Here is a 54,033-nt window from a genome sequence, read left to right as displayed (position 1 = left end):
TGGAATAAACATCAATCCCACGAACGACACCTTAGTGGAGATCCGAAGAAGAATTACCCCAGCGAACCGCTGCTGCTTCGGTTTGGCTAAACAACTGAGTTCAAACCTCCTCACTCGAAAGACAAAGTGTCTAATATACAAAAATTTGATCTTACTAGTCCTACTCTACGGCGCGGCGCCGAGTGCTGGACGATAAGTAAAATAGGGGAATTGGTACTGGGCACTTTCGAAAGAAAAATTGTTTCTACGGATTTTTGGTTCCGTATGCGACGATGGCGAATGGAGAAGAAGATACAACCGAGAACTGTATGAGCTGTACCAAGATGTGGTTGTAGTCCAGAAGGCCAGTCAAAAGTCGAAGTTCACAGAAACGATAGTCGTGTTGCTAATTCAAAGGATTTAGGTGGAGGTGTTGTTATAGCAGTACAAAATACATATTTCTCTTCTTCTGTATCTTTTCCATTTGATTTATCAACTGAACTGGTATGTACAAAAATAATGGTAGGTACAGACTAAGACTATTTTCATTTTAAACGTCTGCATTCCTCCAAAAAGTTTGGAGTCTGTTTATAACTATCTCTCCTTGGCATTAGACTATCTTATAATTTTGTCCACCTCTGACACCAATATTTTACTTCTATGTGATTTTAATTTAACACACATGACTAGATTCCATCCGAAGACGAATCCTGCCTTGAAGCCTCTCCTTCTTCTTCACGATTTCAACTATCTCTTCTCGATAAAGTCCTTCTTACTGACTTACAGCAAACAAGCTGTTTAAATACTCAAAAAATCGAATTCTCGATTTAGTCTTTTCTTCTGACACTTTTAGTACTCTTGTTCTAGAATCTAGATCAGGAGTTACTTATATTGATAAATAACACCCCTCCTTGGACATTTTTTTTCTTAAGTAATAACCTTACTGAACGCCGTAATTCCTTTGATTACTTATATAATTTTAAAAGAGCTAATTTCCAGCAGTTGTCGGAAGATTTAATCATTTCTGCAACTGCTGATACATAACATTTACGAAGCATTTTCAACTTTTTATAAGATCCTTAATTACTGTTTTGAAAAAATGTACCCTTAAAGAAATCAAGAAATACAAACTTAAGCCATCCTTGGTACACAAAAGAATTGCGTTTACTGCGTTACAAAAGAAATAAGGCAGAAAAAACGCATCTCAAAACTCTGTCTCCAATCAACTTCTCTTTTCATGTTGAACTCTTTAACCAATTTAAGTCTCTGTCTAATTTTGTATTTTCTTGTTATGTTACTAATATGGGCACCTCTATGAAAGAGAATCCTAAAAAATTTTGGAATTTTGTAAACTCAAAGAAAAAATCAGATGGCTTTCCAGTTAACTTCACTTACAAGAACCTTTCGTTAGATAAAACTGTTGATATCTGTGAGGCTTTCGCGACAAATTTCAGTGAGTCATTTGTTAATTAGCCCTCAAGAAGTTGATGATAATCTTCACTCCTTTTCGGAAACTAGCTGTAGTCACATCTCTGTGCTACAGAGAACGGTCCTTGATCTTTTATCTGTGTTGAATGATGACTGCTCAGCCGGTCCCGATTGTATTCCCAGGTGTAGTAATGCTTTAGTTGAACCCCTTACGTACGTTCTTATTCAAACTTTCTCTAAAAATAGGCAAATTTCCTAGCATATGGAAAAAGTCAGTTCTAACACCAATTTTCAAGAAAGATAACAACTCGGATATAAGCAACTGCAGGCCCATTGCAAAGCTTTCTTACATTTCTAAAGTGTTTAAACAAGTTGTTTGTTGAAGTTTGCATTTTTTAGTAAGAATCTCATTTGCGATCAGCAACATGGTTTTGTGGAAAAAGATCGACCGTTACAAATCTCCTTACAATCTCAAACGCTTAAGAACAAGGTTATGAAGTTGACTGTGTATACACTGACTTTTCTAAAGCTTTTGACCAACTTAGATGTAAGTGAAAGTGTTGCTGAAGACCCGAATGTGTTGGTTCCTCGTCGCTCTCAGGAACTACTACTGTCTTATTGCACATTATGGTTTTTCTTTCATTTGGATATACATTATACACCTACACCCATATTAAAGTCCAGCTCACATAAAAACTGAAGCTAGATGACCATTCACAACGATTTGACACCGCTGGACTTTTTTTTGTGGGGCTACGCGAAATAACGTGTTTATGCAGATAAATCTTTAACTTTTAAGCACTTAAAACCATCATTCGTCAAGTTTTCGCTAAGATACCGCCCAATATGTGTCAAAAAGTGGTTGAAAATTACCTCAAAAGAATCGATGCTTGCACCAATTAGCGTGATGGTCATTCACACGTAATGTCAACCTTTAAGCTTTATAATAAAAATGGAATATCATGAAACAAATATTTTATAAGTGTTTTATTTACGTATACTTTTGTAATCGCAAAATGGACAAACCCTGTTTTTTCCAGGTTAAACTGGGCTACCGAAACAGTCCCAAAGATTTGTGGTATTCCAAAGAAATCTTAAAGCATAGACTTGAATATTTTAAGTTTACACTGTAAGTCTCTTATTTTTTTTTATTAAACTTTATTTAGCTAAAAAAAAGCTATTTAAAAATACATATTTTTATCTTCAAATCTATTTTTAACATATATTTTGGTTAGTCTTTTAAATTTATCTATATTGAATTCATTCTTTATTTCATTTGGTAAGCTATTAAAAATAGATAATCCTTTATGCATTACCATATTCCTAGTTCTTTGGTTTCTATAGTTTAATAATCTAAAATCATTTGCATTTCTTAGTTGATAAGAATGGACTTCATTTACATAAGTTAAATTTTCACATAGATAATTTGGCAAGAGGTTAAACTTCATTTTATAAACAAATAACAAAACATTAAATATAATTCTTTGATTAATACTGAGCCAATATAATTGTGTTAACATGTCTTCTATGTGCGTCAGTCTATTGCACAACAAAATTACTCTCATTTCTTTATTTTGAAGTTTTTGCAAGCGATTCATCATTGTGTTGTTGCACATAAATAAGATGCTAGAACAATACTCAAAGTGAGGTTTAATAATAGTATTATAAACTTTTATAGCAGTTGATTTTGAAATTCTTTTTCTGATTCTACCAAAAAAGTGATTTTTTTGGCAATTTTCTTACAAATATAATCAACATGAGAGTTAAAACTTAAACCATTATCAATCAAGATTCCTAAGTATTTAATCTCACTTACTATTTCAATTTTTTGATTATTTATGCAAATATCACTGTTTGATTCACCATTTAAAACCATTGCTTTAGTTTTATTGATATTAAGTTTCAATTTGTTCATATTGAACCATCGTTGCAAATTTTTTAAATCATTATTTATCTTTATAATGCATTCCTCAGCAGTGTCTCCTGAAGCAAAAAGAAGGGCATCATCGGCAAACAATACCAGCTTGGACAATTCAATAACTTTTTCCATATCATTTATGTAAACTAAGAACAAAAGGACTCCAAGCAGAGATCCTTGAGGTACTCCACAATTTATATCTATAGAGTCTGAAAAACAGCTATTTATCTTAGTTTTTTGCCGTCTTTGGTATAAATATGATCGAAACCAATTTTGTTCGTTTGCCCTAATGCCATATTTCTCTAGCTTCGTTAAAAGAATATCTCTATCTACTGTTTCAAAGACTCTTTTCAGATCCAAAAAAACTGCAACAATTATCTTTTTGTCATGTATTTCAATTTTCCATTTAGTTATTATTAAATTGAGAAGAGATTCACAATTATGGTTTTTCCGGAATCCTGATTGATAATGTGATATAAGATTGAATGATTCTAAGTATTTTTGCAATTGTATGTAAACTACTTATTCAATAATCTTACTCTCTAGTGGCAACATATTAACAGGTCTAAACTCTTCTGCGTTTTTGGTGTTTTTAACTTTAGGAATTGGTACAATAGTTGATTCTTTCCAACAATCTGGAAAAATTCCTTCAAGAATTGAATTATTTATTACCTTTGTCAATAAATTTCCACATATTTCAAAAGTATCTAAATACATTCTAATATTAGCTTAGTTTGTATCTTTTTTGTTGTTCATCAATTTCATAATTTCTTTTAATTCTAGTGTGTTTATTTGTTTGAATTCAAATTTAATATAATAATAATCATCTATTTGATTTACATACTCAATATCTTGTATCTGGTTTCTAATTTCAGTTATACTTTTTACAAAAAAATTATTCAATACATTAGCAATATCAATATTATTTCTATACTCTGTATTATTATGATAAATTTCTTTTATTTCTTTAGGTGTTTCCCTAATAACTGTTTAATATTTCTCCACATAGTTTGTTGATCTCTCGAACTATCAATTTTTCTCCTAACGAAGTTGTTTTTTGCGGTCTCCAAGGCAGTTTTAAAACGGTTTCTTTTCCTCTTTTACGAATTCCAATCATTTTCATCAGCAGACAATTTCGCGATATGATATCCTAATATTTTATCGTTTTTTAATGTTCTTAAGTTTTCAGAAAACCATTCGTTCTGATTTTGCTCAATAGTTATAGTTTTCATAAATATTTGCAATATTGCAATACACTTATGAAATTTTCACTAAATTTGACAGCAAGTGAATTTACTTCAACATTATCTTGTTCAAAATAAAAGTTTTTAGTTTGCAATTCATTCAAAAATTGTTCACTGTCATATTTCAAAAATGTTATTGATTTAGGTTCTAAAGTGATATCGGAAAGAACTTTGATTTTTAATAAAATGCTTTCATGATCACTGATTTTCAATTCACTCACCGTATTTGCTTTTATGTTTGTCTTGTCGTTTACAATTACATAATCGATCAACGATCTTGAATTCTTTGTGATTCTGGTGGGTTCAAAAACCATCTGATGATGTCTTTAAATACACTACTTATTTGTTTTTTGAATGAATTATTTTTAAACCAGTCTATGTTAACATCTCCCATTATTATTAAATTTGAATTATGAGCAAAGTTGGAACTATCAACCCAATTTTCAAAATAATTTAAGAAAATCGTTTCACTATAGCTAGGAGATCGGTATAGACCAGCAAGTACAAACATTAAATTTTTGTGTGACACTTTTATCAATAACCACCATATTTGCTTTCCAATAACAATATTTTGCAACACTTTATAGTTCCAACCATCTTTAATGTAAAAAACAACACCAGCTGTATATGTAGATATGGATTCGCATCTCACTACACTATAATTTTGAACTTCAATTTCTTTATTTTCATTTGCACTTGTTATATGGGTTTCGGTCAGACATATGAATTCAAAATTATTCTCATTTATAATGGTTTCAAGCTCACTGAAGTTATTTATCAATCCCTGAATATTTAGACACAAACATTTAATTTCTGATAATTGCTAGTAGTTAATTTTACTTCGCTCAGATTGTAATTGCCTTCTATACGCCGGGCAATCTATACTTCTTGTATCGTGATCAACATTTATGTTGTCAAAATTTGTTTTTGTTTTAACTCTACTGCAATTTATACACTTAATAATCTCACTTGTGCACTCTTTTACTTCGTGGTTTGTTTCTCCACATTTATAACAAATTTTTTCACTCGTGCAGTTTTCTATTTTGTGATTAAATCCTAAGCACTTAAAGCATCTTCTTACGTTCACTTTTTCATAAATAACACATCTATCATACTTAATATAAACAAACTTTTCATCCATCATTTGTTTGAAAGCTTCCTTATCAATTTCTACAAGTACATTATATATTGAACGATTTTTAAATGATTGATACACTTTAATAACTTTAATATTTTTAAATTCAAAATTATTTTGGTTTTTAATTGATTCAATTATTGTATTTTCTTCTAAATTTTCACTCAAACCGCTTATTAAAATTGTTGGATTTCTCATTATGGGCATATGCACTTCATATTTTTCACTCATTTTGTTTTTTATTTCTTCGCCCATTATCTTTGCAGATTTCTCACTATCACAGCTGATTGCCACCGCTCCATTCTTTCGCTCAAATATATTATTAACTTTGATTGAGAGTGTTGCGGGATCAACAGCACTTTTTAAATCACTCTTTGTTTTATTAGTCTCTTGAATTTTTTTTGGTTTAACCAACACAGGTGCAATCTCAACTGTTTTTTTCAATAAATCTGAATACATTATTTTTTTTTTGTATCCTCCACTTTCTCACTCTTTTTCTCTTTATCCATAACAATAGATTCACTTATTTCTCTTTTTAACTGTGTAAATTTTTCTCCTAATAAGATTCTCATTTTTTCTTCCACTTCTTGAATAATTAAACTTTTATTTAAATCAATTTTGTCAATTAAATCTGAATTATTTATAGCCAAATGCATACATTTCAAACAATTTTCACAAGTATATCCGACACCTGCAGTGGTCTTTTCATTTAGAACCTTAGTTTCACTTTCACTTAGCATTAGACACCTTTTTGTATGAAACAATTTTTTGCATTGGCCATTGCATTGGATTAATGTATCAGTTTTAATTGACTTTCCGCCACATTTGTGGCAATTACCACTCATTGTCCTTAAAGATTTTGTTTTTTATTAGTCTTCAATAATATTGTCTTTTATTTTTTTTATCTGTTAATATCCACTGTAAATTTCTTTTTAAATTACATTAATTTTATGAAAAAAAATAGATTTAAACTTCCGAACTAAAATTTTGCAACCGATCACTTCAAATGTCTCTCTCTTTTTTCCATCAAGGCAACATTGTTTTCAGAAATGTCAGTGTACAACCGGACTAAGATTGTAGAATTCCTAAAGTAGCTACTACCTCTGTTTGTCTTTTCAATCCATAGACGATATTGAAATGCCCTAAAAAAATGAACTCATATGCGAATATTCCAAGTTCTTGAGACCATTTGTTTGATAGAGACGAAACAGATGTTTTTGTTTTAAAATATTTTATTTGTATAGACAAAATTCTAATATAAACATTTTACTTACATATGTATATTACCCTACAATAAATTTTGTATTTGTATTTTCTTTCAAACTAAAGGCGTTTTTAACATTATCCCCCAAATAAAATTTTTCAAAACCTACGACATTATACCTAACAATTGTTGGGCATTGTCTTATTCCACTAAGTTTAAATTCTTCTTCAAACTCCTTATTAACACGATCGGCAATTCTTTCAAAATCTTCACTGAGACCATATTTAAGCAAATTATTGCAGAGTTTTTGTATAAATAAAGTTCCATCATCAGCTCGAACGGCTTTTCCTCCTTTAAGCAAAATTAATAGCTTAAAAATGCTTTATATTTGAAAAATTAACTTACCTTCAAAACAACTATTATATCGAAGAGTATTGTAAACTTTTGATATTTTCGATTCAGATTTCGGTTTGACATCAAAACTTTTACAAGCTTGAACAATTAGTATTTTTGGCAGATCTTTAAAGTCCTGAAAAGCATTGGATTTAAGTATTTCTTCTCCAATATTGTAAATTTGATCCTTGGCATAAGCACGATCGTTTTCCAATCCATGTGTCATTAAGACCACAATAAGGCAAGTGGCTTTTTTTAGGTGTTCAATTAGCACTTAAATGAAAAAGCATTAACACGCAATTAACGGTTTTAAGTTATCAATTTATATGGTTACAAAATAGAAAATGCTTATATTGGCTTACGTTCAAACCTTTCAACTTTTGATCAAATCTTTGTGTTAAATTTTATTTATACAAACAAATGTCTGTCTACTTTTTTGTTGGCCAGTCAATATGCAATCATTGATCTACAAGCTTTCAATTATAGGTTTATCAACCAAATTCATACAATTCTATAAGAAGATGTTTGAGAACATTTTTCTAAAAGAGCTCAAACAAATCGGGAGACTTCAAATGTCAAACAGGAGGTGTCCCTCAAGGCTGTGTTTTCAGTCCTTTGTTATTTTTCTTATTTATAAATGAAGTTGAAAATCACATCCCAAGAATTATTGTGATAGGTGATGTTGATATTAGGGTCTTCCTTTCTACAGATGAATTAGTTATTATGTCAGATTACCGGTTTACTCTACAGTTTCAAATCAATAAGTTACAAAAGTATTGTGATATTTTGAATCTTAAAATTATTGCTCGAAGTCTAAAATTATAGTTTTCAGATCATGCAAGCGTTTTAAAGGTATTATCAAAGTTGTGGATGAATATATCTTAATTATATATACTTACATTACTTTAAATGATTTCTAGTCTTCAACGCTACACTATGGCAATAATAACATTATACGATTATGAGCAATAAGAAGAACTAAAAAATGTCAAACGAATTTTCAGGCTACATACGGAGTCTGGCTTTCCTTATTTTTTTTTTGTAAGAAACCTAAACCATCAAAAACGAATTCTTAAGATAAGTTTTATTAGTGGTTATAGCCCAGTCAAAAGCTGGTGAATGACTTTCTGATCATATTGCAAACTGATATTGTCGAAAAATTACAAATGAGCTATTTTTTTGTGAAACTGTTATTAAAATACTGATGTTGAAATGGTACACATGGGCATTCAAGAGGACACAAGCGTCCACCGGTTTTTCTCAAATCCCACCTCTGTCTATCAACTCCTACTCTCACCCCGCGGTGAACATCGGGTGCCTAGTAGCTCAAATGCAGATTGGGTTCTAACCCCATTGCAAAGTTGTTGGGGGCAGCAAACGAGAGAGGGGGGATGTTTTTCCACTAAGGCACCTCTCCCTATCCAGAGGGCAGTGCAGGAATTCCCGAGATGAATTGAACGGTGGCGTCTACAGTTCCAGTAAGGTTGAACTACTTACTGAACACTTTATAGGGCTTCATATATTTGGAGCCTAGGAATGTAAGGAGCGGTTTATCCGGCTCCCCGTCCTTGGAGTTATACTAAGGATCTGGCACTCCAGGTTGGGGGTTGTGCCGTCGGGGTGACTTCCTAGCCCCGTACAAAAATCTTAGTTGCGAAGCACCAACAAGCCTCGGATACGGACGGATTTACTGTTGACAACCCACGCAAACGAATTAAGGACAACGAACTTCATATATGCACGTGGAATGTAAGGTCCCTTAAAAGACTACGGGCAGCCGAACAATTAGCGGATACGGCGATTGCTACCAAGAACAAACGCAACGTCTATTTGGGTGTGGATTTGTTGTTCGAACTAGACTCAGGCAAAAAGTCTTGAGTTTCAACAGTGTGAGCGAGCCCATCACGACAACCCGCATCAAGGCTAAATTCACCAACAAAACCCTAATATGAAGATTTTAACGCCATGCTAGGAAGAAAAGACAACTTTGGTGGCACAATCGGGAGATACAGCCTGCACGGAACCATCTCTGACAACGGATTCAGGCTGGTTGATTTCGCTGCGGGGCGAGACGTTCTGGTAACTAGTACACAGTTCACACATCTCAATATCACCAAGGGGACATGGAAATCTCCTGATCAATCAACAGTCAACCAGATCGACCACATTGCGATCGTCGCACGACACTTCTCCAACTTACAGGATATCCGAATATTTCGAGGGCCAACATTGACTCGGACCAATACTTCGTTGTAACCAAGGTACGGCTACGGATGTCCCGATCCAAGACAAAACAAGGAAGTACTGTGAGAAGTTTCGACGTTAGACGGCTACAATTGCAAGAGATTGCTATGTTCTTTTCCGATCGAGTCTAGGTTTCACACGGCCACAACAGCGAAACCCCTGGTTTGACAACGAATGCCGGCAAGCGCACGCAGCGAAACAAGAGGCATACAAAACGGCGCTGCACAGAAGGACCAGAGCTGCTCGCGAGCTCTACGAGCAGAAGAGGAGAAAGGACCACCGGCACGGAATTCCACTGTAAGGGAGATAGAACCACTCAACCTAGGAGACGCAGATCAACAGTTCCACCTACCCGACCTTGACGAAGTGAAAATAGCTATATCTAAACTGAAGTTGAACAAAGCTGCTGGAGCTGACGGCTTCGCTGCCAAACTATTTAAAGCAGCAAGCGATGACTTGGGAGGGAGCATGCACCAACTCATCTGCAAAATATGGTTGGAAGAAAGCATGACCGATAGGTGGAATCTTAGCATAGTTTGCCCGATACATAAAAAAGGAGACCCTCTAAATTGCGCCAACTACAGAGACATCAGTCTCCTTAACATTACACATAAGATCCTCTCTGCCGTATTATGTAAACTTCTGAAGCCGTTCGTTAACAACCTGATTAGTCCTTATCAGTGTGGCTTCATTCCAGGAAAGTCCACTATCGACCAAATATTCACACTACGGCAGATCTTGGAAAAAACGTAGGAGCTTCAAATCGATACCCACAATCTCTTTATCGATTTTAAAGTCGTGTATGACAGCATCTACAGTGACGAGCTGTATTGAGCCATGTCTAGTTTTAGCAACGCTGCCAAAATTGTCTGTTTGTGCAGGATGACCATGGGTCTGGTCCCTGTTTTGCCTTGGGTCTGGAAACCCAAAGTGCTACCTATTCCACAACAAGGTTATGGCCCGAGTCGATCTTAGCTCCTCGCTCCTCACCCTAGTTTCAGTTTTCGTTATTTCGGATGCTGCTGTCGGTTAATACATATGTATTAAATGCTATTTTGATGTCTGGAGTTTTTTTGGACCTTTGGAAGACATCAAAAATCATAACATTTCTATTTTACCATATTTGTCTAAAGTCTTTTAGAGAACTTTGCAGATACAAATCAACGCTCATCTCAGAGCAAACTCTTTTTTTACTCAAAAACGATCTGGCTTCTGGATGAAATACAACTGTAAAACAGCATTCCCTTGCGTGACTGAAGAAATAAGACAAGCGCTGGATAAGGACGATTAAACATTCTAGTCTTGCTTGATTTTTCTAAGGCTGTTGACACTGTCATCCATGTCGTCAAAACTTATGCAGCAGTTTAATTTTTCAACAAGTTCATCTAAGCTTGTAAGTTCTTATTTGGCTACCAGAAAACAAGCAGTTAAAATTTGTGACTGTTTGTCCAGTTTGTTCCTACTTCGGCTGGTGCTTTTCAAGGTTCAATATTGGGTCCTCTTCTATTCTGCATCTATGTCAATGTGCTTCCAAGTTTTACGAAAAACTGTTCCTGTCATCTGTATGCCGACGACTCCCAACTTTACTTTAGTTGTCCTCTTGGACTCATTAAGCATGGTGCCTCTAATATCAATGAAGATCTTGACTAAATTTCAAACTGGTCTTACTTAAATGGTCTTTTCTAAAACCCTAAACAATGAAAATGTTTAGTGATTTCTTAAAAGATTCTTGATCTTTCTTAATTTCCCTCGATTCGCAAAAATTCTGTTCAAAAAAGTACCTATATAAGATTTAAAAATATACCTGTAAAACAAGTTTGCCATCAAAGATATAAATGCCATTTGATTTGTTAAAAACTTGTGATCCATCCCAAGGCACAACTCATCCTAGTCATCCTAAGGCAACTTATCCCGGAAATGAAAAATACTTGTAACCATACTTAACGAAACAATTGCTTGTGTATTCGACTAGTACGTTCAAAGCTTTTTCTTTTGAATAGCTTTATTTTAATTTCATATTGGAAGAAGCAGGATGGAAAATAAATTATCTGAAGATTAGAAAGAGGAAGAACATGAATATTTAAATTGTAAAGCGATCGCATACTGGGTGTGTAGTTAGGTAGGTGTCTAAAACTAATGAAGAATATTTTATTGGCGTTATCAGCTTTATGCAGATAGAAAGATAGGGACATGTTTATGATGATAATGTAGCGCAAACATGGAGTTATTACGTTCAGTTTATTATTTTCGTTAAAGTTTAAAAAAAAAAACAAGCATACAAAAAGGTACAAGAAATTGCTATTCATGTTTTGTTTACAGTCAGGCTCTTATGCGTTTTGGATTTTAGTTATGAAGTGACACGTAAGCAATAGTTTTTGTTATTAAAAAAAGCCAAGTTAAAAAATAAAATTTTAGAGAAAATTTAAAAAAAATCTATTTTTGAGAAAATTCGAAATATCGTTTTTTGACCAAAAAAATTTTATGTAATTGTATTTTGAACTTAAAAAAATGAAAAACGCTTAACGCGAATCTGCTCAAAACCTTAACTTCCAAGTTTGAACTCAATCGACCCAATAGTTTACGCTTTAGGATCGTGGACAGACAGACAAAACAGACCGGACGGAATCGTGGGACACACTTTTTTCGACTTCCTTACCATCGTTATATCCTGTTTGATTAAAATCTCGAGTTCGAAATTTTTTCATGAATGCACAACTTTCCATATACAGTGGTGGACACGAATTAAGCACATTGAAAAGAGTACAAGTATTTTTCTTCAAACAGTTTTGAGTGATTGAAAACGATAAACAAAACCCCCGGGCCAGAAAGACAACTACAAACGAAGATAGAATTATTTATAGGTTATCGACCAAGGATCCGTTTAAGACCTCCAGTGCCATTCGAAGCGAATTTTCAGCGAACTATGGAGTAAATGCTTCCTCAAGGACCATAAGATGCTGACTAAATGAAAACAATCTACGTGGGTGCGTTGTTCAGAGAAAACCGCTTGTATCAAAAAAAAAATCTGAAATTTAGATTACAGTTTGCCAAACCTCACCTAGACAAACCAATTAGTTTTTTGGAAAAACGTGTTCTGGAACGATGAATCTAAATTCTGCGGGTACGGATCGGAAGGGAAAAAATATGTGTGGCGTGCAATAAAGAGGGAATATGATCCAAGGTACATCATTAAGACGGTGAAACATGGTGGAGGCAACGTTATGGTCTGGGCTGCTTTTTCATGACACGGCCGGCGCACAGTGGTTCGGTTTGTATGGGAGCGCGGAAATAAATCAATAAAAACTGTAATATAAATCGGAAAGAAATTAATTGGACACACATTTCCTTAAAATTTGGATTAAAAATAACAATGAGAAGATCAGTTATTGAGATTTTTCTAAATGTTGGGTTTTATTGTTCATATAAAAAAAAGAGGCTGGGATGCGACCCACACTGATAACTTTCCATCCCGTCTGTCGATTTGTCTTGCTTAAAAGTTTGTCTATGTACTATGTACTAGTATCAATTTTACCATATTTGCGTACTAGTTTTTGTAGATTATATTTTTTATGAAAAAACGGCCTGTTGGATGTTTATATAAAAATCACTGAATATCGAAAACAATATCTTCTGTAAAATAAAATAAGTTTAAAGCCAATATTACAAATTTTTGAAAAGCTTTTGAGCCGAAAGTAAATTTTTACCAAGTTTTAGTATTGTTTTTTTATAGTTTTATTTTTTGTAAGAAAACTATCAATTCGATTTTCTTCAAAATCCTATCGAATGTTGAAAACAATATTTCTTATAAGATAAAATTAGTTTGAAGCCAATATTTCAAATTTTTTAAAAGAAAGAAGAGTCGAAAATCAATTTTTACCAACTTTTGTTAAATTTGTTTAGGTTTTTAATTTTTTGTACAAAAACTATCAATTCGATTTTTTTCAAAATTTTACTGAATGTTAACAACAATATTTTTTGAAAAATAAAAGTAGACAATATCTACAATTTTTGAAAAGATATTTGAGTCGAAAATCAATTTTTACCAACTTTTATACATTTTTTTAGGTTTTTATTTTTTTGAAAAAAAACTGTCAATTCGGTTTTTCTCAAAATTTTATCGAATGTTGTAAACAATATTTCTTATAAGATAAAATTAGTTTGAAGCCAATATTTCAAAGTTTTGAAAAGATATTTGAGTCGATTATCAATTTTAACCAACTTTTGTTAATTTTTTTTTCGGTTTTTAATTTTTTGTAAAAAAAACTGTCAATTCGATTTTGTTCAAAATTTTACTGAATGTTGACAACAATATTTTTTGAAAGACAAAAGTAAATTAAAGCCAATATTTCAAAGTGTTGAACAAATATTTGAGTCGAAAATCAATTTTTACCAACTTTTATGCGTTTTTTTAAAGTTTTTATTTTTTGTAAAAAAACTGTCAATTTTATTTTTCTCATCATCTTTCAGAATGTTAAAAACAATATTTCTTATAAGATAAAATAAGTTTGAAGTCTAACTTTCAAGTTTTTGAAAAGATATTTGAATCGATATTCAATTTTTATCAACTTTTGTTATTTTTTTTTCGGTTTTTTATTTTTTGTAAAAATTTTTCGATTTTTTTTTAAATTTTAGTGAACGTTGACAACACTGTTTTTTGAAAGATAAAAGTGAATTTAAGCCAATATCTCAAAGTTTTGAAAAGATATTTGAGTCGAAAATGAATTTTTACCAACTTTTATTACTTTCTTTTAGGTTTTCATTTTTTGTAAAAAAACTGTCAATTTGATTTTTTTTCAAAATTTTATCGAATGTTGAAAACAATATTTCTTATAAGATAAAATAAGTTTGAAGCCTAAGTTTCAAGTTTTTGAAAAGATATTTGAATCGATATTCAATTGTTGTCAACTTTGAGTAATGTTTTTTTAGATTTTTATTTTTTATAAAAAAAACTGTAAATACGATTTTTCTCAAAATTTTACCAGATTTCAAAAACATTGTTTTCCGTTGCTCAAAATTGTTTTGGAGATGAAAGTACTCGTATATTGTAGTCGTTAAATTTTGGAGGTGACAAATTATTTTTTCAGTTTTTTGATTTATAAAAAAAACCGTTAGATAGATTTTTTTTCGAAAAATATACTTCTTTGAGATCACGTTACAATATATTATATAAAATTTAATTCAAGTCTCTAGCGTTTTTGGTTCGTAAGATATTTAGGGTTAACCAAAATTTTCACCTTTTTTTTAAACTGCTATGGTAAAAAAACCACTCACGCAATTTTCTTGAGAGCCCTTTCTGCATCTTTCTGCTTTTCTGGGCCTTCTCTGAAAGTGAACCCACTGGCAAAGATGCACTTTGTATTACTTCTGCTCCATGTAATAAGATTGTATGAACTGTTGCAGGCATGTGATACCAAGGGTATAACGAAATCGCCAATTTAGCTGTCTCTTCAGAAAAAACCTTAAATTTGTCTGTATCAATTGAAAAATCGCTGCAAATTACTTTCAATATGACTGAAAGTTTCGCTATCTCTGCAGTCAAAAGCGGATTTGCAAAAAATCTTCGTAATGTATTGCCATCATTTGTTGTTCCAGTTCCTTGCTTTACAACGTCGACCTTGATACCAACCTTTTCGATGAATTCAACTTGGATTCGATTTTTTTCCACTTCCTTAAAAGCACGAGTGTCCTCACATGTTCTCCATGATTTGAAGCTTAAGTTGTAGCCGAGGTGCAAAACGTGTTCCATAAATTTAATCCTTGCATGTAGTGAAGATATTCCTAGTTTAAGAGTATCTTCATTCAACATCTTGGTACTGATCTTAGATAAATTATTCATCTCCGAAGCCTAAGCTCCACAAATAGTGCAGTTGCTCGCAGAACTAGGATTTTTGACGGCTTGAGCAACTTTTCCATTTATCATCGTGAAATAAAGATGTGTCTAACTTTTATGGCAAGTGCGCCAATATTTATTGAGGTCATCTCCAATCCCTCTATTTCATTTTCCACACGGTCCACAAAAATGGACCAGAACGTGTACAAAGAAATCCTGTTGGATTATATGATACCCTACGCAGAAGTTTGAAAGTTGAAGTTGAAAGTTTGCCAAGAACAATTGCTTCTGTATTGCAAAATAAAGGGTTCCCTACCAAATACTAAGAAAAACTTAGAATTGATAACGGTAAGTAAAATTTTATGAAGAAACTGTTGAATGTGCTAAATTCGTGCCCAGGCGAAAAATTGATGTTAAACATATTTGATGAAGTACTACGAAAACATAGTGCTATGTATATGTGTAGGATATCATCATTGACTCACTGCATCAACTCAACATATAATCGACTGACATCGAACATCATCATTATCATCTTAATCATTTACCATAAACGATATTGGAGGAGAAAAGTAAATCCGAGTTTGAGAGCAATAATAATCAAGTAGATCTGGAGCAGAAGAGCGAACAGATGATGGAGCTTCAGGGTTCTAAGGCTGGAGAATCAATGAGTCGTATCGGAGTAAAAGACATCGAAAATATGTTATCTACTTTCAGTGGCGATGACAACGTTTCTTTCAAAACGTGGCTAGCAGAAGTTCAGGAACTTACTGATCTTTTGAACTGGTCCGACATAGAGAAATATGTTTTTGCAAAAAAAACAACTTTCTGGATCTGCACGCATTTTCGTTCGCACGTGCAAATGTTCTTCGTATGCTGACTTTAAGACAAAGCTGTGCACAGAGTTCGAAAAGCCAGTCTGTAAAGCTGAAATTTATAACAAATTACAGACCGGCAGAAAGATGAACAACAGTGAGCGTTTTCGTGAGTACGTCTACAAGATGCAGGAGCTGGGCCAACTTGCAGAAATTGACGAAAGTTCCCTTATTTGGTACATCGTGAATGGTACTCCAGGTTTTGGCGAAGGTAAAATGTTGTTGTACAACTGTAAAACTATAGCGCAGCTGAAGGAGCAGTATGAGGTATATAAGAGGGTTTGCAAAGCTAGTAATTCAAGTGGTGTTAGTAATTTTGGTGGTTTTGGTGGCAACAACATCAGCAGCAGAAACGTGGGAGACGACAAATTTTGAAGCAGTGGTGGAGCGAATAAAAAGAATCCCAATCATCGTCCGTATCGTTGTTTCAATTGTGGGTCAACGGAGCACCAAAGAAAAGATTGTAAATCTGAAACAAAATGTTTTTCATGCAACGGAGCTGGACACATGGCACCCACATGTCCAAACAAAAATCAACCAAAAGCAGCAAATACAATCTCAGTATTAAATTCTATAAACGTGATTATTAATAATTTGCCATTTCAGGCGTTAATAGACACTGGTGCTCAAGTATCACTGATGCGAGAAGATGCTTTTCGTAAGCTTAAGATGACCTGTTTGGCCGCAACACATATATGTAGGTCTTGTTGGATTGGCATCGGCAAAAGTCAGAACTATTGGAAGCTTCTATGGTATGGTAATTATTGATGATGTCAGCATAGAGTCGTCGATATTAGTAGTGCCAACAGCTGCAATAAATTTTGAGGTTATAATAGGCAATGGCATCATTTCCAAAGCCAGGGTTATTGTTGACAAAAATGGTGCGATTTTTTACAAGCAGGATGAACTTAATTTCGTTATGCAGATTGATATTAATGAGAATGCCCAAGTTGATGCACCAATAAAATATGCAGCGGATGTTAAACGCCTTTTCCAAAACTATAAGCCGAATCCAAAAAGAAAATGTCCGACTGAGATGACTGTAATGCTGGAAGATGAAACACCTGTTTATTGGCAACCCCGCCGCCTTCCGATTAGTGAAAAAAAAGTGGTGAAGCACCAAGTTGAGAAATGGCTTGAAGACGGAATTATTAGGCCATCGTCTTCAACTTTTAGCAGCCCAGTGGTTTTTGTAAACAAAAAAAAACGGCAGCCCAAGAGTTTGTATTGATTTATCGCCGATTTAATTAAAAAACTATTAAAGTTAGATTTCCTCATCCTCGCGCTTTGGTGAGTAAAGGCAAAGATGAAAATTTGGATAAACTGAGAATGGTGTTGGACACAGCCGCCGAATATAACCTTCAAATAAACTGGTCAAAATGTAAATTTTTGCAGCGTAAGGTGGAATTTTTGGGACACGTTGTTGAGGATGGCAAAATAAGCCCATCACCCGCCAAAATAAATGCTGTACAAAATTTTCCAGAGCCTAAGAATGTGAAGAATGTGCAAGCTTTTCTTGGATTGAGTGGTTTTTTTCAGAGAGTATATTATAAACTACTCGATGATATCTAAACCTCTTTCTGATTTAACTAAAAAAGATGTTAAATTTCAATTTTCTTCCCAGCAGCGCAAAGCTTTTCACGATCTGAAAGATTCTCTAACAAAAAACCCTGTGCAAGCTATTTACAAACAAAATGGAATCACAGAAGTTCACACGGATGCAAGTCAAGTAGGAATCGGAGCGATAATGTTGCAGCAAGGTGATGACAAAAAATTTCATCCAATTTATTATTATAGCCGCAAGAACAGTCTATCCGAACAAAAAATGCACAGCTATGTGTAGGAGGTTTTTGATGTTTACAAAGCATTGGAAAAGTTTCGCGCCTATCTCCTTGGAACAAGATTCAAGGTTGTCACCGTTGTATAGCATTCCGCCAAACAGTGGGAAAAAGTGAGCTGCCAAATGCTGTAAAAAGATGGATAATGTATCTTCAGGACTTTGACTACACAGTTTGAACATCGGCTTGGAACTCGAATGACTCACGTTGATACACTAAGCCGAAATCCTGTTGTATATGTATTGCAGCCAGAACTGTTGGTGCGCTTGAAGAAGCTGCAAGAAGAAGTCGAATTCATCGCATCTATAAAGGAGGTACTGAAGCAAGGAGAGTATGAAAATTTCCTTATGAAGGGTGAGTTTTTATTCAAATTTGTAAATGGATTTGAACTATTGGTAGTTCCAAGAAGCATAGAAAAAGAGGTAATCAAACTCAAACACGAAGAAGGACATTTTGGACTCCAAAAGACGTTAAGTTCCGTTATGCAAGAATTTTATAATACTAAAGTTAAAGAAAAAATCCAAACCTGTATAACAAATTGCATTAAATGTATTTTAGCGAATCGTAAAGGAGGCAAACAGGAAGGATACATTGAGCAACTTGATAAAGGCGATCTACCACTTGACACGTTGCATCTAGAGCACATAGGCCCCATTGACGTGACACAAAAACAATACAAATATATCTTAACTGCCGTGGATGGTTTTTCTAAATATACTTGGATATATCCGACCAAAACTTTAAACGCTGAAGAAGTTGTACGACGTCTCCAGGGACAGCGGCAGCTTTTTGGAAATCCTCGCCGAATCATTACTGATCGTGGTGATGATTTCATCTCAGAAACATTTCGTAAGTTTTGTGAAGAAGAAAATATTAAGCATGTTCTTATCACCACAGGAATGCCAAGGAGTAACGGACAAGCTGAGAGAACCAACCGAGTTATTATCGATGTTTTGAGAAGACTTTCAGCTGAATCACCGGAGAAATGGTTTAAATTTGTTTCCAAGGTCCAGATGTCAATCAACAGCACTATGCAGAGGTCTTTGCAGCGGACTCCATTCGAGGTATTGTTTGGTTTTCCTATCAGAAAAAAAGAAGACATGGAGCTGAATGACATGATAAAGCAGGAACTTTTACGAAATTTGGACGAAGAAAGGGATAAGATTCGACTGGAAGCAAGACTTCAAATAGAGCAAGTTCAAGCTGAAAATCAGACTACGTTCAATAAAAAACGCAAAGCTGCTCAAAATTTTAAACTTGGTGACATTGTTGCCATTACAAGAACACAATTTTTAACAGGTCGAAAACTTTCTTCTCTCTTTTTAGGTCCATATGAAGTTGTTAGCAAAGGAAGAAACAATCGATACACAGTTCAAAAATGCTCGCAATCTTCTGAGGGTCCAAACAAAACAAAAACTTTACAGAAAATATTGTTTTCGATATTCAGTGATTTTTATATAAAAATCCAACAGTCCGTTTTTCATAAAAAATAAAATCTATAAAAAATAGTACGGAAATTTGGTAAAATTGATACTAGTACATATAGACAAAGTTTTAAGCAAGACAAATCGACAGACGGGATGGGAAGTTATCAGTGTTGGTCGCATCCCAGCCTCTTTTTTTTTCTTTACATCAATGCACTAAAATAAGTTTGAAGCCAATATTTTTAATTTTTGAAAAGCAATTTGAGTCGAAAGTAAATTTTTACCAAGTTTTAGTATTGTTTTTTTTTAGAGTTTTATTTTTTGTAAAAAAACCGTCAATTCGATTTTCTTCAAAATTCTACCGAAAACAATATTTTCTATAAGATAAAATTAGTTTGAAGCCAATATTTTATAGTTTTGAAAAGATATTTGAGTCGAAAATCAATTTTTACCAACTTTTGTTAAATTTTTTTTTAGGTATTTAATTTTTTGTACAAAAACTATCAATTCGATTTTTTTAAAAATTTTACTAAATGTTAACAACAATATTTTTTGAAAGATAAAAGTAGTTAAAAGCCAATATCTACAATTTTTGAAAAGATATTTGAGTCGAAAATCAATTTTTACGAACTTTTATATATTTTTTTTTAAGGTTTTTATTTTTTGTAAAAAAACTGTCAATTCGATTTTTCTCAACATCTTTCAGAATGCTTAAAACAATATTTCTTATAAGATAAAATAAATTTGAAGTCTAACTTTCAAGTTTTTGAAAAGATATTTGAATCCATATTCAATTTTTACCAACTTTTGTTAATTTTTGTTCGGTTTTTAATTTTTTATAAAAAAACTGTCAATTCGATTTTGTTCAAAATTTTACTGAATGTTGACAACAACATTTTTTTTTAAGATAAAAGTAAATTAAAACCAATATCTCAAAGTTTTGAAAAGATATTTGAGTCGAAAATCAATTTTTACCAACTTTTATTAATTTTTTTTTAGGTTTTTATTTTTTGTAAAAAAAACTGTCAATTCGATTTTCTTCAAAATTTTACTGAATGTTGAAAACAATATTTCTTATAAGATAAAATAAGTTTGAAGCCTAAATTTTAAGTTTTTGAAAAGATATTTGAATCGATATTTAATTTTTACGAACTTTGAGTAATGTTTTTTTTAGATTTTTATTTTTTATAAAAAAAACTGTCAATTCGATTTTTCTCAAAATTTTATCAGATTTCAAAAACATTATTCTTCGTTGCTCAAAATTGTTTTGGAGATGAAATCATATGTTAGTCGTTAAATTTAGGAGGTGACAAATGTTTTTTTTCAGTTTTTTTGATTTAGAAAAAAAACCGTTAGATAGATTTTTTCAAAAAATATATTTCTTTGAGATCACGCTACAGTTTATTATATAAAATTAAATTCAAGTCTCTAGCGTTTTTGGTTCGTAAAATATTTAGGGCTAACCAAAATGTTCACCTTTTTTTTAAACTACTATGGTAAAAAAACCACCCACGCAATTTTCTTGAGAGCCCTTTCTGCATCTTTCTGCCTTATTATCTGTATAACAAAATTTATTTGAAATCGATATCTCTTCTGGTTCTTGAGCTATGGACGACGAAAAAACGTCGCCAACGTACGGACGTACGAACGTACGTACACACGCACGCACAGACATCTTTCTAATGACCTATTTGGACTCTAGGGACCTTGAAACGTCGAGAAATGACAAAATTTTCAATTTGACAAATCGGACCCATTACAATAACTTCCTATGGGAAGTTAACAAGCAGTGAATTCATGAAACCATGGAGAAGAGAAGTTGATCACGTGGTTCAATAAGTGATTCGCCCGAGTCGGACGAACTACAGGATGGCCGGATGTAGGATATCATCATTGACTCACTGCATCAACTCAACATATAATCGACTGATATCGAACATCATCATTATCATCTTAATCATTTACCATAAACGAATGATATAAAAGCCGTAAAGTCAGAATAAAAGAAAACAAATTGAAAATTAAATGGTTTTTATTTTCTTTTACAAGTGAGCTAAATTCTTGTCCACCACTGTAGTTCCAATGTGTCGAAATTAAACAAATTTCGCTGCGTGCGTTTTATTTGACTTTATTATTTTTTTACTAACTACTTTTCAATTAAAGTTTATTAGGAAGGAAGCACTGACCAAATGAGTATATTATTAAAGAAAAAGCTTTGAAAAGCTTTCAGAAGTCAATGTTATCTATCTCTGTTGATATAAGATGCATTTTCTTTTTTGCAAAAAATGAAATGATGACTAATAAGATCACTGGACGTTTTGAAATTGAATTGAAATTAATTGAAATAAAATTTTAATAATTGAATTTACTTACAATCATTTAAGTTGTCTCTTATATCTTTTAGAGTTGGATTCTGTACTATTTCTACACGATAGTTAAATTTATAAAATAAATATTTCAACGATATTACGTCCTTTTTACTGTTTTTGCGTTCTGATACATCTTTAATATCGAATTTCTCATTGTTAAGAATCAAAACCACCCCCATTGTTTTGTTTAATAAAAGATATCCATACTAAGTTAACAATTAAAAGGTCAGTGGATTGGTAAAATGTGTTTAGATATACATATTAAAATTAATTACAATAATCGATGATACAAATTGACAGTCTTTCCGCGATGTCGTATCTTGAATGGTTTATGAATAATCAAAAATATAAACAATTCGAACGATAGCTTTCCTGCCCAAGCTCATACAGTTTAATCAGTATCAGAGCTGTCGTTTTTCTTAATCAAAAAGTAGTAAGTACTTTCCATACACCCGTATAGCCTTTTTTACACCAAACTCAAAACCGAGTTTTCGGCAAAAAGTTTCCAAAAACCCGAAAATCTTTCACTCCGAACATTTACACGTTTTCATTTGACATTTAAATTTGTTTAACACCGGCTGTCAAATTTTATAGGTTAGGGTAGGTTAGCGTTGCCATCCGTCCGGGTTTTCCCGGACATGTACTCTTTTTAACCTATGCGGGGAACGTCCGGGATAGTTTTTGCTAATTGTCCGGGATTGTCCTCTTTTCATCACCAAAAAAAAGTTTTTTAATATTCTTTATGTATTTCCTATTCTTAAACCCAATCTCGACTAATAAGATTAAAGAAATAAACAGAACCAATCATTTTGAAAGAGAAATTCAAAACGAACAGAATTTCATTAAACAGAATTTACACAAACAGAATTTTTTGGCTGTCAAACGTCAATGTCATCTTTTTCAGTTGGTGGATTGGATTTGCACCTAAATGTTTTTGTTTTTTATTTAATTTTGTGGGCGTAAAGAAAACAAATTTTTTATTATAAAAGAGTGTTAAAGGTAAAAGATAAAAGTTTGCAAATACGAGAGTTGTGTTTTAAATTATATAATTATGCTTTTAGCTGCTCACAATGCCAAGACGAAAATGTACTTTCAATGAAGATTTGAGGGCAAAGTTTACTTCTTTTAAAAAAGGAAAATACGACTGGGAGGTGTGCTGCTCCATTTGTAATTGTACAATTTCAATTGCAAATAAAGGTAGAAGGGACATCGAAGATCACGTTAAGTCCGAAAAACATTCCAAAAATTTACGAGCGTCAACATCGTCAGCAGCGTTGGATTCGTTTGTTGTAAGGCGACCGGCAGCTGACCAAAAACATTTAAAGGCAGCAGAGGCAACAATTGCATACCACACTATTTTTCATCACCAATCATTCAATTCACTCGATTGCACCATCAAATTAAACCAAAAGATATACTTCGACTCAAACATTTGCAAGCAACTGTCCTGTGCACGAACTAAGGCTACTGCGATAATCACCAACGTTATTGCCCCTTTTTCTATATCACAGGTACTATGTGATTTAAAAACAATTGCTTTCATAAGTGTTCAAACAGATGCTAGTAACCATTTAGCCTTGAAAATATTCCCTGTTTTAATAAGATATTACGATTTTAAAAATGGTGGAACTAAAAGCAAGATTCTGAATCTTGCATTCGAAAAAAATGAAAAATCCGACACTATAACCCAGCTGATTGTAGAAACTCTTACAAAAAATAATTTATTAACTAAATGTATTGGGTTTTGTGCTGATAACTGCAATACCAACTTCGGTGGCCGACAGAGGAAAGGTTCGAATAATGTGTATTCGAAGTTGAAATTATTAGTAAACCAAAATATGATCAGTGTAGGCTGCCCACCACATGTATTGAACAATGCAATCTTTCACGGATGTGATACTCTCCCCGTTGATGTTGATAAAATCATTGTTAAAATATATAACTACTTCTCTATATATACTGTCAGAACGGAAAGACTTCGAGATTTTGCTGAATTCCTTGACAATGAATACAAGCCACTTTTATACCATTCAAAAACCAGATGGCTTTCTTTATATCCTGCAGTTGAACGGCTTTTGCTCATGTTTGAAATCTTAAAATCCTATTTCGAAGAAGTTGAGAACCCACCAAAAATATTGATTGAATTCTTCAAAGATGATTTGAGTGAGGCGTATTTATTTCTAGTTCATTCTCTTATGTCTATTTTTAATTTTAATATTCAAAAACTTGAAAAACAAGATATATCTATTATTGAGACCGTGAATGTTTTACAAAATATTGTAAGCAATATACAAGAACGAATCAATAGTAATTTTATTCCTATTAAAATTAAGTCTATCATGAAAAAGCTTGTTGAATCTGGTTTACAAGAAAAAGTAAACAAATTTAAAATTGGTACCAATAACCTCTATAATATAACTGTCAAATATATTGAATCCTGGCTAAAACCTTTCGAAGAATTTAAAGTTTTCTCGTGGATGCAGTTCAATGATAAAAACGTAACGTGGGAATCAGTTGAACCATGTTTGATTTATATTCAGGAAAAAGGTGTAAATGTCGGGGACAGTGCGTTATTCGATCAATTTTGTAATCTCAAGCACTATATGGATAACCTTTCTCCTTGCGATGAAACTAATGTGAACACAAAATGGACTGAATTCTTTAAAAGTTGTACGTCCATAGAATTATACAGTGAATTAATCAAAATTGCGGAGTTTTATTTCGCAATTCCTAGTCACAATGCCGATGTTGAAAGAGTTTTTTCTTTGATTAATTCGCAGTGGACAAAAGAAAGAAACAAATTGGTACCCGACACTGTAAAAGGCATAATTTTAACAAAATTTAATTTTCAAGCATTGAGTTGCGAATCTTTTTATGATTCTTTAATGTCAAGCGATGGTGAAATACTTAACAAAATTAGAAGCAATGAAAAATACAATTAGAATAGATCATTCCCAAAAATCTTTTCAGTTAATTAACTATGCGGGTATGTAATTATAAAATATCCAACCTACGGGGTACCTTAAACTTTTTTTTTTATTTTTAAATTTCATTTATGCAATGTGTAAAAATATATATAATGTGCTAAATGTTAATAACTTAACGTATACAAAATATGAAATGTTCCTATGAAATATGATGACAGATGTACCTACGTAATATGTAACTAGATATGTAACTATTTATAAATTAATTAATTTATTTTTATTTTTAAAAAAAACTGAAGTACCCAAATAAAACAATTTTTTTGAAAAAAGTAATGTATTTGTGTCCTCGTTTTGTACTGTTCTTTGGATTCGAATTTGTCCGGGAAAGTCCGGGATTTTAAATCTCGCTGCCTAGTTTCATCAAAATTCTTCTGGCAACCCTAGGGTAGGTTAAAGTGGCTGTCCAAGAACATTCGCCTAAGGATTTGTCTTTGCCATCCACATCCTTAAGTCCATAATTCTTTTTCGTGCCGTAATAGAGCAGCATATCAGCGCAGACAAGGCCGTAACCAAAAACACTCTAGTAAAGATATAAATCCTTCGTAAGTATCACCCTCCAAAACCCATTTGTTTACATTGTTGTATTTGTAATGTGGACGAATTCAACGAGAAAAATTGACGTGTTTTCACGCATACATAGACACACTTACTGAGTTTTTTGGGGAAATTTATTAAATTAGAGGAGAAATTACACGCACACTATGAAAAAGTTTATGAGGCTGATTTCCGGTTTAGCTTGTAGGCAAACCAAGATGTCTACCGAGGATTTATATCTTTATATAGAGTGTTTTTGGCCGTAACACTAGTTTCCTTCTGATCCAGGGGAACTACGTCAAGTGAAAAGGAAATTTTTTAATATCGTGAGATTTCCACAATGTGTTGGTGCCATTAACGGCACACACGTCGAAATCATTGAACATTTCCTGAATGCTCTGCCAAGCTTCAAATTAAGCTTTGAGTGTTTTTCCATCGGTGAATTTACTCTCCACTGTCATAGAAAACGGCTTTACTGCTTCAACCATCAACTCCTTCATTGCTTTTGTCTAGTTAACGGACCGACTTCGATTTGTTGCCATTGGAATAACAATTTACTCTGAAATAAAATGAAATGTTACTTATATATATTTAAATAAAAAGAAATTAATCTATTTGTTTATTTTAACTACCTTTTTTTAGTTTTTATTAATTTTTATGAGCTCACAGTCACGGCGAAAAATAAATTTGCAACAGATAAAAGTAACTTACAAAAACTTTCTTTTGCTACCAACTGTCAGAATGACAGCACAAACATGACGTTTACACTAATTCACGAAGTTAAACACGCGTTTCTCTAAAATTTAGAGTGACATAATAATTAATTATTGGTAGGGTTCATTATTTAGAGTCCACTTAAATATTTAAGTCGTCACTAAATTTGATTAGGTATTGGTAGGTAGGTAGAAATGGCGATTTCAAGGCAACCTAGCCTGAGATCCAATTAACGCTGTAGTGCGTCGTTTTGATACCAAAAACTCGTTTGACCTTTGATTGAAAGGGATAGATTGATAGAAAAGCTTCATAGCGATTATGTTAGAGCCATTTTGTCGCATTGAGAAAAAAGATTAGGTCTCTAATCTTTGTCTCAGATAGCTCATCAAGTTCGTGAAAGAATGCTTTTTAAAAGTATTTCATTCTAGTGTTTGTCAAAGCAGGATTTTTGCAGAGGGAATGGATTATCGTTTCACTTTCTCTTTGGTCACTACAACTACGCCAAAAGGTGTTGTAGGAGATACCCAACTTCCCCGCATGAACTCCTATAGGCCAATGTCCGGTACAAACCGCAACAATCCTGGCTATGTCTTGCCTTGGCTTGCATAGAAGATCGTTTGTATGGGTTTTATTATAGGTGGGCCATATCTTCCTAGATATAATCCAATTGGGTAAATCGCTCCACCTTCGGTTTGATTCAGTTTGGTAGTTAGAAAAGATTTTACCCTTCATAGCACCAAGAGGAATGTTAACCATTGTGAGCTATTAAGGGCCGATCTTTGCCTGGCTAGTTTGTCAGCCCGTTCATTTGCCACGATACCACTATGGCCCGGAACCCATATTAGGAAGACTTACTTACTAACTTAAGGTGGTGACAGTCCGGGCGGACTTGGGCCTCAACCAACAAGCGTCTCCAGCCAGCTCGGTTCCTAGCTAGCTGTCTCCAGTTTCGCACGCCAAGTTGGTTGAGGTCCTCTCCCACCTGGGTGCGCCACCTGAGTCGCGGTCTTCCTCTACTGCGCCGTCCCTCGGGATTGGATTCGAAGACCTTCCGGGCTGGAGCGTTGATGTCCATCCGCTCTACATGACCTAGCCATCTAAGCTGTTGGACTTTGATTCTGCTAACTAGGTCAGTGTCGCTGTACAGCCCGTACAGCTCGTCGTTATATCTTCTCCTCCATTCTCCATCTATGCGTACGGGACCAAATCACCCGAAGAATTTTTCTCTCGAAGCATCCTAAGACGCTCTCATCTTTCTTTGACAGGGTCCAGGCCTCAGCGCCATAAATGAGAACCGGGATGATGAGTGTCTTATAGATGGTGATTTTACATGCTCGAGAGAGGACTTTACTTCTCAATTGCCTTCTAAGTCCAAAGAAGCAGCGATTTGCAAGAGTTATTCTTCGTTTGATTTCAGCGCTGATGTCGTTGTCTGCATTAATAGCGGTGCCTAGGTAGACAAAGTCCTTAACTACCTCAAAGTTATAGCTGTCCATGGTGACGTTTTGTCCTAGACGTTGTCGTTCAGTGTCCTTTTTTGATGACAGCATATACTTGGTCTTGCCCTCATTGACCACTAAACCCATCTTCTTCGCTTCCGTCGCAATGCTCAAAAACGCTCCACTGACATCACGCTTTGATCTTCCAATTATGTCAATATCATCTGCGTATCCGAGTAATTGGATGGATCTTTGGAAGATTGTGCCTCTAGTGTTGACGGTTGAGTTTTGCACAATTCTTTCCAGAACGATGTTGAAGAAGTCGCATGACAGTGCATCGCCTTGTCTAAAACCTTTTTTGACATCAAATGCATCGGTAAGATCTTTTCCGACCTTGATAGAGCAGCGTGCATTCTCCATCGTCATTCTGCACAAACGGATAAGTTTGACAGGGATGCCAAAACTAGACATTGCTCGGTAGAGCTCTTCCCTATAGATGCTGTCATACGCGGCTTTAAAATCGATAAAGAGATGGTGGGTAGCGATTTGAAGCTCCTGGGTTTTTTCCAAGATCTGCCGTAGTGTGAATATTTGGTCGATAGTGGACTTTCCTGGTCTGAAGCCACACTGATCATCGCCGTCAGCTCCAGCAGCTTTGTTTGACTTAAGTTTAGATATAGCTATCTTCACTTCGTCAAGGTCGGGTAGGCGGAATTGTTGATCTGCGTCGCCGAGTTTGAGTGGTTCTATCTCCCTTACAGCGGAATTCGGTTCGTCATCGCCGTTATATAATTTGGAGAAGTGATCTTTCCAAATTCTCAGCATCGACTGTGGTTCTACTACGATGTTTCCTTGATCGTCTTTACAGGCTTCGGTCCGTGGCTGGTACCCTTGGGAGGTTTTTTTTACCTTTTGGTAAAATTTACGAACCTCATTCCTGTTGTGTCATCCCTCTATCTCCTCGATCGCGGGCTTCTCATGCTCTCTTTTTTTCCGTCTAAGAAGCCGGTGTTCCTCTCTCCTCTTCTGCTCGTAGAGCTAGCGAGCAGCTCTCGTCCTTTTGTGCAGCGCCGTTTTGTATGCCTCTTGTTTCGCTGCGTGAGCTTGCAGGCATTCGTCGTCAAACCAAGGGTTTCGCTGTGGTGGCCGTGTGAAACCTAGCACTTCAGAGGCGGCATCTCTGATGGCTGCAAGGCAATGTTGCCACTGGTTTTCAATGCTTAATGCAGGAAGCATAGGACTCCTTAGGAGGTTATTAGAGACTCGATCGAAAAAGGACATGGCAGTCTCTTGCGATTGTAGCCGTCTAACGTCGAATCTTCTCACAGTACTTCCTTGTTTTGGCTTGGATCGGGATATTCGTAGCCGTACCTTGGCTACAACGAGGTAGTGGTCCGAGTCAATGTTGGCCTCTCGGTATGTTCGGATATCTTGGATACTGGAGAAATGTCGTGCGTCGATCGCAATGTGGTCAATCTGGTTGACGGTTGATTGATCAGGAGATTTCCATATCCCCTTGTGGATATTAAGATGCGTGAACGTCTCGCCCCGCAGCGAAATCGACCAGCCTAAATCCGTTGTCGGAGGTAGTGTCGTGCAGGCTGCATCTACCGATTATGCCACCAAAGATGTCTTCTCTTCCTAGCTTGGCATTAAAATCTCCTAAGACAATTTTAATGTCATAGCCAGGGCACTGCTCATATGTCTTGTCCAAGAGCTCGAAGAATATATCTTTGGTGTCTTCATCTTTCTCCTCTGTTGGGGCATGCGCGCATATTAGGCTTATGTTGGCGAATTTAGCCTTGATGCGGATTGTCATGATGCGCTCGCTCACACTGTTGAAACTCAAGACTTTTTGCCTAAGTCTAGTTCCAACAACAAATCCACATCCAAATAGACGCTGTCTTTGTTCTCGGTAGCAGTCGCCGTAGTAGATATCGCAGTCTTTTAGTTTGCGTTTGCCCGGTCCATCCCATCGCACTTCTTGTATGGCTGTAATATCTGCCTTGCAGCAGTTTAGGCCTTCCGCTAATTGTTCGGCTGCACGTGGTCTGTTAAGGGACCTAACATTCCACGTACATATCCGAAGTTCGTTGTCCTTATTTCGTTTGCGTGGGTTGTCAACAGTGAATCCGTCCGTATCCGAGGCTTGTTGTTGCTTCTAAACTATGATGTTTTTACGTGGCCAGGAAGTCACCCCGACGGCACAACCCCCAACCTGGAGGGCCAGATCCTTAGTATAACTCCAAGGAAGGGGAGCCGGATGAACCGCTCCTTATAGGCCTGGGCTCCGAATATGTCGAAGAAGCCCTATAAGGTGTTCACTAAGTAGTTCAACCTTACTGGAACTGTAGACGCCACAGTTGATTCCATCTTGGGAATTCCTCTGCTGCCGTCTGGATAAGGAGAGGTGCCTTAGTGGAAACACCTCTCCCACCTCTCTCGTTTGCTGCCCCAGACAACTTTCCACTGGGGTTGGAACCCAATCTCCAGTTGAGTTACTAGGCACCCGATGTTCACCGCGGAGAGGTGAGAGTAGGAGTTGATAGACAGCGGTGGGCTTTGAGAAAAATCAGTGGACGCGTGTGTCCTCCTGAACGCACATGTCTACCATTTGAACATCGAAACATCATATGTGTATTTTTTTTTAACTTTTTTATTAGAATTGTATTGTTAAGACATGTATACAAAAGTTTTTACATTTTAAATTTTATTGAGTTTAAAATTATACATTTGGTGAACAAAAGCTATACGTTTATTATACAAATTTGTTATAATGTTATAAATAAATTATATTAAATAGTATTGTCAATTACTAGTTATTATATAAATACACTTTTCTGGAAGCTAAATTCGTTTCGTTTTCTGGTATTTGTTTACTAAAAAAAAATTATTATTTATAGCAATTCAATTGTAGATAATATGAATATATATTTATGTACTTACTGTTTCCTAATTTCCATATTTTGTTTGACTTCGTTTAAAATAGTTAAAATATCATCTTTATCATGTTTAAATTTCTGCTTTCTTAGCACCGAACATAAGTCTTGTATAAATACATTTCCATTCTTACCTCGTCTTGTAGTATAACCTTAATGGTTGTCCAATAAAAATATAAATAAAAATAAATGAAAAGAAATATCATACCTTCATTAGTACCATAAGATACAAGATAGTATCGATAATTTAAAAAATTGTGATTTCCACTAAAAGATTCATATGTACACGCTCCTCTGCAACCAGGATAGATAAGCCATTTTAATTTGTTTTGTAATGAATCATTGCGAAAAAGCGGTTCCAAAAACGTTTCTTTAAGATCACATTGTTCTTTGTATAGATGAATAATTCCGTCACTGGCGCCATGAGTTAAAACTGCAAATGCCACATATTGGCAGTTCGTAGGAAATTGGATTTTGCTTACTAAAATATAATTAAATTAAACACTTTGAAACAAATAATAGTAATTAAACGAAAATGGTTTAATTGGAAAACGAGATACTCAAATACATTTGAAAATGTATTTCAAAAAAAGAAGCAGAGCTTGAGGTTACTCTAAGAAAATTAGCAAAAACCTTTAAAAGTTCGTATAATCATTTTGAATGCATAGTAAATTCAGAGCAAAAGTGAATAGCGCAAAATTTTAAAGAACCTATTTTTAAGGTCTTAATAATTTACTAGTTAGTGATTTGCTAAATATTTAGCTATTTAAACCTTTGCCAACTATAGTAAGTTGCTAATTGCCTTTTATTCAAAAACGAGCATCCAAACATGTCTTAAAAGTGACAGTTCGTGAAAATAAATTATAAACCCCAATAGTTGACTGAACGATTTTATCCACTGCCTTCATAAGAATAATTGTACAGATGTCATATAGACTTAGCATATTCCTAAAAGTTAAAGTAGCTATTTCTTGATTTTAACTCAACAGTAGTAAGCAAATTGTTTGAAATTAGGTAAATCACCTTTTTAACCTAGTAAATTGTTAAAAAAGTATTTCACAATTTACTAAATCCTTTAAAATTGTGTGCCAAGAACTTTCATTCCAAAATATACAACCATAACAATGGTACATACATATTCCTCGCCTTTAAACACATTAGCGAAATTATTTTGCAATTCAAAAAACATTTTACGCATCTGCTTATTTATCTATTATCGAAATTTTACGATAATTTAAAAAATTGGAGAAGAAGAAAAGTATTGTCCGACTGGGCCAGACACAATCACCACTGAGCTTTCATCAATCCCAGGCGAGAACCGATCATCTTACCCTCTTTCACAAACTCAATTACGAACAAATGCTTCTTGAGAATACGACTACGAGTGGAACACACTAATCTGACACCTCTGCCAATCAACTCAACATACAACATCTCACATCAAATCAGAATGTTCAAAAATAAAAGAAACATGCAAACTTTTTACTAACTACAAAATAAAATATATTGGTGCCGGGTTTGAGTCCCTCGACCGCTCCACTAGTTCATTGAAAAATTACTTTTGTACACACTTTTTTATCTAACCCAGCTAAAAAGCCCTAGCAGCTGAAATAATAAATATTAATAATAAACTTTTCTAAGGCCATTTAAACTTACTTTTTTTCATTTTCTTTGTAATCCTTTCCAATTCACTTTTGCCCAGTTTCGGTGTTCTTTCTTGTTTCCTTATATCAGACAATGTGTCTTCTGATAAATCGCAAACATCCCAATTCATTGTCTTAAAGGTTTTTTTTAAAGCTACCACATCCTTTTCTGAGTTCGTTCTATTGCTGCATTTTTTGAAAAAGTATATATTGTAAATATAAAGCATTCCAGAACATGAAGGGCTGGGATCCATGTTTTAACGTATTTATATGAAATTGTGTTTTATTAAATTTGTATATATTTTTGTGTTGTTGAAAGAACTAAAACAAAAAGCGATGATTCTAGGAGCAGATCAACTTTAACACTGATTTACTGGCATAAACATACAAGAGTGCTAACCATTTTGCGATCTATACTCGATTCCCCCACCAGTTCTCTATTTAATGATAACATGTCCGATAAGTAAAAAAAATCACTCTTAATAGAACCCAACTGAAATCTATCTCTTAATAAAATTTCAATCTTATCCAAGCTTGCCAGACATTAAATACATTTTGGAAAAAAAAACAATGTATTTAGAAGAAGCACAAATTAACTGGACACCTTATATTTCTTCGATTTTGAGAATTTTGTTTGTTTATTTTTCTGAAAATACAAATATTTCTGAAATCTTTCTAATATAAACTGACCAAATGGTTGCGCCTTACTAAGGAAATGATATTTGGTTTTTCTTTTAATTAATATCGTGGACAAGTGTACACAATTTTAATTTTCATAATAACTTAGTTGAATTATTAAATTGATATATATAAACATTTTTATTTTCCAGATTCTGTGTTTGCCAAATTGTCATAAGTAAAATGACCAATTCCCATTTAAGTTGCGACCCTTTTAAAAAGATCTTTTTTGTATTCCATTGGGCAAAATAAATTTTAGATTATGTTCGTAATTGATTTTGAAACAAATAAGGTGAAATTTCAAAATACATCGAAGCAAACAAACGTATGCGACGTTACGTTTCTGCGACCCAAACTTTAGAAATTTGAATCAAGATACGTTTCTATGGCGTTTTTTGACAGAAAACAAAATTGCCGTTATTAACTTCTTATAGGAAGTTATTGTAATGGGTCCGTTTTGTCAAATTGAAAATTTTGACATTTCTCGACGTTTCAAGGTCCCTAGAGTCGAAATAAAAGATTTTCAGAAAGATGTCTGTGCGTCCATAGATCAAGAACCAGTAGAGATATCGATTTCAAATAAATTCTGTTATACAGATAATAAGGCAGAAAGAGCAGGGCTCTCAAGAAAATTGCGTTTGTGGTTTTTTTTTACCATAGCAGTTTGAAATAAAAGGTGAAAATGTTGGGACTTGAATTAAATTTTATATAATATATTGTAACGTGATATCAAAGAAGTGTATTTTTTAGAAAAAATATCCATTTAACGATTTTATTTTTATAAATCAAAAAAACTGAAAAAAAAAATTTGTCACCTCTAAAATTTTACGACTTAAATATGATTTTATCTCCAAAATAATTTTGTGCAACGAAGAATAATGTTTTTGACATCTGATAAAATTTTGAAAAATCGAATTGACAGTTTTTTTTACAAAAAATAAAAACCTAAAAAAAATTAATAGAAGTTGGTAAAAATTGATTTTTAACCCAAATATCTTTTCAAAAATTGTAGATATTGGCTTTAAACTACTTTTATCTTTCAAAAATATTGTTGTTAACATTCAGTAAAATTTTGAAAAAAATCGAATTGAAATTTAACAAAAGTTGGTAAAAATTGATTTTCGATTCATATATCTTTTCAAAAAATTGAAATATTGGCTTCGAACTAATCTTATAAGAAATATTGTTTTCAACATTCGATAAAATTTTGGAAAATTCGAATTGACAGTTTTTTTTACAAAAAATAAAACTCTAAAAACAAAAACAATACTAAAACTTGGTAAAAATTAATTTTCGACTCAAATAGCTTTTCAAAAATTAAAAATTTTGGCTTCAAACTTATTTTATTTTACAGAAAATATTGTTTTCGATATTCAGTAATTTTTATATAAAAATCCAACAGTCCGTTTTTTCATAAAAAATTAAATCTACAGAAAATGGTACGCAAATTTGGTAAAAATTGATACGAGTTCATATAGACAAACTTTTAAGCCAGACAAATTGACAGACGGGATGGGAAGTTATCAGTATGGGTCGCATCCAAGCCTTTTTTTCCTTTGGTTTTAATGCAGCCCAAATACTGTTCAAAATTCCCCAGACAGAGTAACACCCATAATATCAAAATAGCAAAAAATATCATTCTTCGATTATCGAAGAATTACAAAAAAAAACTCAGTTAGAACTTCAGCTCGAAATACACGACGACGTTAGAAAACAAAGTTATTTACCTAATTAAGGAGTTTATCAAGGTTTGTTTTCATTGCTACATTCAATTTGTAAGAAATATAGTAAGAAATATTCTTAGAAATGTGTGAGGACTTCAACCTATTTATCCTTAACGGAAGCACTACAGATGATTTGAATGGTGAATTTACTTTTTTAGGAGGAGCAGGCAAATCTGTAATCGACCTCTGTGCAATTTCTGGAGACTGGCATAAAGTTATCGCTCATTTTGGAGTGGGAACACAGGTGTCCTCAGACCATATGCCATTACAAGTATTATTTGACCTCGATACCCCAAGAACATACAATACAATCAATTTGCCCCCCAAACTGATATGGAAAGAAAACCAAAAAGACGCATAAGCGCTAAAATTACTTAACTTAATGCAAAGTTTTAGCTCTCCTGTAGATACAAACACTGGAGAAAAAATAAAAATACTTCAGGAATGTATTAAAAAAGTGGCATCTAGGAATCCTACATCAAATAGCCGAAGTTATAATGAAAAATGGTTTGATCAAGAATGTTTTATTGCTAGAAAACAATCTTTTGACTTACTAAGAAAAATTAGAAACACAACAAGCCCAAGCAAAACCCTAACAGAACAATATACGTATAAACACAAACAAGGCCTACAAACTTTTATGCCAAAAAAACGCGAACATTATTTTAAAAATGTCGCACTCGAACTTTCGAACACAAGAAATTAAAAAAAGTTTTGGGACAACATTAAAACTCTACGAGGCATTAATTTTGTCTCCGGTGTGCATATATCGGCTGCGAAATTGGCTCACCATTTTAAGCTACTGCTTAACCCAAGTAACCGTATATAGTTGATGAATTATTAGATAGTGATATATCTATGTGTGAATTAAAAGTATGTCTTCAATTGGCCAAAAATAAAAAAGCACCAGGTCCAGACAGAATTGGAAACGAATTTTATAAGAACGCACCAATTAAGTTTTTAAATCAAATTTTGTCAATTTTCAACCTCATATTTCAAACTGGTGAAATACCTCAAGAATTCAAAGATTCAATAGTTTATCCAATCCATAAAAAAGGTGACATCAGTACACCAAATAATTATCGAGGCATATCTTTTATGAATTCAAATGAAAAATTATTTGTCTCTATTCTTTTGAATAGGATCAACTCATGGGAACAGAGAAATGAAGTTCTGAGTGAATATCAAGCAGGATTTCGAAAAGGTTACTCTAGCGTCGATAATATTTTCATAATTACAACCGTTTCACAATACTTTCTTAGAAATAATAGAAAACTATACACATTTTTTGTTGACCTTAGAGCCGCCTTTGATTCAATTGACCGCAACGCGCTATTTTTCAAATTATCGCAGAAAGGAATGCCAACGAAAATGATCCGAGTATTAAGAAATATGTATAAAAACACGCGTCAAAGGGTTTGGGATGGTAAGAATCTTTCCGAATGGTTTGAAACTAGTTCTCGTGTTAGGCAAAGAATGCCTCTTGAGCGCCGTTCTTTTTGCCCTGTTTATACATAGATGACATTACAGAACATCTACCTGCAGGTATTCACATAGCCCAGCAAACTCTTAAGGTCTTGCTATACGCAGATGATATTGTTCTATTCGCAGAATCAGCTCACAGTTTACAGCTTATGATCAATAAACTATGTACCTATTGTAAAAAGTGGAATTTGGAGATCAATCTCCATAATCAATCTCTAACAAAATTAGAAAAAAATGAATAATGGTTTCTGGATCGGCAGCAAATTGAAGTTGTCACGAAATACAGCTACCTTGGTATAATTCTAGAACCAAACATGAAATTCACACAACATTTTGAAAACAAATTAAAAGCCTCAAAAAACCTTATCAACGCCTCATGGAAGGATATCGTTAGTAAAAATGAAATGTTATGTGTTACAGCTGTCAGACCTTGGGATTTAAGCAATACGAACAAACCGAGAAGCTTCTACGTTTCTTTCTGAAAAAGTTATTCCACCTTCCATCGAATACCCCTATAATTATGTACTTATGCTTGAAACAGGCCTTCCAAATATATTTCATTTTACTCTAAAGTTACATTTTGATTATATACATAAAGTTCTCTGTTACTTATTAAACAGACTTCCAAATATTCTTGTTAAGTACACTTTTGACCATAAATGGATTAATTATTGGATTTCATTGGCAGAAAAATGTGAAATAGACCCAAATACACAATACACAAATCTAGCACTTCTAAAGCAACAATGCTATAATCTTCTGGAAATATCCGACTCACAAGACCGTACCCAAAACATTGAAAAACTATGATCTTAACGAAAAGAATCACTTTAGTGACCGTTACAGTGTGAAAGAAATATCACTAATATGTAGAGCAAGATGTGAATAGCTGAATTTGAATGGATCTCCATATAGAAACGTTATAACCAATCAGTGCACAGTTTGTAATATGAAAGCTAAAGAAGATACTTTCCATTTTTTAGATATATGTCCCATTTATAAAGATCTCAGACTTATTTACTTCGGGGAACGCTCGTTGACAATGGAACATACAAAGAGACTCCTAAATGGTTGCAATTGGCAAGCTCTTTATAAATTTATTGTAAAGGGTGATTTTTTTGAGGTTAGGATTTTCATGCATTAGTATTTGACAGATCACGCTGGATTTCAGACATGGTGTCAAAGAGAAAGATGCTCAGTATGCTTTGACATTTCATCATGAATAGACTTACTAACGAGCAACGCTTGCAAATCATTGAATTTTATTACCAAAATCAGTGTTCGGTTCAAAATGTGTTTCGCGCTTTACGTCCGATTTATGGTCTACATAATCGACCAAGTGAGCAAACAATTAATGCGATTGTGACCAAGTTTCGCACTCAGTTTACTTTATTGGACATTAAACCAACCACACGAATGCGTACAGTGCTTACAGAAGAGAATATTGCGTCTGTTTCTGAGAGTGTTGCTGAAGACCGTGAAATGTCGATTCGTCGCCGTTCGCAGCAATTGGGTTTGTGTTATTCGACCACATGGAAGATTTTACGCAAAGATCTTGGTGTAAAACCGTATAAAATACAGCTCGTGCAAGAACTGAAGCCGAACGATCTGCCACAACGTCGAATTTTCAGTGAATGGGCCCTAGAAAAGTTGGCAGAAAATCCGCTTTTTTATCGACAAATTTTGTTCAGCGATGAGGCTCATTTCTGGTTGAATGGCTACGTAAATAAGCAAAATTGCCGCATTTGGAGTGAAGAGCAACCAGAAGCCATTTAAGAACTGCCCATGCATCCCGAAAAATGATCTGTTTGGTGTGGTTTGTACGCTGGTGGAATCATTGGACCGTATTTTTTCAAAGATGCTGTTGGACGCAACGTTACGGTGAATGGCGATCGCTATCGTTCAATGCTAACAAACTTTTTGTTGCCAAAAATGGAAGAACTGAACTTGGTTGACATGTGGTTTCAACAAGATGGCGCTACATGCCACACAGCTCGCGATTCTATGGCCATTTTGAGGGAAAACTTTGGAGAACAATTCATCTCAAGGAATGGACCGGTAAGTTGGCCACCAAGATCATGCGATTTGACGCCTTTAGACTATTTTTTGTGAGGCTACGTCAAGTCTAAAGTCTACACAAATAAGCTAGCAACTATTCCAGCTGTGGAAGACAACGTTTCCGAAGAAATTCGGGCTATTCCGGCCGAAATGCTCGAAAAAGTTACCCAAAATTGGACTTTCCGAATGGACCACCTAAGACGCAGCCGCGGTCAACATTTAAATGAAATTATCTTCAAAAAGTAAATGTCATGGACCAATCTAACGTTTCAAATAAAGAATTGATGAGATTTTGCAAATTTTATGCGTTTTTTTTTTTAAAGTTTTCAAGCTCTTAAAAAATCACCGTTTATCTGCATTTATATATTGAAACAATATAACAACAGAATTTAGATAAGAAACAAAATAGCTTACACTTTTATTTAAAAAAAAAAGATAATCAAGTTTGTATGAAAATAGGCTTCTTTTTATTTTATTTTATTTTATTTTTATATTCGAAAAACATGTTTTGCATTCTAATCAACTTACCAGACAGACTGCAACGCCATTGTCTTATTATTATTTTATTATTTTATTTTATTAATGTCGTTGAAACTTATATTGTAAGAAGTAATTTGTTATAAATAAAATATTTGAATCTTGAATATAGTAAGAAATAGATCAACGTTGTTGCCTCTAGTAAAAAAGGTTATTATCCACCTGCAAATAAAAGGCCTGAAGATGCGAAAGAATTTATAAACAAAAAACGTAATAATTGTTTCTCAAAACTTCCTTCTCATTATTGTACAAAGTTAACCAGTTCTTCCTTACTCGGATCTTTATTTACAAAAATGTACGAATTTTACTTAAAAAGTTGCCAAAAGGAAAATATACTTCCAGAAAAGTTTTAGTCTCTCCTAAAAATTAGCAAACATTGACATATGTATATTTTTGTGTCACTAATGCGACAAAATGAGAAGTGTGATAGTATGTGAAATTCTTGCAATCCTTGACTTTTAAAAAGGACCCTCTTAGTTCTTGAAGACCGCAAAGAAAAACTGCTAGGCATTGATTTAAACTTGACAATAATCAAAAATATCTAAAAAGCCATTTAAAGAAATAAACATTTTAGATACATATGTATGTAAGATCAAATTTGGTAATATTCCAATCTTTTAACTTCCAAATGTAATTGAGCGATGTTAGGGGGGTGAATGCGTGGTGAAGTTAAAGCTTTAAGTATGGCAACCCTATCTGAGATATTTTCACACTTGTCACGTCTCTTCGAAACTTTTTCTCTTTTTTTTTGCAACAACCGGCCGGCAAAATTGTTGCAGTTGTAATTCTCTTAAGTTCGAGAACTTTCCTAGAATTGGTGGGGTTTTCGTAATGGTGTAATAGTCATAATCTAATCGAATTGATGTATCTATGTAACACCAGGAATTTGGAAAATTCGTCTTGGATACAGAGTAGAATGTTGAATATATCTTGTGCATTTTGTTTTTTGTATGTTGATATTCTTTCAACAAATAATGTATCCAAATTTATATTAAGGGATCGTAGATGCTTCGTGGGCTTTAGGAATGCAGCGAATAAAAGTCAAGCTTCAAAATGTATCTAATTGAATGGTATTTTTGTTCCTTTGGACAAATGCACACATATTTTCTTTTCTTTTGGAACTTTTTTAAATTTAAATGTACGTATTTATTGATATTATGAAATGTAATTCTGAGAACTTGTTCATTTGAATGAATTTAAACATCAACAAGCTAAACCAAATTGAGGATCTTGCATTAAAAGGGGGACAAGTCCAATATAACTTTTTTGTCAAAAATGTAATGGTGTATTATTTCACAGATATATTTAAATGGTTATGGTATGGTATTAAGTTAATACATTTCATTTAGTTTAAGTGTGGAAGTGCCTTAAAGGAAACAAATATGGGCTTGCCCCTCAGCCTAATTCATTTTGATGAAATTCACACGAGATCCACCAATTCGTATACAATGCCTTCAGACATTCATAGTTTTGAAGTGAATAAGCGATAAGAACGATGCACGTTTCTTCAGGTCATCGTTTAGCGTTATAGGCGATATTATTCAATTTCCTTGGTCCGAACATGATAAAATGGACGCCAAGGACATTTGGTTCAAAAGTACAGCTGTTTAAGTAAACGGTGATTTTTTAAGAGCTTGAGAACTTTAAAAAAAAAAAAACGCATAAAATTTGCAAAATCTCATCGATTCTTTATTTGAAACGTTAGATTGGTTTATGAAATTTACTTTTTGAAGATAATTTCATTTAAATGTTGACCACGGCTGCGTCTTAGGTGGCCCATTCGGAAAGTCCAATTTTGGGTAACTTTTTCGAGCATTTCGCCCGGAATAGCCCGAATTTCTTCGGAAATGTTGTCTTCCAAAGCTGGAATAGTTGCTGGCTTATTTGTGTAGACTTTAGACTTGACGTAGCCCGACAAAAAATAGTCTAAAGGCATCAAATCGCATGATCTTGGTGGCCAACTTACCGGTCCATTCCTTGAGATGAATTGTTTTCCGAAGTTTTCCCTCAAAATGGCCATAGAATCGCGAGCTGTGTGGCATGTAGCGCCATCTTGTTGAAACCACATGTCAACCAAGTTCAGTTCTTCCATTTTTGGCAACAAAAAGTTTGTTAGCATTGAACGATAGCGATCGCCATTCACCGTAACGTTGCGTCCAACAGCATCTTTGAAAAAATACGGTCCAATGATTCCACCAGCGTACAAACCACACCAAAAAGTGCATTTTTCGGGATGCATGGGCAGTTCTTGAACGGCTTCGGGTTGCTCTTCACTCCAAATACGGCAATTTTGCTTATTTACGTAGCCATTCAACCAGAAATGAGCCTCATCGCTGAACAAAATTTGTCGATAAAAAAGCGCGAAACACATTTCGAACCGAACACTGATTTTGGTAATAAAATTCAATGATTTGCAAGCGTTGCTCGTTAGTAAGTCTATTCAAAATGTCAAAGCATACTGAGCATCTTTCTCTTTGACACCATGTCTGAAATCCCGCGTGATATGTCAAATACTAATGCATGAAAATCCTAACCTCAAAAAAATCACCCTTTATAACTTATATTCACAGCACACATTTCTACACACCTACACAAGTTTGGTGTCTATGGGTCGGCCGCTTAAAACTTATTAAAGAATTGTATATACACAATGGGTGGTATGCGAAATGCTTTAGCTCAGTCTCAAAACTCATTATTTTGAGCTTTTGCTATCATTCCTATGCAAAATCGTTTTGAGACAGAACTCACTGAAATGTGATCGATCTCAGGAACCGCAATGGCTGAATATTTCAATTTGTTTGCTCCTATTGGTTTACCTCAACGTAAGTTGAAATCCTAACGAATTGTTCTTTTGGAAATCGCGATACTTTTCGCGGCGGTCGATTAACAAATAAGACCAGAATAATGGTGTTATTATGATTTGTTGGTGATTCTGGCTTTCAAAGCAGTATTGTGGGGAAGATTTTGGAATCGATCGAAGCACAGTTTCCAGGATTATTGTAGACGTAGCTGAGAAAATTGTAATTAGGAAAGAGAAGTGGATCAAGTTTCCCAATACGGTAGAGGATAAAGATGCTGCAAAAATAATTTGGCTTAGCAAATATAAATTTTAATCCTGTATTGGAGCAATTGATTGCACTCATGCGCGAATAAAAAAACCTTCAATGCATAGCGATGAATTTATAAAAAGAAAAGGTGCACGATTCGAGAATTTTTAAAAATTTAGATATTTACCAGACCAGTTAGTAGTACTAATTGGCGACGAAGCCTTTGGACTAACTCCACTTTTAATGACTTCTAATCGGAATCCGGTCAGTGCCGCCGAAGTTAATTTTAACTATATATTTTAACAAAAGAGAGAGTCATCAATGAAAGGGTGTTTGGGCAGCTCAAACAAAAATGTTCATGTTTGCAGTAGATACAAATTAAGAGTGGCAACACGTAACGCCCCAAAAGTTATTTTAGCGTGTTTTATTCTACACAACATTTCAAATGCATTCCAGAGTGCCGATTAAAATACATATGAAAATGATCAAGAGGAAGCTGCAATGGAAATAGAAGAACAATACTTCTCTCATCTCTTTCCCTTAAATAATACTTCCAGGAGAGATGTTTTGCTCAGAGGGGCTGGTCAGAGAAAAATAAATGAAATTGTGATGATTTTGCTTAATCAAAATGTTTAACAGTTATTTATTAACCTTAATATTTAAAAATAAAAAGAAAACATAATCTACTTTTTTAAGAGTTTTATTTAAAAATCTAAAAGCACGTTTTGATTAAAAATTTACAAAAGAAATTTCATGTTCTGAAGTCTTGCTTTCCAGAGTTTTTAATTTTTTAGTTAAGACTAAATTTTGCTTCAGGAAAACAAGTCTTTGCAAATCTGTTTGAGAAAGCTCCCTTGTCTCCTCCGCCTCTTACTGATTTAACATTGAATTTAAATTATTTGGGTGCTTTCTTTTTCGAGACAAATCCTTCGAAAATTCCGTTGCACTTGCAACGGAATTAGAGGATTCGTCTCTATTAACGCCCGCCTTTTCCGCTCCTGTACATAATATCAAAAATGTATTAACATAAATTAAATAAATGCTCGCTCTTACCTTCAAACCTGTTTAGAACGGGATTCGAATTTTCAGAGCCTCCGTTGATTAAATCCCATAACTCTTTTTCCCATTGAGTTATTTTTTTGTTCCCAGTTTTGTTTTTGTCGCATTTGTCTTTAAGTCTAGTTTTAATGTTTGTTATTTTTTTAGATATTTGTTTTATTTCAATATTTTTCCAATTTTTTTTTCGAATTTCGCCTTAAACGCTATTAGTGCTCTTTTTTCTTTTTTTTTTTTAATCCGGAACTTGGCTTTTTGTCAAAAGAATAGTATTTTTCTTAATAAAATTAATAAGAAAGCTATTAACATCTTCGTTCTTATCCAATACGCTTTCACTATCACTACTTTCACGTGAAGAAGCCATTTTAGAAATGAAAGTTATTTTGAGACAGAGTTAGTGAGATGAGTCAAACCTCTTGCAACCCAAAATGAGCTTTGTCTCATTGCAAATTCCCAATCTCATAAGCTTGAGCTCAGACTCGGAGGGTCAAGCCATTTTATTTTCTTTGTGTTCTTCTCACTTTTCAGTTTATCATGAATGGATAATCAACCCTAACCTAAAATATTGATCGCTATAACTGACCTGGAGACAGGAGACATCTAGCTAGGGACCGAGCTAGATGGAGAAGTTTGTTGGGTGAGGCCCTAGTTCACACAAGACTGTAGCGCCACCTTAAGTAACCAAGTAAGTATAACTAACCTGTCAAAAAAAAATGCCAATGATTGTTTTTAAAAAGAGAAAACCAATGGTCAAGTTCAGACAACATAAGCGACTTATTTGCATTCAACTGCGTTCTTTAAACGTAAATTTCGACCAAGGTAAATAGTTAGTTTTTCAAGTGTCATAAACTTCAAACTGGGAACTTTACTTCAATTCAGATGAAACTAACAAAAACATAAGTGTCTACAAAACACCTCTCAGGCAAGCTACAACTCCGCCTCGATTTGTATTTTGAATTATTTTCAATTTGATATTTTCAATACTTAAACTTTAATTTAATTGTAAAACTTAAAGTCTAAACTTGAATTAAAACTTAAAACCTAAGCTTGAATTTAAATTCTTAAATATAAATAAAAAATCATTGCGATAATAGCTTAAAATGTCAAGATCCTAAACTCGTACCAAAATTCTTAACTTTTTAAATTTGGCGCCATTAAAAATCATCGGCCATATTTTATTGTAACAAAATTGTACTAAAATTAAAAAGAAGAAAATAAAAGAAGGATCTGTCATTCAAGCACCGACCACCGCACTATAAAGTTTAAATTCGCTCTACCGTCGTCGTCGTCGCTCTTTTTTGGTCGAATTTTTCGAAGACGTTTAGATTGAAGTAAGTAAATGCAAAAATAATAGAAATATCTATTTGAATAATTATCTGGGAAGATTTGCTAATCAGATCAACTTTCGCAATTAAAATCAAAGCAGAGCGAGTAAAAAAAGCTTTGCTCGTACATAAATATTATTTATACCTTTTTCAATTTGACAAGGAACTGTTTTAAATACATCATTAAAGAGAATTGTACAGAAAAATAAATAAATTACAGAGTAATAAATTTCCGTTAAATGAAAAATAATAATAATAAGCTGTCATTTTGACACAAGTTGAACTGATTTAATAGTTAGGGAGATTTTTCTTGACTAACTTTGCAGTCAACTTAAAAATAAAGTTCCCTTAATTGGAAGGCAATTTGTTGACAGCTGAATACCCAAAAATTCAGAAACTTGCCTTACTTTTAAGTCACTTATATCGTTTGAACCTGCCCAATGGTATAACTACATCTTGCCATTTGTATCAGATAAATGGTTACCTAGAGTTTGCTCCCGAATCCATCAAACGAATAAATTGAGAGGCACTTTTCATGGCAATAGTACTTTTTATTTGGCATGATTGTCTATAACATATTTCCCATTCCACCAAGTTAGGTTTTTAGCTTATTTATTTTGTTTAAATTTAAAGACATAAAATGCTTAATACAAACCTTTTAGATCAATGAACTAAAACAAATTACGCTAATATAAAATTTAAACAGCTTTATTTCTTTATTAAATACAAATTGTGCAAAATGCATATAATTCCTTAATTAAAAGATATGCCTATGCGAAGATAGGTATTATTAAGCTCTATTAAAAACTTTAAAAGTAGTAAGTAAATTGTTAATTTTAAAATTAATAAAATACAAATTATGGACAAAATTACATAAACATAATTAGAACATAATATAAAATTAAAATGATCAGTCTTTTGCAGATTTCTAAAGAGACAAAATGTGAGCTCGATTTGGTCAGATTTAGAAATCTCATTTTTGGCCAAGAATGCACACGAACAAAATTGGTATTGAATGAAAGATAACGTTTAATTTTCATATGGGTCCAAAATTTTTTAAAACGTTCATTGGAAATCTAAGATATTAAAGATTAAACTAAGTATTTGTAGTAGCTCAAAAATACTATTTATGACTTGTGAGATAAATAAGTACAAAAATAATGTATTTTTTCCTTAAATTCAGTTTTCTTAGAAATTCGGGTTAATTAAATTAAATTAAATTGGGTGGCGCAACAGTCCGTTGTGAACTAGGGCCTAGTGACTTACAACTCGCAACCATTCCTGTGTGCGAGTAATGTTGTCAGGAATGGAAGGGACCTACAATTTTAGGCCGGATCCGAACGGCTAATTTGAGAAAGCACTTTTTCATGACAAGAATTACTCGTGAAGGAATTGTCAATTCCTCGCAAGAGGCAGTACCCGCGAAAATTATTTTTTTTTATTCGGGTTAAAGTTCTTAAAGCTATTCTGTTTTTGTGTTGCCCTTCGTAGACAAATGTCTTAATTCAGCTTGAAAGAGGCCAAAGTAAAAACAGCACTGATTTTTTAAAGATATTTTTCAGCAAAGGCAGTTAAATTCAAATTTTCCAAAACTTCTACACTGGACAAAATAATAAAGCTTTTTTTCAAAACTTAAGATAATTAGATACCAGAATTATATTTTTACCTCGCAAGACAATTATTTGGACTTAAACAGAAATGCTATTATATTACTAACTTCTGGTTTAATTATCCCAGCTTTCCCAAGAACGATTTTGAAAATCTCAAGATCCACGCCACCTTTTATTTCAAGCCAAGCTTAATCGTATACACTCTTGGCCAGAAAATCGGATAGTAAACTCGGAATTCTTTTTTGCTATCAAAAATCTGCAAAATCTGGTCCATTAGTTATCTTGAAACCCAGAGGTTATATAAAATTTTTTGGTAGCTAAATTCGTCTCTACGTCTGGAATTTGAGTACACATATAATTAGGTAAGTTTATGCAATTGTTTGCGACATCCGACTTTACATTTTCCATTATTGACACTACATCCAAAGTCTGGTATTCTTTTAAAAGTCTCAGACAAAGGTTTTCAATGAAAAATGATCCAAATTCTGTGCGGTAAGCTCTCATACCTATAAAAATTATAACATTATTTATGTATTTACAATACCTGTAGTTAGGTTAAAAAAAACTTACACGGAGAAGTAGCAAAACACTTTAAATAATATCTAGGATATTTTACCACTGCAACAGGTCCTTCAGGCTTTTGCACTGCAAAATCATATGATCCTCTACAATTTTGCATTATTAACCATTTGAGTTTTCCATTCAACGTTTCATTATTGCTTAATGGAATCAATAATGTTTTTTGTGCATTTATGAGTTCACTTTCGCTTGCAGTGAGTACACCATCGTCCTCGGTGCCATGAGAGAAGTAAGCAACTGCCACATATAAGAAGTCGGTAAAGTCCTTTTTTCTTACTGGAAGGATTGTTGCAATTTTGGAAAAAAATAAAGACAAATGGTTATTGACAAAGAATCATTTTTAACCTGTTAGGTAGAACTAAATTAAAAAAAGGCTGGGATGCGTCCCGCCCTTGCTTAAAACTTTAACAAAATATTCATAACTATATCGAAAAATTCCCGCCAACTTATCGTAAGCGCTAAAATAAATTTTATCGTAAACGATAAATCAAAAGCTTACTGCTGGTCCTTGAAACAACTGTACCTATAGTCAGTGTTGAGAATTATTAAGTATTGAAGTATTGAAAATTTCTATTTCTTTAATTTGTTTTAAATTATCTTTCGAAATGTGTGTGCAATTTGAATTTATTTATTTTTTTTTATTCTTTTTTCTGTGCTATTAAAATAATTGTACTTAAACTTATCTGAAATTTAGAAGTTTCTGGTTAGTATCGGTGTATCTTGGCCATGGCCACGTTGGCCCTCTCCCTGGAAAAACCCTGGAGAAAGTCGTCGCTAAAGCGGAAAGGCAAAGGATCCGCCTAATTATTGGAAGCGATGCTAACGCTCATCATACTGTATGGGGCAGTACGAATATCAACGACAGAGGTGAGCCTCTTTTTGATTATATTCTTGGTACTAACCACTTAGTAAGTAATGTTGGAAATGAACTAACCTTCTTCACTAAAACTCGACAAGAAGTCCTAAACATAACTCTTGTCTCAGATACTATACACCATTTGATCTTGGACTGGAAAGTATCCAAAGAACACTCGTTCTCTGACCATAGATATATCCAGTTCAATATAAATGTGGACGATAACCCGAGTCCATTGACTTTTCGAAACTATCGGAAAACTGACTGGGCTTCATACAAGAACTCATTACAGAGTTTACTAGAACCTGGACTATCAAGTCCTTCCTCTAACGCTAATGAACTCTACAACAAAGTCAATGACCTTACCTCAGCTATGAACAGATCGCTAGAAATTGCTTGTCCATTTATACATATAAGAGGAAACCACAATGGTAGGCCTCAGAGCTTGACTAGCTCAGGAAAGAATGCAGGAAACTTTTCAACCGGGCCAAAGCCGCAAGACTAGCCTCTCACTGGGTGTCTTTTACAAAGAATCCCTAAGAATCTACAAGAAGGCACTAAGGAAATCTAAGCGATCTTCTTGGCGAACCTTCTGATGCACGATAGAAGAAACTTCTGAAGCCTCTAGGTTGCGGAAAATTCTTTCAACTAGTCCAGCGATGCCAAGCTGCTTGAAAAATGCAGATGGCTCCTGGACAAATTCAAGTAATGAATCCCTGAACTTACTATTGGATACTCATTTTCCTGGTAGTTCTCTTACCAAAACTTGCAACAGTTATATACATTCAAGTCCCAATACAACATATCCAATAGGTCTGATTTCAAGGGACAAGCTACAATGGGCTCTCAACAGCTTCAAACCATTTAGAGCTGCAGGACCAGATGGAATAATACCAGCCGAGCTATACAAAAGACTTCTGACATAATTGCACAAATCCTTGAGGCAATTCTTACCAGCTGTCTTTACCTGGTCCATGTTCCCTCGGCATGGAGAGAAGTTAAAGTTGTTTTTTTCCCAAAGCAGATAAATGTTCGCAAGTCAATCCCAAAGATCTACGACCTATAAGTCTATCATCATTCCTTCTTAAGACATTGGAAAGATTGATTGATATCCATTTAAGGGCAAGTATTGATACAAGACTTCTGTCTTCGTCTGACCATGCCTACGGTAAATCGGTGGAAACAGCGTTACACACTTTAGTACGCACCGTCGAATATTCTCTCCATAATAAGGAGTTGCTTTCCTTAACATCGAAGGTGCCTTAAACAACGTGGACACATCTGCATTCACATCTGCACTAATATCTCTAAATGTAGAGAGTTCGCTTCGGGAGTTAATTCATTTAATGCTGACTAGCAGAATAATTAACTCAAAACTGGGCAACTCTTCTGGCAGACGATTCGTTAGTAGAGGGATACCGCAAGGTGGAGTCCTATCCCCTCTCCTCTGGCACCTAGTGGTGAATGAAATCCAAACAAGTCTGGATGCGGAGGTCTTCAGAGTGATTTTTATAATAACAAAACGGACTATAATGGATTTTTATACAAATTTATTTGAATTTCGAAAACAATCTTAATATATAAAAATCCAGTGTCATTTGTATGTTCCCAGTGAACTCTTCACCAAGTCAACCGATTTCGGTGAAAGTTGGCATTTTATGTGTAATTTGGTCTAACTTAAGATATAGGATAGTTTATATTTCGATTAATGGTCTCAGTTGTATATATGTTGCATTAATATATAATAATCAAGTGTCATTATGCATGTTCCCAGTGAACTCTTCACCAAGACAACCGATTTTGATGAAAGTTGTAATTTTATGTGTAATTTGGTCTAACTTAAGATATAGAATAGTTTGTATTTCGAGTAATGGTCTAAATTGTTTCCATATGTGTTGCAAATGAAAAATACTTTATATAAAATCTACTTTTCTAATCATATATGACAATTATGGATATTGTTATAATTCAAATTCAAATACTCCTGGTGAGTCACCAATTTTACAAAATGAAACTGCAGTCAACTCTGATACCCAATCCCATGCAGAAATCCTTACGAGTACACAAGAAAGTCTACATTCCGAAAAAACGAACAATTGAAAGGTCAGAAACGTTCAAGGAATGTAAAATCCTGGAAAGTAAATGAAAGAAAAGTACATTACAGCAAAGGGTGTAACAGTTCCAAAAAAGAAATTTATAAATTCAGACTGTGGCTGCAGAAACAAGTGTTTTAATTCATTATCAGAGGTGGCTAGACAAAAATTATTTGACGAATTTTGGAATCTTGGAGACTTAAGTTTACAAAATACATATCTCTATGGACTAGTTAAATCAAGTCCTATACGCCAAAATCGTCACAGGGGTGCTTCACGCAGAAACCAATTTTTTTTAAATATTTCCTAAAAAGTGAAAACATTACCAAAGCAGTATGCAAAAAGTATTTCCTAGCTACATTCAATATCAGCAATGGAAGACTTTTTAGATGTATTTCTAAAAAAAAATGCATCGGAGTGCAGTCAAGAACGACGTGGTAGAACGTCCCCTAGAAAATTAGACGACTCTGATGTTATAGCTCATATACAGAGCTTTCCGGCGTACCAGAGCCACTATTCTAGGGAAAAAAACCCTTACAGAAAATACCTTAATAGTGAACTGACAGGAAAAAAATTTACGATTTATATAAAAAGAATTGTATAAAGGAAAAAACTGAACCCAAAAAACTTAAATACTATTACCAAATTTTCAACACAAAGTTTAACTTACACTTTAAGCCTCCACATCAAGATACTTGTAAGCTTTGCGATGAACTTGATCTAAAAATAAAAGCTGCAAGCGATGAGGATATTAAGAAAAGTTTATGTCTCCAGAAAGATGATCATCAGCGTTTGGCAGATACAGCTAGGGATTCCCTAAAAAACGACTCAAAAAGAGTAGAGGAAGCATATTATATAATCACTTTCGACCTACAGAAGGCTCTTCCTTTTCCTAAGCTAACAGTATCTGTAGCCTATTATAAAAGAAACTTATATTTATTAACTTCCCATAGGAAGTTATTGTAATGGGTCCGATTTGTCAAATTGAAAATTTTGACATTTCTCGACGTTTCAAGGTCCCTAGAGTCGAAATAAAAGATTTTTAGAAAGATGTCTGTGCGTGCGTGTGTACGTACGTTTGTACGTCCGTACGTCCGTACGTCCGTACGTTCGCGACGTTTTTTTGTCGTCCATAGCTCAAGAACCAGAAGAGATATCGACTTCAAATAAATTTTGTTATACAGATAATAAGGCAGAAAGATGCAGAAAGGGCTCTCAAGAAAATTGCGTGGGTGGTTTTTTTACCATAGCAGTTTAAAAAAAAGGTGAAAATTTTGGTTAACCCTAAATATCTTACGAACCAAAAACGCTAGAGACTTGAATTAAATTTTATATAATAAACTGTAACGTGATCTCAAAGAAGTATATTTTTTGAAAAAAATCAATATAACGGTTTTTTTCTAAATCAAAAAAACTGAAAAAAAAAATTTGCCACTTCCTAAATTTAACGACTAACATATGATTTCATCTCCAAAACAATTTTGAGCAACGGAGAATAATGTTTTTGAAATCTGATAAAATTTTGAGAAAAATCGAATTGACAGTTTTTTTTATAAAAAATAAAAATCTAAAAAAATCATTACTCAAAATTCGTAAAAATTAAATATCGATTCAAATATCTTTTCAAAAACTTGAAATTTAGGCTTCAAGCTTATTTTATCTTATAAGAAATATTGTTTTCAACATTCAGTAAAATTTTGAGAAAAATTGAATTGGCAGTTTTCTTACAAAAAATAAAATTAAAAAAAATTTATAAAAGTTGGTAAAAATTGATTTTCGACTCAAATATCTTTTCAAAACTTTGAGATATTGGCTTTAATTTACTTTTATCTTTCAAAAAATATTGTTGTCAACATTCCGTAAAATTTTGAACAAAATCGAATTGACAGTTTTTTTATATAAAATTAAAAACCGAACAAAAATTAACAAAAGTTGGTAAAAATTGAATATGGATTCAAATATCTTTTCAAAAACTTAAAAGTTAGACTTCAAACTTATTTTATCTTATAAGAAATGTTGTTTTAAGCATTCTGAAAGATGTTGAGAAAAATCGAATTAACAGTTTTTTTACAAAAAATAAAAACCTTAAAAAAAATTTATAAAAGTTGGTAAAAATTGATTTTCGACTCAAATATCTTTTCAAAAATTGTAGATATTGGCTTTTAACTACTTTTATCTGTCAAAAAATATTGTTGTTAACATTTAGTAAAATTTTGAAAAAAATCGAATTGATAGTTTTTGTACAAAAAATTAATTACCTAAAAAAAAATTAACAAAAGTTGGTAAAAATTGATTTTCGACTCAAATATCTTTTCAAAACTATAAAATATTGGCTTCAAACTAATTTTTTCTTATAGAAAATATTGTTTTCAACATTCGATAGAATTTTGAAGAAAATCGAATTGACAGTTTCTTACAAAAAATAAAACTCTAAAAAAAACAATACTAAAACTTGGTAAAAATTTACTTTCGACTCAAATAGCTTTTCAAAAATTAAAAATATTGGCTTCAAACTTATTTTATTTTACAGAAAATATTGTTTTCGATATTCAGTGATTTTTATATAAAAATCCAACAATCGGTTTTTTCATAAAAAATAAAATCTATAAAAAATAGTACGCAAATTTGGTAAAATTGATACTAGTACATATAGACAAACTTTTAAGCAAGACAAATCGACAGACGGGATGGGAAGTTATCAGTGTGGGTCGCATCCCAGCCTCTTTTATAATTTTAGTATACATAATGTGAATAATAACATAGGATATATGTACGTATGGGATGAAACTACAGGAGGACGGGGATCTCAGGACATTGCAACTTACTGGTCAAAACAGGAACATAAAAACTATCCTCTCTTTGTTAAGAGTTCTTCTGGATAATAACGTCAGAATCAATATCATTGATCTTAAATTCTTGGTGTCTGGTCATTCATATCTCCCAAACGACGGTGAATTCGGAGTTATAGAAACTGCTAGCCGAAGGTATAACCAAATCTACAGCCCAGAGCAATGGATTGAAATTATAAAAAATGCAAAAAAAAAAAGACCCACGTTTCACTGTAATTGAAATGCACCGTGAAGAGTTTTTAAGTACGAATAATTTGGAAAAAGCAATCACAAACAGGAAAAGAACAATTTGTGGTCGTAGTTTTAGTTGGCTTAACATAAGATGGCTTCGGTTTCAACGGACAGAGCCTCTGCTATTTCAATTTAAAGAGACATTGGATCCTGATGCAGAATTTTATAAAGTTAACCTATCAAAGAAGAGGACTGGCAAGCCTTTACAAAATCTCTTAAATATTAATCAAGATAAACTTTATCCTTCAAGGAGAATTGTTACAGAAGCAAAAAAAAGGATGTGATGGATCTTTTGCCCTTCATCCCACCTGTGTATCATCAATTCTACAGAATTTTACCACTTCAAGGAGTAACTCGTTCATTAAAAATCAACAGAACAGAAGAAGACCGCGAATCAAATGATGAGATGACATATTCTTAACACAAATTCCTTCGAAAATAAAAAAAAAATCAGTTTAAAAATGGATTAAGTCCATATTTTCATTTTCATTTGCTTATATTTTAGCTAATAGTACACTTTGAAATCTTTTGTCATTATTTTAACATGAATTATTGTTACAATTTTCGAAATAAATTAACATTATATTTCTTATTTTCCCTGAATATCTTTTCATTAAACTTTAAATATCTCGAATTTAACATATGTGGAGTGTGGACATATTCCACTAATATTCTGAACGCCTCAATTATGAAAATTGTTTCTTTTTGTTTTTATTTAACTTTATATGATATAGTTGTTGTTTCGATTTTAATGACCATAACTGTATATACAACAAAGACGGGAAACGGCACGGCACGTCAAAAAGTAAACAAAACCTTGATATACACTCTCTTAAAAAGCTAAAGAGCTAGATTATGAAGTTCAGGGTTATCGTTCTCCCAATGCATTTATGTAGATACATGCTTCCAAAAGAGTACGGATATAGGTACATAGATATTTTTAAAATATTATTATTATTATTTTAAATTTATAATCTCAAACAACAGAAAAAATTAAAACACTGAGTGAGATATTATAAAACACCATACACAAAATCAAGAAAGAGGGGAGTTCCCCTTTTGAAGGCAGTGTGAAAAATATGAGTTGAGAAGTACTTTCGACAACACTGATATAGATACAAATATTTCTTTGTTCTCTTTAAGATCAAGAACTTTTTTTTATAAATAAAATGAAAAAGATACATATTGCAATTAATATTTTGAAAAGAATTCCGCCGGCCGGCACATTTAAACACAATTAATTGAAATAGGGTTTTATTTACGTTCTGCCATTTTAGTTTTAACAACTTTTTCATTTGGGTCGGTTACAACATTAACTTCAGCTCCCATTGTTTCAAAAACTCTTTCCAAGTTTTTTGCGTCATAGTTAGACCCTTCACGATCTCGTTGTATATTTAAAATAAGCAAATAACCGCGTCTCGAACTTGACGAACTTGCCATGTTTAAAGCTTTGTTACTCTTTGTGAAGTATATTAAAAGACACTCTGTTAAGTACTGCTGAAATGGGGAGGCGAAGCACATATTATAAGTTTTGAAAGAAATGAGTCTTATAATATTATGAAGCTTTTTTATTAATTTCATAATACGCGCATATGCATAGAGTGCATATTAATGATCTCATTTAATATCTTTCAGTACGTATTGGATTTCTACAAATTTCGAGTGAGTAATCAATTGTGATGAGTTCAAAAATATCTATTAATAAAATGTACAACTTGTTGAGAAGATAGTAAGTATTGATAAGGACTTAAAAAACTTAAATAGATTC

The 54,033-nt window shown here is 33.4% G+C and overlaps 4 protein-coding genes across 5 annotated transcripts; 1 reads left to right on the top strand and 3 right to left on the bottom strand.

Annotated features, from left to right (window-relative positions):
* Positions 1-6,964: 6,964 nt before the first annotated feature.
* On the bottom strand, positions 6,965-22,202 carry LOC129940427 (caspase-1-like). The gene is made up of 3 exons (XM_056048746.1): positions 21,886-22,202; positions 7,314-7,574; positions 6,965-7,259 (listed from the first exon to the last, which is right to left on the bottom strand). Exons 1-3 carry the CDS (start codon positions 22,058-22,060, stop codon positions 6,988-6,990), a joined length of 708 nt encoding a protein of 235 aa, XP_055904721.1. The 5' UTR covers positions 22,061-22,202; the 3' UTR covers positions 6,965-6,987.
* Positions 22,203-22,777: 575 nt separating this feature from the next.
* LOC129940426 (uncharacterized) lies at positions 22,778-25,145 on the top strand. The gene is made up of 2 exons (XM_056048745.1): positions 22,778-22,880; positions 22,943-25,145. The coding sequence occupies exon 2, from the start codon at positions 22,952-22,954 to the stop codon at positions 24,821-24,823; it is 1,872 nt and encodes a 623-aa protein (XP_055904720.1). The 5' UTR covers positions 22,778-22,880; positions 22,943-22,951; the 3' UTR covers positions 24,824-25,145.
* A 5,048-nt stretch (positions 25,146-30,193) lies between these two features.
* LOC129939567 (uncharacterized) lies at positions 30,194-32,506 on the bottom strand. The gene is made up of 4 exons (XM_056047623.1): positions 32,151-32,506; positions 30,703-30,975; positions 30,502-30,646; positions 30,194-30,434 (listed from the first exon to the last, which is right to left on the bottom strand). Exons 1-4 carry the CDS (start codon positions 32,389-32,391, stop codon positions 30,371-30,373), a joined length of 723 nt encoding a protein of 240 aa, XP_055903598.1. The 5' UTR covers positions 32,392-32,506; the 3' UTR covers positions 30,194-30,370.
* Positions 32,507-44,734: 12,228 nt separating this feature from the next.
* On the bottom strand, positions 44,735-53,776 carry LOC129940714 (uncharacterized). 2 transcript variants are annotated; one of them, XM_056049153.1, is made up of 4 exons: positions 53,528-53,776; positions 46,228-46,512; positions 46,057-46,163; positions 44,735-45,992 (listed from the first exon to the last, which is right to left on the bottom strand). In XM_056049153.1, exons 1-4 carry the CDS (start codon positions 53,703-53,705, stop codon positions 45,987-45,989), a joined length of 576 nt encoding a protein of 191 aa, XP_055905128.1. In that variant the 5' UTR covers positions 53,706-53,776; the 3' UTR covers positions 44,735-45,986. The 2 variants fall into 2 exon arrangements, with proteins under 2 accessions (XP_055905128.1, XP_055905127.1); XM_056049152.1 differs by having other exon boundaries at positions 44,735-46,163; positions 53,528-53,775.
* Between the last annotated feature and the right edge of the window lie 257 nt (positions 53,777-54,033).

The sequence above is a fragment of the Eupeodes corollae genome, chromosome 1 (assembly GCF_945859685.1).
Source record: "Eupeodes corollae chromosome 1, idEupCoro1.1, whole genome shotgun sequence".
NCBI lineage: Eukaryota > Metazoa > Arthropoda > Insecta > Diptera > Syrphidae > Eupeodes > Eupeodes corollae.
Note: the sequence above shows the minus strand (reverse complement) of the source record. Positions and strands in the feature narration are given on the sequence as shown.

Bases quoted from the DNA above. Each gene is read 5' to 3' on its own strand.
- LOC129940426 (XM_056048745.1), top strand. From the start codon at position 22,952: ATGCCAAGACGAAAATGTACTTTCAATGAAGATTTGAGGGCAAAGTTT.
- LOC129940427 (XM_056048746.1), bottom strand. From the start codon at position 22,060: ATGGGGGTGGTTTTGATTCTTAACAATGAGAAATTCGATATTAAAGAT. The intron at 7,575-21,885 runs GTAAGTAAATTC...TTTTCATTTAAG, and splicing joins AAGAGACAACTTAAATGATT to TGCTAATTGAACACCTAAAA. The intron at 7,260-7,313 runs GTAAGTTAATTT...TTTTGCTTAAAG, and splicing joins ATATAATAGTTGTTTTGAAG to GAGGAAAAGCCGTTCGAGCT.
- LOC129939567 (XM_056047623.1), bottom strand. From the start codon at position 32,391: ATGGATCCCAGCCCTTCATGTTCTGGAATGCTTTATATTTACAATATA. The intron at 30,976-32,150 runs GTAAGTTTAAAT...ATTATATTTTAG, and splicing joins TACAAAGAAAATGAAAAAAA to TAAGCAAAATCCAATTTCCT. The intron at 30,435-30,501 runs GTAAGTACATAA...ATTTTTTTTTAG, and splicing joins AATATGGAAATTAGGAAACA to TAAACAAATACCAGAAAACG.
- LOC129940714 (XM_056049152.1), bottom strand. From the start codon at position 53,705: ATGGCAAGTTCGTCAAGTTCGAGACGCGGTTATTTGCTTATTTTAAAT. The intron at 46,513-53,527 runs GTAAATAAAACC...CAATCCTTCCAG, and splicing joins TAAAACTAAAATGGCAGAAC to TAAGAAAAAAGGACTTTACC. The intron at 46,164-46,227 runs GTAAGTTTTTTT...TAATTTTTATAG, and splicing joins GTGTTTTGCTACTTCTCCGT to GTATGAGAGCTTACCGCACA.